Source organism: Syzygium oleosum, unplaced genomic scaffold, assembly GCF_021117445.2.
Source record: "Syzygium oleosum isolate NSW1041296 unplaced genomic scaffold, Sole_v2.1 Sole_v2.18, whole genome shotgun sequence".
NCBI lineage: Eukaryota > Viridiplantae > Streptophyta > Magnoliopsida > Myrtales > Myrtaceae > Syzygium > Syzygium oleosum.
In genome coordinates, this window is record NW_026607502.1 from 7,628,114 (window position 1) to 7,700,202 (window position 72,089).

Below are 72,089 nucleotides of genomic sequence, written 5' to 3' on the forward strand. Positions count from 1 at the left end.
CAGACCTCACTCACTTCAGAGGGGCAGAACTTCTTCAGACCCTTTCTCTCTGAGTTCAAAACCTCTCCAACTTCCCCGGATCTCTCCAAGCCTCCTTCGAGAGAATAAGAGATCATTCATCTCAAACCTTTCTATAACCTTTCCATAACCAGTAAGTTTCTGATCCCTGTTCAGAATTTTCATATAACCCTCTAGATCTTAGTTTCCTTTCGAGAAATATAGTCTGCAGACATCTGCTATAACTATTCTCAGGAAACACAAAGTTTCATTCGAAACTCCATAAGATCCATCACTTTCTACCAAAGAAATTTCCTTACTACTGCACTTGTATTTCGATATCTACATCCTGTAACCTTTCAATACTATTGTTGTAATCTTTCAATATTGTTTATATACCAGTCATTTCTCTAATTTCCTTTTTGCATTAACATACTACATACCCCACAAACGGCAGGTCGAACCGCCTGTGGAAGGTCTGTACTTTAGATTAAAGCAGTTCTCTGCAATTGTTATATATATCCTTACTTCTTCTTACCGTTTTACCCTTTTCTTAGCAATACCACCTACATGGTTGGTCTAGAATTCCTTGCAATTCTTCTTATAGTTTTATATATTGTTTACGGTCTCTTTATTATTTATAATGCTCGCGCTTTTATTTAATTTTATTTATTTAATAGTTTTCTGTGTAGAAATCTGCACTTTTATACTAGGATATATTTTCAACGTTGCTAGAACTAGTAGCATATCTCATATCCATTGTTTATTTTCTCAATATATTAGATATTTCAATATATATATATATATATATATATATATATATATATATATAGGGTTTCGAAATGTCACGTATCAAGCTATCGTTTCTTACTTTTCCTATTGTGTACGAATTTGCTCCATGTTCCTATCTTCATCTGTAGCTAGTTGAAACCAACTGTCAATCCCCACATGGGCTGCACATTTTACCCACGCGCAAAAAAAATGACAGAAACATGAATTGCAAGCAAAATGAAAACGAGACAAGGAACATAAAAGTCATCGGTACATTACAGTTTTGAAAAGCTTGTAAGTAGCTGAGCATGGTGGCGACGGACGTAGGACGGGTCCCATTAGTTTTTTTCTTTCCCTCTTAATATTTATAATAAACCTAATATTTACAAAAGTAACTATTTATTCGAAACTCGTGCATTATAATTTACAATTAGAAAACTATGGAGTCTTAGATTGACTATTTGATATCAACCAACATAAAACTCGTATATTAGAAGCTATATATGAAATGGTGGGCATCATTGGGGAAAAATTATACTAAATTTTGTTAGTAGCTCCTGGTTGCACTAACATATGTGAGAGAACATCAACCACTGAGATAAACAAATAATGAAAGAGAGGATCTCCCTATCTAATTCCTCTCGGAAGATACACTTGACCTGCAATTTTTACCATTTATATGCAATTTATATGAAACTGACCTAACATGTAACATCCTCAATTTTAGTCCCTGGGAAATGGCTATGGTTTAAGTTTAGTAGTTTTTTAATTGGATTCAAATTTTACTCTTGTTTTGGAAAATACAGTTTTAGATCCTTTGTACCCCTTCGTTTTGTTATTTTTGTGGAGACTTTTGTGATCCGAATTTCCAAACACTTCCCTCTTGAAAGTTTCTCCAAACATCTTGAAGTTTTACATACTTTAATTTCGGAATTTTTGGACTTGATATGAGTAGTACGACAGCCTAATTTCTGGATCGTGTAAAACTGTCTAGAATGGGTATTTCGGTGATGTTCACCCTTTATTCATTTTCTACAAGATTTTCTGGGACGATTTTGGAAAAGTTTCCTCACAAAAGTTGTTGAGAACTTCCTTTTCTATAACATATATAAATTTGGGAATTTTTGGAGGTGATTTGGATTCTGGACAGCGCTTAATTTGAGAAACAAGAATTCTGTTCCAGTGAACTGTTTTTAGTCTGTCTTTGAGCTACTAAAAATGGTGTTTACAGAAAGATTCCAATTTTGTGTTCTTCATGAGAAATGTTTGTTAAGGCCTTGTTTATGAAATATTCAAATTTGAGAATTTTAGGAGTCCATTTACTATGTTTTCAAGTCCGATTTTGTGAACAGCGGAAAGCTGTCCGGTTTTGTCAGATTTCAAAGATTCATCGATTTCTATATGAGAACATTAGAATTTCGACTTGATGTCTTCTGGTGATTTAATTTACACGTTATGATCTTTCAAATGAGATATGTTACACTTTTATTGGAGGTCATATGAAGGGGAAAATGAGGCTTTACATATAGTGGCAGAAGCTGAAATGTGTTCTTTTGGAATGATTCTATAATGGAATCTTGATAACCAATGCCATCATTCACGCACAGTAAGATGACTCACGGCCAAGGGTGAGAGAGAAAAGACCAATAATGCAACTTGCTCTCCAAGTTTTAGGGCCTTTAGACCATCATGACTCCTAGTTCAAGACTTGAAGCTAAGTTTGGAAATGAATGGCCAAGAATGAAGCTTGTTCAAGAAGCCTAATTAATGACATTAGACTTTGGAGGCCTCTTCATCATGACATGCCATTAATGAAGATAAGCTGAGTTGTCCCTTGCATTTAATGCCTCGGACACCAATTATTGCTAGAACCAAGAGGAGAGTCGGCTAAGGAAAATGGTAGCCGAGAGAGAGAGAGCCCGCTCAAGAGATTAGCCAAGAGAGAGAGAGAGAGAGAGGGCCAATAATGGCATGGATAAGCTTGGCCCTTCATCATTATCTTTTGGCCGTAGTCATTAAGAATATTTAATGCATGCCATCATAACTTTTGACTTAAGAGGCCCCTCCATTATTGCTTATTCTAGGGTTTTCTAGGGTTTTCCAAGCCTTCTATAAATGGCATGACACCCCCCTCTCTATTCTCACGCCAACTTCTCCATCACCTTCCTCTCCCTTTTATTTCTTGTTTTTCTCACGTTTCGGCCTGAGAAGCCCACGCCCAAGAAGTCCCGAACCGGCCCGTGTTTCTCCTCGTTTCCATCCAAGAGCCCACGGTTTGGCCTTTGTGTACCTCGTATTAGTCGGCCAAGCAAAGAGAAAGCCCGAAGATCACCCGAGCTCGCCTGTCTCTACCTCGTTCTCTAGTTTTGTTAGTCGTTGTGTAAGTAAACTTCCTAATATCGGGAAAGGAAGTTGTGATACATTATGACATGGTTTGCTTGGACCGTTTCTCGATCGTTTGGTTGGTTGTAGTTGGTTCATTTCTCGATTTAATCATGTTTCGTGTTTGACGTTTGTTTTGGAGATAGAACCGAGACTTGAATGGCAAGGTGCACATGTTATAGCCATGCTTGATGTTCTCTTGTATGAATTTTGCTATTGATTTACCATCGATGCGGGTGCGGTAAGGGCCGACTTGTGCTAACGGCGATCCCCTCGTCCTCGCTTGAAATACTAGGTTTACTTGCTGAGTCTCCCCGACTCATCCCCCGTTGTTTGCTTTTTAGGTCCGAAGAATGGCGTCTTCCCCAACCCGGTTCGGCAATCCCGTGGAAATGAGAACAAAAATGCTCACCGTGATAGATGCCCGAGAAGGCCGAGCCTACCGCCGGATCACGACATATGTGATGGTCGATGAGGGCCTAACGGACTTGGTGCCTCACCCGTACGTAGCATGGCATGGCTACACTGACGGAGAATGGGTTGGACCCTTACGTGGGTTCAATGGACCTTTTGGCGGTGTAGGCGAGCCGGCTCCGGGGCATGCCACAGGTGGGGTGTAGATTGGCCATGCGGACGGGAAGTGGGGAGGAGATGTGGATGGAGTTAGAAGCGAGAAGACGAAGTAGAGGGGATAGGATCACCCAGCCGAGTTTTGCTATTTATAGTGCGTGTGAATTATGTGTTGTTTGCCATGGCCCGAATGGCTTGTTAAAACATGTTTGCATGCACTGTAAACATAAGGTTTGCTCATGATGTTGCTTGTCTAAATTCCGATGTTGTTTTGAATATGATTGTCCCGAAATTATGCTTCCGCTTGTGTGTAACGAAAGATAATAATGAACGGGATGTCACATGAATAACCCCGAGGTGGGGGTGTTACATAACACACACCATTATCCAATTTACCAAGTTCCTATCGAAACCCATAAGAATTATTACCAAGTCGAGGAAATCCCACTCAACATGATCATGGGCTTTGTTCGTGTCTAATTTCAAAGCACAAAATCCCTATTTCCCTTTCTTCCTCAGTTTCATGTGACCTTGGTTAAATTTCAACATTAGGGGCCTTTGCTAAACCACTTGTGGATTACTAGTTTGACTTCCAATTTCAAATTGTGATCAATAATATGTTTTTCTTGTACTTTGACTCTATTAATTGTTTGGTTGGCATGGAATTGAAGCGTAGGCCAAGCCTTGCAGCTGAAGTGCATAGGCCCACGGAATATTTCATTGACCACTATATTTAGCGGAAAATCATTGCATGAAAGATACGATCACGTCGGTCATTTTATGTTTACTGGGTCCGCCTCATATTTGGGGCCCAGCTGACAAAATGAATTAGCCATTAGAACCTACGTGCGACGTGTATACGAACAATGCAATATTGATATGTTTTGTTTAGGGGTCGTGGACGATCCCTTATCTTCTTATACAATAAATATGATAGCTAAAATCTAGGTGTCAATACTCATGACTCTTGAATAGTAAATGAATTAATAAATGTCGGTCATGTTAAGAAAGTTCATCAAAATTAATTCACTAATTAGTGGGACAAACTTCATATCATTGGATGTCTTCAATGAAAGAGCTCGTAGAAAATCAGTTTCACTTGCTTAAAGACCTAAAAATTTTCCGCCTCTTCATTTGATATTTTTAGGAGACTTTCCCTTTTCCCTAAGAAGATGACCATCTCTAACGTTACCACATTCGTTATCAAGTCAAACCATACATCAAAGTTTGCATCCAGAGATTCCAAATTGGCAAAGTTGGAGAACACTCATTGCTCACTGCCTACACCAACGTTGGCACAGCTCTCAGTGGTTGATCCTTTTGTAAGGTGAGGCCAAATTTGTCGTCCATGTTCATGTCTTCAGGTTCAATCCCACCTTCATGCTTCCAATTGAAGCAATTGAGGAGCGAACCCAACATCATATGCAACATCCTCAAGGCCAATGGCAAGCCTGGACATACACGCCGACCTCCGCCAAATGGAATCAGCTCGAAACTTTGTCCCTTCACGTCCATTTCCGACCCTAAAAACCTCTTGGGCATAAATGCATTCGGGTCCTCCCACAACGTACCATCTCTCCCTATGGCCCATACGTTGACGAAGACTTGTGCGCCTTCCGGCACGGTGACGCCGCTGATTTCTAATTCCGCCCCTGATTTCCGAGGGAGGAGTAATGGAACTGTTGGGTGCAAGCGGAAAGTTTCCTTGACGATGGCCTGTAAATAGGGTAAGCGAGCGATGTTTGATTCATCGACGAGATTGCCTTTTCCGATGACTTGATCGAGCTCCGTTTGGGCTCTTGATAGTTTATCCGGATTGTGGAGTAGCTCGGCCATTGCCCATTCTAATGTGTTAGAAGTTGTATCGGTGCCCGCGACAAACAATTCCTATGTTCAACGAACAAATATGAGTAAAATCGCTTGGTTGAATAATAGCTGAGCTGCAAATTGAGCATGAAATGGTATAAAAATTCCTACTCCTAAAACTATTGGTACAAGCAAGAAGAGCCATATATAGAGAAGCAATGCTATAATACATCATGAATTTAAAAATTACAAAAATGAAATGATTATACCATAAGTGCTAAATTCCATGCATGAAGTACAATCAATTATCAAATACCTATTGACATTTGCAATCGCTTCCTAATCCTTTCAATTGGGGCAATTTGAGTCTAAACCTTTATCGGAAAATGCAATCCAAACTCGGAATTGTTTCAGAAAGTGCAATTTAAGAATTTCAAATTAACAACTTTTGGTACTGTTCACCAAAATAACAGGATTGAATTTTTTGAAGAAGGTTTAGATCTTAATTATACCAATTGAGTAGTCTAAGACTGGATTTATACATAAAGCTTAGGAATTTTAGTGCCATTTTTCCTCGAAAAATGTATGTCTTCTGTTCCAGCAATTTAAGCGTTCGGCATATTAGTCAGTTAAGCACCTAATTTGCTGATGGGAATTGAGCCAGAAAAAGATCAATAGTTACTTAAGAGCATAGACAGAAATTGCCAAACATAACAACATTAAGTGCTTGATTTGAAAGATCTCCATGTCCTCATTCTTATCTTCACATATATCAATTAGTGTATCCAGTACATCGTCCTTCCTAGCATAATCCGATGCTGCCCTCATCTGCAACCTTTTCCGTATCAATCCCTCGAACATATCCAACAATTGCCCGAAATACATCTTCATTCGACGCCTCGAACCTTGCGGGTCAATCTTCTTGAGCACTGGAAAATAATCTGCAATGTTAGGTTTTCCGGCCTCGACCGTGATACGGGAAACGATCTTCTTGAACTCGGTAGCAGAAACAGAAGAAGGGTCTGCTAAATCCAAGGAGAAAATGGTGTTGGACAAGAAGTTAAGGGTCGTCCTGAAAGCCGCTTCACCGATGTCCACTGCATCGCCGACTTGAGCGCTTATCTTAACGTGGGCAAGAAGCTCTTCTACTTTCTTGAGACGCAATTGTTGAGTCGCGTCGAGCTTCTTGTTGGTGAATATGTGTAGGTTGCATACTCTCCTTAGGTTTCTCCATAGAGGCGAGATGGGCGCCCAGGGCAAACCAAGCGCGTCTTGCTTGAATGCAGTTATCGTATCGGGGACCATGCGGTTCGAAAAAGACAGGTCGTGGGCTTGGAGGATTTCTCTGGCAACGCTAGGTGACGAGATGACTATAGTGATTATGAACCCGAGGTCGAGCTTAATGATGGGGCCGTAGGCGAGAGCGAGCTTGGCGAGGGACTTGTGCGGAAGATCGCCGAGCTCGAGGAGGTTACCGATCACCGGAAGAGGTGGTGGACCCGGTGGGAGATTGGAGGGACTCGTGCTGGCCTTTTTCTCGAGGAAACGAAGAGCTTGGACTACAACCCAAACGAGGGAAGCACACAGAATCAACGCCCAGAAGTCCATCTCTCTCTCTCTCTCTCTCTCTCTCTCTCTCTCTCTGTATATTATGACGGGGAGAACAGGCACAAGGCATGGATGTGCGTATAGTATAGGGTTTTCGAAATGCCAAGTGTCGAGCCATCACTGCCTCCTTTTCCGATCCTTTAGCTTAGTTGAAGGGGCAATCCCCACGTGGGTAAAGACCCAAGCGCAAAGAAAAATGGAAGAGACAGGTATGATAGTAATAATAATAAAAAATGATAGTACTGATAAGACATTTACTGCCAAAACACGTGTGTGACAGTTGTAGCACGTTGGCCTCCACCAAACCCTCGATTATCTCATCGGAAGTGGAGAAGGATCGTAAAGATAACGTTTTCTTTTTTCCCAATGAAAAGAATCTTCAATCAAATTTCATGATGGATGTATTTGTATACGGGCTCTCGTCATGGCGGTCCCAAAATTTTCATTAATGTTAATCATCTTTGTCAAAAAAAGCTTTTTTGTTATCGCGAGATAGATTCTTATAATTGAATTTCCCTTCGATTTTCAATGTCTTTCGAATGAAAAATTAGTAGCTAAATCTTATAAACTGGACATGTAAATGACAAGTAAACCTCTCTTTTCATTTTCCTCTTGTCGCTAATTTTGTTGAATTCGGTTTCGATTTTTTCTTATTTAATTCGAGATTATATTCGGCCGAATAGGCCCATTCTTATCTAATCAAGGATCACATTTGATGTTGGCTTAATTAATGGATTCATAGTGGAGAAACATTAAATAAACGGATTGTATAGCCTTTTTTTAAATACATGCGACATCTGTCATCATTAATACGACTAGTTTTACTATAAAAAAAAACACGTAGCGTAAATGTTATTCCATGAACTTTCATAAAAGTATCTTGTTTGTTTCAACTGCGTCTCAGGCATTTTCATCACTATTAACTTTTTTGGGGTTAATGTGGTATTCCCTTCGCTAATAAACTATTCAAATCATTATGCAGCACAATGCTCCTTGGAGGGGACACGATTATAGTAGTGGAAAGAGATCCTCTATCCTTATCGCATTTTCTTGCGATGTCTCTACCATCTCAAATGTTAATTCACGTGATAAAAACTTGTCACTATAAATGCATTAATTTGATGGTCGAGATTGTTGGGATGCAAATCGAGAACACAATACAAGGATAAAGGATCTTCACCCATCATATTAACAACTTATAGTCACATTGAGCAGTCACTTGTGATAAGCCTCCAACTGAAAGCGAATTGGGAATTTAGGGTAGTAATAATGAAAGTTTTCGACCTTCGGAATAGAGTGATAGTATTTCTAAAGTACACGAACATTTTAGGTATGTAGGTCTATGCGTTGTTTCTATCATCAACATCTAGGACTTGACTTTGAGTCTGGCTCATACCCTTTATACAAACATAATAAGCAGTAAGTGCTCTCTTGTTTTCGTTCATACAAAAAAAAGTACTACATTCTTTTCAAACTGGCTTGGGAATAACTCTGAGAGGTTGAGCTCTTTGCAAGGTGATCCCAAACTTCTCTTCCATGCTCATGTCCTCTAGCTTGACCCCGCCTTCGAGCTCCCAATTGAAGGAGTTTATGAGCGAACCAAGCATCCAATGCAAAATCCTCAAGGCCAACGGCAAGCCGGGACATATGCGCCTACCGGCACCGACCGGAGCTAGCTCAAAATCTTGTCCCTTCACATCGATTTCGGACCCTAGAAATCGCTCCGGCACGAACACATCCGGGTCTTTCCAAATGCTAGGGTCTCTTCCTATAGCCCACACATTCACAAGAACTTGTGCACCCTTTGGGATAGTGAAACCACCGATCTCGGTTTCCAATCCCGATTTGCGAGGAAGATAGAGAGGAACTGGGGGGTGGATCCAGAGAGTCTCTTTTATGATGGCTTGTAAGTAGGGCATGCGAGCGATTTCAGATTCTTCTATGGGTTTCCCTTTGCCAATGACTCGATTGAGCTCGGCTTGCGCTCTAGAGAGCTTCTCGGGACTGTGGAGTAGCTCGGACAATGACCATTCTAGTGTGCTCGAAGTAGTGTCCGTTCCCGCAACAAATAAGTCCTATAAGTGTCCACCACAAGAGATATTAAACGATGCATGTCATTGTGATACATGAACTTTTTATTTACTGATATTTTAACGAACAATTTATATCTCTACATATTTACAAATTTCTTTTATAAAGAGATAAGATAAGCTAGAAATCGCTATTGTAACTAGATGGGCATATGCACAAACTAATAACAACTTGCAAAATTATCCTGTAAACCAACTTTTGCATTCAAAATTTTCAGCTCTATTGCATTATCGAAAGAAAACAAATAAGAAAGGTATTGCTTGGGTCCGGTTCACCGTCCACGTCCACGTCAAAATCCGACATATGTAGGATCCACGTGAGTAAACAGTATATCTATGACATATCTTTATTCAAATGATTGTTCGTTCAATAAGCTTTTAAGAAAAGTGTTAAAAAAGTGCTAAACTTATTGTATTGGTATTAATTTAGTTTTAAATCTTTTGACCTAAATTCAATTTAGTCCTCCTAGCTAATTTTGGCTGAATATTGCTGACTTGGACGCCGAATGGCGCTGACGATACATTTTTAATAATATTTTAATTATTTTTTATATTATATATTTAATTTTCTTTTTTTCTCCTGTTTCCTCCGGTAGCCGACGAGGGCTGGCCTCGCCTGAGCGACTTGCCAGAGGCGAGGGTCGGCGAGGCTCGAGCCCTCGCTAGTGGCTGGGCGAGGTCGTGCGTCGCCCAACCCCTCGCAAGGCTCACCAGGTTGACCTCGCCGGCCCTCTTCTCTGGCCGATCGTCGAGGTCTGGTGACCGATTGGAGGAAGAAAGAAGGGAAGGAAAACAACAGGAAAGAAAAAGAAAAGAAAAAAAGGAAAAATAAATAAATCGAAAAATATTAAAAGTTATCTACGTCAACGTTGACCGAGTCACATAGGTCGGCTAACGTCCACGTCAGCAATATTCGACCAAAATTAGTCGGAATGACTGGATTGGCCCTAGGTCAAAAGGTTTAGGACTAAATTAGCACCATTAAAACGTTATGACTAAATTAGCATTGATGCAATAGATTTAAGACTTTTCTGACACTTTTCCACAACTTTTAGCATTCAAAGAATTATTAGAAAAACTCAATCTTCACCTTCATTGATGTAGCCAGTGATAATTAACAAAAGACCGAACCGTGCCTTGTCTTAATACGGGTTCCTAACTCAAAAAATTGTCTATATTCAAAAAGATTTTAAAAAATTGTATGCGAATCTACAAGTTGATACTAATCACATTTTGAAAGTTTTGAGCATCTTATATCGAATAAGTAAAAGTTCGCGAGATCAAGAGTTAAAAAAGAAGAAGTAAAAACTAATGAAAAGCCAATCCAAGGTAGAAAAGTGAAGGCCAGTACTAAAATTCCATTAATTGCTACGTTGATGAAAATGATAACTAAGGCAAAAAAAGCATGATCAAAGTACTTGAAAAGTACCAAGAGAAAGTGCTTGATGAGGAAAATGTCCACGTCCGGGCTCTTGTCTTCTCTTGCATCAAGCAGTGTGTCTAACACATCGTTCTTTCTAATTGAACCAACCGTTGCCCTATCTCGCAACCTCTTCTCGATCAAGCTGTCGAAGAGCTCGAAAATCTTCATGAAATAGACCGTCATACGCTGCCTCGAGCCTTGTAGGTCGATCCTCTTAAGCGCGGGGAAATAATCCGCCAGGTTTGGGTTTCCGGCCTCGACCATGATGCACCAAACAAGGTCCTTGAAGTCTCTCGCCGAACCGGACGGGTCGGCCAAATCCTCGGACAACATGGTCTTTGACAATAGATTGACTACAGTTTTGAAAGCCACTTCGCCTATATCGACAGCATCACCCGTGGACAGGCTTCTCTTGATGTAGCCGACAAGCTCTTGAACTTTCTCGTGGCGGATGTGTTGATCGGACTCGAGCTTCTTGTGAGAGAATATGTGCAAATTGCATATCTTTCTAAGGTTCCTCCAAAGAGGTGAGATGGGGACCCAAGGCAAGCCGAGCTCGTCTTGCCTTGCCTCAAGGCAGTGATTGAGTCGGGGATCGTGCGGTTGGAGAAGATTGCATCGTGGGTTTGGAGGATCTCTCTTGCGATTGCTGGAGATGAAACAACAATTGTGGTTTTATGACCAAGTTGAAGCTTGATGATGGGGCCATAAGTGCGAGCGAGCTTGGCGAGGGACTTGTGCGGAAGATCACCGAGCTCGAGGAGGTTACCGATCACAGGAAGAGGTGGAGGACCGGGTGGGAGATTGGAGGGACTCGTGCTGGCCTTTTTCTTGAGAAAACGTAGAGCATGGACTAAAACCAAAACGAGGTAAGCACATAGTATCAAAGCCAATAAATCCATCTCTCTCTCTGTCTTCTAGTATATGATAAGGGTGGAGAACTGGTATGACTCACTCGACATCTTCCATTCAATATACCAAGAATTGGATATATATAGAGGGTTTCGAAATGTCACGTATCAAATTATCGTTTCTTACTTTTCCTATTGTGTACGAATTTGCTCCATGTTCCTATCTTCATCTTTAGCTAGTTGAAACCAACTGTGAATCCCCACATGGGCTGCACATTTTACCCATGCGCAAAAAAAAAGACAGAAACATGAATTGCAAGCAAAATGAAAATGAGACAAGGAACATTAAAGTCATCGGTACATTACAGTTTTGAAAAGCTTGTAAGTAGCTGAGCATGGTGGCGACGGAAGTAGGACGCGTCCCATTAGTTTTTTTCTTTAGCTCTTAATATATATAATAAACCTAATATTTACAAAAGTAACTATTTATTCGAAACTCGGGCATTATAATTTACAATTAGAAAACTATGGAGTCTTAGATTGACTATTTGATATCAATGAACATAAAACTCGTATATTAGAAGCTGTATATGAAATGGTGGGCATCGTCGGGAAAATATTATACTAAATTTCGTTAGTAGCTCCTGGCTGCACTAACATATGAAATGGTGAGCGCGTCTTGCTTGAATGCAGTTATCGTGGCGGGGACCATGCGGCTCGAAAAAGATGCATCGTGGGCTTGGAGGATTTCTCTGGCGACTCTAGGTGACGAGATGACTATAGTGGTTATGAACCCGAGGCGGAGCTTAATGATGGGGCCATAGGTGCGAGCGAGCTTGGCGAGGGACTTGTGCGGAAGATCGGCGAACTCGAGGAGGTTACCAATCACCGGAAGAGGTGGTGGACCGGGTGGGAGATTGGAGGGACTTGTGCTGGCCTTTTTCTTGAGGAAACGAGGAGCTTGGACTAAAACCCAAACGAGGTAAGCACATAGTATCAACGCCAAGAAGTCCATCCATCTCTCTCTCTCTCTCTCTCTCTCTCTCTCTCTTCTCTCTCTCTCTCTCTCTCTCTCTCTCTCTCTCTCTCTCTCTCTCTCTCTCTCTCTCTCTCTCTCTCTATTATGAGGGGAAGAGCAGCTATGACGCATGGATGTGCGTATAGCATAGGGTTTTGGAAATGCCATGTGTCGAGCCATCACTGCCTACTTTTCCTGTCTTTTAGCTTGGTTGTGAAGAAATTGTGTTTTTTCTGTTTTTGTATTTCTCATCTTCTCTTGTATTGTACAAGTGTATTGTATATATAGATATTACAAGAGCCCTAAAATAGGAATGATTGAGGATGATTAAGGTAAGTAGAGATTATGAGAGTAATATTCTTAAATTAGATACAAGAGATAAGATTGCTGATTAGGAACATTATCACCCTCCTGCAAGAGAAGCATTGTCAACAATGTGAAGCTTGGACCGTAAAAGACGAACCCGTGCTGATGACAGACCTTTGGTGAAGATGTCCGCGATTTAATCACATGTGTTCATGTAACGGATGTCAAGTAACTGGCGACCCACTAGTTCACGAACATAGTGATAATCTATTTCAATGTGTTTAGTGCGACTATGAAAAACGGGATTCCAAGTTAGGGCAATGGCAGAGATGTTGTTGCACCACAATACAGGAGTGCGGGGAAGCGAGATCCATAGTTCTCGGAGAAGAGAGAGGAGCCATTGAATTTTAGCAGCTGTTTGAGCAAGACAACGATACTCGGCCTCTGTAGAAGAATAGGCAATAGTAGGTTGCTTCTTTACACTCTAGGAAATAGGGTTGGCCCCGAGAAATAAACAATAGCCACTAGTAGAGCGACGATCATCGGGACTGCCGGCCCCATTAGCTTCACAATAGGCATGTAAAAAAATAAGACCAGGCTGAAGTTGCATGCCATAAGAGATTGTGCCTTTCATGTATCGAAGGATACGCTTTACAGCTTGCCAATAGTGTTCTTCGGGTGCTTTAAGAAATTGACAAGCCATGTTAACAGCGTAGTTAACCTCAGGACGACTGAGAGTAACATATTGAAGTGCTCCAACCACACTTATGTATAGAGTAGGATCTGAGACAGGGTCACTGCGTGAATGAATGACCGAGTTTATCCGAGGTAGCAGGGCTGGAAATAGGCTTGCAGTCCAGCATATTGGTGCGATATAAGAGGTCATGAATGTACTTTGCCTGATTAAAGAAGATGTGATGGGGGCTTCGTCGAACGAGTTGAATGCCCAAGAAATAAGTCAAAGGGCCTAAGTCCTTCATCTTGAATAAGTGGCGAAGTTCCTCAATGATAGCAGAGATAGCAGTGGAATCATTTCCTGTTAAAATAATGTCGTCAACATATGATAATAGATAGATAATGGTAGAGCCATGATTGTAAATGAAGAGCGACGGATTCGAGATAGTGGTTGAAAAACCAATGTCTTCGAGCCGAGCTGTGAATTTTTCGAACCAAGCGCGAGGTGCTTATCGTAGGCCATAGATGGATTTGTGCATTAAGCAAACAGAATGAGGAGCAACAGGATCAACATAACCTAGTGGTTGAGCCATATGTACAGTTTCCTGGAGATCGCCGTGCAAAAATGCACATTCGACATCAAGTTGTTGAATCACCCATCCATAAGTGACAACCAGCGTGAGAATGACCCGAATAGTAGTATGCTTTACGACAGGACTAAAAGTGTCCACAAAGTCAATGCCAGGCTGTTGGTGAAATCCTTTCGCTACAAGGCGAGCTTTGTAGCGATTGATGGTGCCATTTGGGTTATGTTTTATCCGGTAAACCCATTTGCAGCCAACGACGTTCATGGTTGGATTAAATGGCACAAGCGACTAGGTGTGTTGTTCCTGTAAGGAATTAAATTCCTCATCCACAGCTTTTCGCCATTCAGGTGATTTGGAAGCTTGAGTGTAGCACGTCGGCTCCAAGGGAAGAGAAGAAGTAAGAGCAATGGGGTAACGAGCAGTAACGGTTTTTGGTTTGAAAATACCATGTTGAGAACGTGTGATCATGGGATGAGTGCGGGTGAGAGGTGGTGGGGAAGGGGGTGGTATGGTGGTAGGTGGTATAGGGGAAGGTAAAGGGGGAGATGGGGGGTCATCTATAGTTAGCGAAGCAGAGGCAGCACCGTCGGCGAGGCTAATGGTGGGCTCAACCCATACGGTATCCGTAGGGGCGAAGGTTGATGGTAGCCAGATGGAGATAGGACCAAGTGAGGGCAAAGTGGTAAGAGATGGTGGAGAGTTAGAATTTGTGATAAACGGGTAAACAGATTCGTCAAATTTGACATGATGAGATATGTAAACTCGGTGACTTTGCATGTCAGCGATACCCTTTATGAAAGGTACTATAGCCTAGAAAACAACACGAAGAAGAGCGGAACTCCAATTTGTTAGAACAATAGGGATGGAGCTAGGGATAACAAAGGCATCCAAAGGCTCGTAAATGAGAATAGTCGGGAATTTGTTGAAACAATTGTTGATATGGGGAAATTTAAGAAATAATAGGCATGCGGTTGATGAGATATATAGCCGTCTTGAAGGCTTCAAACCAAAAGCGAGAGGGCATGCCAGCTTGAGCTAAAAGAGCGAGACCAGTTTCAACTACGTGGCGATGTTTCCGCTCAACGACACCATTTTGTTCAGGCGTATGTGGGTAGGAAAATTGATGACAAATGCCTTGAGTATGAAAATAAGATTCAAGTGCATCACTAGTGCATTCGCCACCAGCATTGGAGCAGGAAAATTTAATTCGATGGTTAAATTGATTTTCAACTTGCGATTTGAAAGCCAGAAAAATTTCGTAAAAATCAGATTCATGGCGCATAGGAAATATCCAGCTGTAATGAGAGAAATCATCAACAAACAGTACATAGTAGGAAAATTTTGAAATAGAAGATATTGGGGCTGGGCCCCATACATCACAATGAATCAGTTCAAGTGGAAATTAAGTGTGTGTGTGAGACAACAAAAAGGGTAACTTGCAACTTTTGCCTAACTGACATGCAGAACAGAGAGAGTTGTCACGCTTATTTGATATTCGAAGTTGTTTAAAAATAAGATTTTGAATAGCTACAGAAGAGTGGTCGAGACGATGATGCCAGGTGGAGGAGTCAATGCGAGAAGAAAATGAAACTTGAGGTTTGAAGCAAGGTTTGGGGAACCGCATAGGATAAAACCCATTCTCAGTCCAACCGTGGTGTAGAATTTGCCCCGTTAGCTTGTCCTTCACAACAAATTGAGAATCATCAAATAGAAAATAACAGTTGTTGTCTTTAGCAAAACGGCTAACTGAAATTAAATTGGTAGATGCTAGAGGACAACGAAGTATATTAGTTAATTGCATGGAAGAAACGGGATGTGAGAGAGAAGTGGAACCAACATGAGTAATAGACAAACCTTTGCCATTTCCAACCTGAACTTCATTACAACCACTATAGGGAGCGGAGATGGAGAGATTACCTAGATCAACTTTAATATGATGGCTAGCCCCAGTATCAGTATACCAAGTGCCATCGTTAGTAGGTGGTGCAATAGCCATGGCAGCAAGTTTTTCTGGAGGATTATGACCGTGGTATGCATAGTTCATGCGATGATAGCAGTCAATGGCACTATGGTCGTGTTTGTTGCAGATATGATAGATCAGGCGACCAGTATTCAGTTGATGACCTTGAGGTCGAAATGATGGATTAGGGAGAAGTCCGGCTTGATTGGAATGACCCCTGCTGCGTCCCCTATAACCGGTGCCACCCCTATAGGGACGAGGTGTGAATGAGTGTTGCCAAGGAGAGAGAGTTCGAGGTTGCCGGTTTGCAATAAAGGCAGAAGTAGTTTTGGATATTGAATCATCAGTGATGCTCAATTCTTCATAGAGTAGGAGATTGTGTAAATCTTCAATGGTGATGGAAGTTTGATGAGCACGAACACGAACAGAGGATGCAAAGGAGCGGTAAGCAGCAGGCAATCCATCGAGAATGCAAATTAGGAGATCATCATCACTTACTGGGGATTCGCAAATTGCGAGTTTATCAGCTAAAGTTTTGAATTGTTGGAGATATTCTTGCATGGTGAGGTTGCCCTTCTTGAGGTGATGTAATTGTCTTTTGAGAGACATTACATGAGCAGGAGTGAGAGAGGCATAGTGACGAGCGAGGAAATCGCACGCGGCTTTTGCAGAAGTAGCGCCAATGACATATGGAAGTGCAGATTCAGAGAGAGTAGCGTTGATCCAGGAGAGTAGCATATGATCTTTTTCGATCGATGTCTTGTGTAATTTTCATCAGTTGAAGCAAGTGCTTGGGAGGTTCCATCAATGTAAGACATGAGGTTGTGGCCTTTGAGAATTGGTTCAAAAAGAGAGCGCCAGAGAAGATAGTTCGAGCTGTTCAGTTTGATGGGTATCGAGTTGGATATGTTTGAGATAACAAGTGAGGGAGATACGACAGATGAAGACGACTGAGATGATGGATTAGGGCTTGTCAACATTTTCTTTGGGAAGAAGGAAGACGATGAGGAATGAGATGAGAAAGAAACTTCAGGATCGTAAGGCGGATTATGCCAAATGCAGCTCTGATACCATGAAGAAATTGTGTTTTTCTGTTTTTGTTTTTCTCATCTTCTCTTGTATTGTACAAGTATATTGTATATATAGATATTACAAGAGCCCTAAATTAGGGATGATTGAGGATGATTAAGGTAAGTAGAGATTATGGGAGCAATATTCTTAAATTAGATATAAGAGATAAGATTGCTGACTAGGAACGTTATCAGGTTGAAGGGGCACTCCCCACATGGGTCAAGACCCAAGCACAAAGAAAAATGGGAAAGATTTGAATTGCAAGCGATCCTTTTCAAATGGAAAAGAAGAAGAAATGAAAAGGAAACGAGACAAAGGCCATAGAAGTCATCGATACATAGAGTTTCGAAAGGCTTGTGAATAGCTGAGCATGGGTAGGAATGAAATTAGGACGGATCCCATTAATTTTTTTTTAGTAAACTCTTTAAATCTGTCTAAAAAAGTTTGATATAATATTCCTAACCCACCCCATATCCCTTACCCGACTTAATATTCTGTAATAAACAATAGCCATGCTTTAGTTGTAATTTTCAGATCTTCGTCGTCGATTAAATTCCGGCGTTGTATTACTTTATCATCTCAATTTATCGTCAATTAAATTTTGGCAAATTATTTTGTACTTCATCGTCGATTAAATTCCGATGAAACATATATGTTCCTTGTGATTCATTGAGACCCATGTCCGAAATCGCCAACGAACCCGTATGAATCCTTTAGTGAAAGGTCTTTCGTCGACCACCATTTTCAGCGAAACACTGTTATATATGTCCCTTGTCAACCGCTTGGGGCTTTCCTTCAATCATTCATTGTCCATCATCTATATTGATGGTCAACTAACACCGAACCATCCATGAGATGTCACCTTATACGACTCCTCGTGCTAGTGATGGGCTACTTTTCCTCCTTTCTTCATTGAGACTCATGTCCGTAATTGCCACAGAACCCTTATGAATCCTTCAAAGAAAGATCTTTCGTCGATTACCATTTTTGACGAAACACTGTTATATATGTCCCTTGTCAACCGCTTGGGGCTTTCCATCAATCATTCATTGTCCATCATCCGTACTTATGGTCGATTAACACCGCACCATCCGTGAGATGTCACCTCATACGACTCCTTGAGCTAGTGATGGGGTACTTTTCCTCGTCCAAGATCCTCCTCCCTTCTTCCACTAGGTCACGATGAGCAACTAGGGCCGATTTAATTATGTTATCATGTCATAATTATTAGGAGTGAGTAAGATGGATCGCCCAAATCGGGATCGGACCAGACCGAACCAGACCGATTGATTTGGTCCGGTTCTCGGGAATATCGGTCCGGTTCCCAGTTCTAGGGTGGGAACCGAACCGACCGGACTAGACCGTTAAATATATATTTTTCTAATTTTTTCATATATATATTATTTACTTTTTAAAATTTTTGAAAAAAATAGAAAGCCTAATCTAATTTCTCCAATTCCCACTTGCCTTTACCAATAAGTGATTGGTCCCATTGGAACCGGACCGGACCGATGGTCCGATCCGGTCCACGATCCCAAGACTAGTCGGTCCGGTTCCCGATTTTTGGGTTGGATCGGATCAGATTGGGAATCACTCACCTGTACTAATTATTAGTAGAGATTATTGATGACAGCTGTAATGGTAATATGATAGTAATGATAAGAAATTTGCTCCCAAAACACGTGTGAGGCAGTAGGTGCATGTTGTTCTCCACCAAACCCTAGATTATCTCATCGGAAGTGGAGAAGAATCGTAAAGATAACACATTGTTTTCCCAATGAAAAGAATCTCTAATCAAATTTCACGGTGGATGTATTTGTATATGGGCTCTTGTCACGGTAGTCCCGAAACACGCTACAAGCGTAGGCTCGTTTTCATTAATGTTAGGTTGCGTTTGGTAGCTAGGACAAAATTTAGGATATGATAACATTTATCCTATCCTGTGTTTAGTTCCTACTCAAGATAGGATAAAATCGGATATAGCCTGGATAAAATTATCCTAGGAGGGAGGTGAGATAAATGTGGATATGATTTCTAACATTGATAATATAAAAGCTATTTTTTCGAAACAAACTTTTTAAATAATAAAAATAAATTAGTAATTGAGTTATAATATTAAAAAGATAATTTAGAATACAAAAAATAATTAACGTTTTTATATATTCCTATATTATTTATATAATTGATTTTATTTCTACTCTATAATATATATTTAATATCTACATTATTACACAATTTAGGTATAATAGTATAGTTTATAAGTTGATAAATTTTTTTATAAAGGACTGATGGAAGGGTATAAAAAATTAAAAAAGAGATGGAAAAATTAAAAAATTGAGTAAATAAAAATGATGTAGAAGAAGCCAGATTTTAATAAAAAAATTCAAATTTTAAAATAATCTTTCTAATTCTCGAAAAATGAGGGGCAATGAAATTTCTGAAAAAACCTACCCTCTCTCGTCTCCTAATCCTATGTATCTCTGGTTCACGCTGAAACTTCATGACTCTTTCATAGTTTTTTAGTTCACGTCAAAGCTCCATGAAAATGGCGAGAGAGTCTAAGCTTCTTCTCATTCGTAGCTCTTCGGTTCATGTCAAAAGTCCATAAAAGCAGCGAGAGAGTCAAAACTCTTCCGTAATTTTGTGATTCATATTGAAATTTCACAAAAGTAGCGAGGGAGTCCAAATAATATACTTTTCGTACTCACAAAAGTGAATGATCATATTTTTACTCTTTTACTAGATTTTGCAGTGAATTATAAGAGATTTTTACAATATTCGTTTGTGCATTTTCGGATTTATTTATATTGATATGTCGTAAAAAAACAAATAATGGACGTGATAAAATATGAAAATATCCGGCTTTATAACTGCGATTTACCAAACAGTGGATATGATGTAGCAAAATCTTGAATTTTATATCCTATCCTATCCAATCTTATCATGGCTAGAAATCCAGACGACCAAACATAGCCTTAATCATCTTCATCAAAAGAGGCTTCTTTGTTATCGCAGGACATATTCTTATAATTGAATCTTCCTTCGATTCTCAGTGTGTTTCGAAATGAAAAATTAGCAACTAAATCTTAGAAACTGGATATGCAAATAACAAGCACACCTCTCTTTTTATTTTCCTCTTTTCATTAATTTTCTTGAATTCGGTTTTGATTTTTTATTATCTAACCCGAGATTATGTTCGGCTGAATAGGCCTATTCTTATCTAATCAAGGATCAGATTTGATGTTGGCTTAATTAATGGATTCATGGTGGACAAACATTAAATAAATAAAACCTTACAAAAAAAAACATTAAATAAACGGGTTATATAACCTTTTTTTTAATACATTCGGCATATCTCACCACTGATATGGGTAGTTTTACTATAAAAAGAAAACACGTAGCATAAAGGTTATTCCGGTTCTCTCTTATGAACTTTCATAAAAGTATCTTGTTGGTTTCAACTATGTCTCGGACATTTTCATCACTATTAACTTTTTTGGGGTTAATGTGGTATTCCATTCGCTAATAAACTGTTCAAATCATTATGCGGCACAATGCTATTTGAAGGGTACACGATTATAGTAGTTATAGTAGGAAAGGGATTTATCCTTATCGTAAATTCTTGCGATGTCTCTACCATCTTAAATATTAATTCATGTGATAAAAACTTGTCACTAAATGCATTAATTTGATGGTCGAGATTGTTGGGACGCAAATGGAGACACAATACAAGGATAAAGGATCTTCACTGGTGATAAGCCTCCAACTGAAAGCGAATTGGAAATTTAGGGTAGTAATAATGAAAGTTTTCGACCTTCGGAATGGAGTGATAATATTTCTAAAGTACACGAACATTTTAGGCATGTAGGTCTATACGTTGTTCCTATCATCAACAACTAGGACTTGACTTTGATCTGGCTCATACCCTTTATTGGCTTGGGAATAACTCTGAGAGGTTGAGCTCTTTGCAAGGTGATCCCAAACTTCTCTTCCATGCTCATGTCCTCGGGTTTGACCCCGCCTTCGAGCTCCCAATTGAATGAGTTTATGAGCGAACCGAGCATCCAATGCAAAATCCTCATGGCCAACGGCAAGCCGGGACATATGCGCCTCCCGGCACCGAACGGAGCGAGCTCAAAATCTTGTCCCTTCACATCGATTTCGGACCCTAGAAATCGCTCCGGCATGAACACGTCCGGGTCTTTCCAAATGCTAGGGTCTCTTCCTATAGCCCACACATTCACAAGAACTTGTGCACCTTTTGGGACGGTGAAACCGCCAATCTCGGTTTCCAATCCTGATTTGCGAGGAAGATAGAGAGGAACTGGGGGGTGCATCCGGAGAGTCTCTTTTATGATGGCTTGTAAGTAGGGCATATGAGCGATTTCAGATTCTTCTATGGGTTTCCCTTTGCCGATGACTCGATTGAGCTCGGCTTGCGCTCTAGAGAGCTTCTCGGGATTGTGGAGTAGCTCGGACAATGCCCATTCTATTGTGCTCGAAGTAGTGTCTGTTCCCGCAACAAATAAGTCCTATGAGTGTCCACCACAAGAGATGTTAAACGATGCATGTCATTGTGACACATGAACTTTTATGCACTGATCTTTTAACGAAAATTTATATCTGTAGATATTTACAGATTTCTTTTATAAAGAGACAAGATAAGCTCCGAATCGCTATTGTAACTAGATGGGCATTTGTAAACACCAATAACAACTTGCAAAATTATCTTGTAAAGCAACTTTTTCAATCAAATTATTCAGCTCTATTGCATTATTGAAAGAAAACAAATGCGAAAGGTACTGCTTGGGTCCGGTTCGCCGTCCACGTCCACGTCAAAATCCAACATATATAGGATCCACGCGAGTCAACAGGATATCTATGACATACCTTTAGTCAAATGAGTGTTCGATGAATCAGCTTTTAAGGAAAAAGTGTCAAAAACAGTGCTAAATTTATCACACCGGTGTCAATTTAATCATAAACCTTTTGACCTAAAATCAATTTAATCATTCTGACTAATTTTGGTCGGATATTACTAACGTGGATACCTGGCAACGCTGACGTGGACATTTTTAATAATATTTTAATTATTTTCTTATATTATTTATTTAATTTTCTTTTCTTTTTTTTCTCCTCTTTCCTCCGGTAACCAGCGAGGGCTGGCCTCGCTTGAGCAACCTGCCAAAGGTGAGGGCCGGCGAGGTCGACCTCGGCTGGCCTCGACCTCGCCGGCCCTCACCTCTGGCCGATTGCCGAGGTCTGGTGATCGGCTAAAGGAAGAAAGAAGTGAGGAAAACAAAAGGAAAGAAAAGGAAAAGAAAAGAAGGAAAAGTAAATAAATAAACAAATAAATATTAAAAGTTTTCCACATGAACGCCGGCCAACCGTGCCATGTAAGTCAGCCGGCGTCCATATCAGCAATATCCGACCAAAATTAGTTGGAAAGACTGAATTGGCTTTAAGTCAAAAGGTTTAGAACTAAATTGTCACCATTAAAATGTTTATGGATCTAGGACTTTTCTAACACTTTTCCACAACTTTTAGCATTCAAAGAATTATTAGAAAAACTCAACCTTCACCTTCGTTTATGTATCAAGTGATAATTAACAAAAGACCGATCCGTGCCTTGTCTTAATACGGGTTCCTAACTCAAAAAATTGTCTATTTTCAAAAAGATTTAAAAATTTATATGCAAATCTACAAGTTGTGATATTAATCACATTTTGAAAGTTTTGAACATCTTATATCGAATAAGTAAATGTTCGCGAGATCAATATTTAAAAAAAAACAAAAAGTAAAAACTAATGAAATGCCAATCCAAGATAGAAAAGTGAAGGCCTGTACTAAAATTCCATTAATTGCTATGTTGATGAATATGATAACTAAGGCAAAAAAAAAGCATGATCAAATTACTAGAAAAGTACCAAGAGAAAGTGCTTGATGAGGAAAATGTCCACGTCCTGGCTCTTGTCTTCTCTCGCATCAAGCAGTGTGTCTAACACATCGTTCTTTCTAATAGAACCAACCGTTGCCCTTTCTCGCAACCTCTTCTCGATCAAGCTGTCGAAGAGCTCGAAAATCTTCGTGAAATAGACCGTCATACGCTGCCTCGAGCCTTGTGGGTCGATCTTCTTAAGCACGGGGAAATAATCCGCCAGGTTTGGGTTTCCGGCCTCGACCATGATGCACCAAACAAGGTCCTTGAAGTCTCTCGCCGAACCGGACGGGTCTGCCAAATCCTCGGACAACATGGTCTTCGACAATAGATTGACTACAGTTTTGAAAGCCACTTCGCCAATATCGACAGCATCACCCGTAGAAAGGCTTCTCTTGATGTAGCCGACAAGCTCTTGAACTTTCTCGTGGCGGATGTGTTGATTGGACTCGAGCTTCTTGTGAGAGAAGATGTGCAAATTGCATATCTTTCTAAGGTTCCTCCAGAGAGGTGAGACGGGGACCCAAGGCAAGCCGAGCTCGTCTTGCCTCAAGGCAGTGACGGAGTCGGGGACTGTGCGGTTGGAGAAGATCGCGTCGTGGGTTTGGAGGATCTCTCTTGCGATTGCTGGAGACGAAACAACAATTGTGGTTACATGACCAAATTGAAGCTTGATGATGGGGCCATAAGTGCGGGAGAGCCCGGCAAGGGACTTGTGAGGTTGAGAGCCAAGGCTTAGGAGGTTACCGACGACCGGAAGCGGCGGCGGACCAGGAGGGAGGTTTGAAAGAGTCGTTTTGCTCTTCTTTCTGACGAAAGAAAGAACTTCGAACAAACCCCATACAAAAATGAGACCGAAAAATAGGACCAAGACGTCCATAACTAAGGAGGCTTTTGGTGTAAAGCTACAAGCTGATGCTCTCTCTTATGTTTCAGCTGGGGTTTATAACTTGCGTCCATCAAGGGACATCTGGTGAGTATTTATCTGAGTAGAATATTTGAATGTTCAAAATGTGGGGATCCTGCTCTTGTAATTAATATGCTATAACTAATACGTCCAATCATAAGATTTCAGCAGATTACGTTCACATGCGGCATCCCACATAAAAAATTATCTAATTTAATTTCAACGTATCAACTGAAATTCGATTACATATTATAGTGCACTAAGAGTTAAAGTGACAAATTAAAAAATGGAATTTGATAACGACAGGGCTTCAAAACTCAACTAAATTCATCAATAATTCTTGACTCGAGAGTTGCTTTTGACTGTTCTCGCAGCCAACTTTGTCCGTCGCCCTTGGGATGGCGACCAAAACTTTTATCAAGTGGTCAAGTTGCAGCTTGACATCCCTTAGATATCATCCGGAGATATTTTCTTTCGTTCTCGTCGATGCGTACATGAGGACAAGGACGATGTCGGACAAGTTGCAGCTTGCTATGGGCAGCTGGGATGTCAGAAAACAAGAAGACGAAAGAAATATCCTGTGCAACCACATGTTTTTGAGTGTCTTAGGTGATAATGTCTTATCTCACCAGATTACTTGTGCAAATGCAAATCCTTTATCCTCTCCACGTTGAGTCAAGGTTGCAAAATGGGCTCAATAGGCGATAATTACATTTTAACTCGCGTTTACCAAAACCACCACAAGAGGGTAATTGCGACATCTCTAGAAAAAGGTAATATACATGTGTCACAGGCCGGCAGTTCCTTGACCGCAGAATAGCCCGTGCTGCACCTGATGCGTCATTCACACCATGCTAGCCCTCGTTCATTAGTTGTTCCAAAGAATATGACGAATAGCTTTCTCATATGGATCGTACCACGCCCAGTATAGCTCGGGCTTCTAGTCCATCGAGCGAGACACACAAATTTTATCTAGGTAAGATAACGGGTTTCGGCCTGCCATGGCCTCATCAGGAGAGCAACATCAGCTCTCGATCAATTTATGCATGGAAGGCTAGCCCTGCCTTTAGAGCTCCTAAGGTATAGTTCTTCCATCCTAGAACTCATAGTACCAACCGACTTGACACCACTCCTACGATCCAGTTGCATCTCATCCCTTCTGCGTCTTCATTCTTCAACCGATAACCCCAAGCACCACTTGCAAGGGTACAGGTGTACGAGAGAATCACGGTCCATGACTCATGTCTATTTAGATCTTCCGGGGTTATTTATTTCAATTACTATGTACAATGAAAACAATTCTGAAGAGACTGCAAATTTGATTCCGTGAACTTGTACTAGTAGACACCTCAATTTTCTGCGATTGGAGTGGATTTGCCTTTAGAAATAGGATGGAGATGTGATATAAGTACTTAAATTATTCTGAGCACTAATATCCGGAATAGTCTTGTCACGAAAAATAAAAATGCAGAGACTAAAAGTAAAGAAGTTCTGAGGTACGTCGGAAAGTGTAATTTCCTTTTAAAATTTTGTAAACGTAGACGTCATACGTCAATAATCGATGCCACTCATTACTTCCCATAAGATTTTCAATAGATTCGAGTTTGTACAGATGTGCACGATACGACGATGGTCGGTTTCATCCAAATTTGATAGAAAGACTTCAATTGTCACCACAGAGAGTATAATAATTCGAATTTCAGATTTCTGTATCCGGATGATATTTGAAGGGTTTATAAGCTTTACCTTCCAAATTTGTGTAATGGGAGACGGGTGGACCTTTGCCAGATAGCTAGGGTTGAGAAATTAAACCCCATGTTACAAACTCTGTTGTCTCCGGCACGAGAAAACTTACTTCAGGCGACAAATTTCTAGGGGCATCTTACCATAAACCATCGCTGATGCATACTTGTCGATAGGTGAGCTGCCGTCGTGATTGGCTTGACATTATAATTGTTGGGCTACAAACTATCAGATGAAAAAGACCCTTAGCCACCATCGCATTAGGAAAAACATCATTTATTTCCTCGTTTCAACCATTGATTCAAATAAATGTAATTTATTTTTAAAATTATAACTAAATGTTAGCAGTTGAGATTGTGGGGATCCAAACGGGGAACCTAGTATGAGAACATACTATCTTCACTTGAGATATTAACAACTTAATAATCGAGCGGTTACTTTGGAATGAAACTGAATTAAAAAAATTAGGGTTCTAATATGAAAGTTTCTAAAGTTCACGATAGTGTGAAAATATTTCTAAAGTGCAAGTTCTCTTTAGGTAAAGTGAGTCTATAGTTTTAAGCATCAACAACTAGAACATGGATACAATAAGGATGTTCTTGGGTAAAGCTACAATTATGTTTCAAGGGGCTTTAACATGTGAATATATTTTGCATCTGGACGCACTGTTATAATTCCACCCATCGTGAGATAATTCGCATGTGGCAACTTCTGGGAAACACGTATATGAATCTATATGCAAATAAAACAAGACATATAAATATATGTAGGACAAAGAAGGAAGAAGAGAAAATCTGTATCTTATGACTAATACTTCCATGGCCATCCGCAAGATTTAAACAAAGTACAACTAAATACTAACACATAAACTTCAATGTTGATGATTTTGTCAGGAGCAAGATTATTATTGATGGAAGTCATCTTGCGAGATGATTTTAATGTTGCATAATGACATGACCAGGATTTAAAGTGGACTAACAAACTGAACATTAATTAAAGAATTTAGAAAACTAATAGTCAAGTACGTCCCATGCGTCGCACGGCGTTGTGGCAATTGTCAATAATTCAATCTTTAGCCATAAAAAATTGTCAATAATTCAACATATTTGCTGTGTCCATTAGCATTGTCTTCTTGTCGTGAGGATAAGTTATGGAGTTAAAAAAATTTGTATAAATGCACCGAAATTGTTGGATTCTCATTGGATCTCTGGCGGCTCACTTTGTCTTTTGCCCTTCTGATGGTGACCTGAAAATTTGGCCATGAGTAATATGACTTGGGTGGTGGCTTCCAGTCTAAATCAAACGGGCATGATATATATCCTTTTGTTTTTGCTGATGTGTAAATGAGAATAGTGACAATGTGAAATAAATCCAAATCTTCATTTTGGTACAAACAACTGGGATGTGGGGATATATTGGTTCCGGGAAGATGGATAAGCCAGCAAACCCTAATCTCTCCCAAAAAATCTCTCCTTAAAAAAAACTTCACCTCCAAGCTTTTGACTTCAATTTCTGAAGCTGAGAGCCTGCTTTGCTCTATCTTTTCTTTTCTAAACCTTGATTTCGTATTCTTTTCTGTTGCCTCGTTTAGTGTCTTCTTTCACTCGTTTTCGTTGCTTTTCTTAGCTTGTCATGGTGAATAAATTTGCTTATAGTTGAAAATTTTGTGAGAACTTTGTCACCAGTCCAACCAGTAAGATGCCCAGAATGTGGTTTTATGATTTCTCCAAGATTCAACAAAAGCTTTCCTCTCCTATTAGGTATAGATATAACTCTGGGAGCTTTTCTCTCTCAATCTAAATCTAGATTTGAGAGTTTCTTAGGTGTTCGATCTGTGGTGATTCAACATACTGTTGTTGATGTCTCCGTATGGCGATGTTGTTGAAGACGCTGAACCTAGGCGCACACTGCACTCCACAGTTTTTGGAGGGGAAGATCTTGACGTGTGCCCTAGATTTTGTTTTGTTTTGCAGCTCTTTTAAGATTATCTTTGTTTAAAAGTATTCTATATTCCTCTCATGTTTGATTATGAAAAATGAATAAAATTTTCATTCGAAAAAAAAAAAAAAACAGGAATGTGGACAAACATATGATTTAAGTATACTAGAAAACAAGAGCCGATAGCTCTGTGGATGCCGGTGCCAGCGATGGAGACCAAGCCATATCCAACTTGTTGAGAGAGAGGAAAAATATCTAGGGTTTGCGTCATCTGAGTTATTGGGAATTTTCACATAGGACAATTTCAAATGTGGGTGATTAAAAGAAGTGTCGAATACGACTGGAACTAGACCCAACTTGATTTGGAATCGACTTGAGATTGGATCATAGGATAACACGGAGCAAGCGAAACTGTTTGGAGGTGCACGAGCACACATTACAGGGTCCCAAAATCAAGTGGCAGACGTCCCGAACAAGTGACGAAATGAGACGAGCTTCTGTAGGTCAAAACTTGCGTTTTCTCGTCCATGGCCCAAAGCTTCTGTAAGTAATCTTAACGGCTCATATCGCCAAGGCATGAATGGGCCAATCAGATGGGAGTTCTTCCTTGTGTATTTCATGGAAATGTATGTGTAAAGAGATAAACTGCATTACTATAGAATCAAGGACGGTGTTGACTAGAAATATAGAAAAATGCGGCATGTAGTGTTAGATAAGTATGCGGACACTATGAATACGTATAGGTAGGTTAGATACATAATTGTGCGTACATGTAATGCACTCTTCCATGAACACACTGAAGTGCGAAGGATGAAGTTTTTCCATAGCTCACGTTAGTAACGCATAATGCTACCCCAAACGACTTGTACAGATTGCTTGCGTAATTGTCTCACACTAGAAATCAATAAAAAGAATTTGTACAGATTCATTCGACCGCAGTGGATAGATCTAATCACAACAAAAAGTATTCTTGCACAATCCTGGTACATAACTTTTTGAAACTGTGCATGTCAACGAGGAAAGCAGTTTGTTTTTATTACAAGACAAGAACTTGCCTGGACCCAGCCCGAGTCCATCATGACTCTTGATCATGAGAAAATATTCAATGGTTAGCAACTACCAGGTCATCGCCTACGTGGTGCGCGCGAGCTTAATTGGCTCTACTCAATGGGAGACATGTGGCGTCTGAGTTGGACTTGCTGAAAAATTTAAAAAAAGGCTTTCTTTTCTCTCTGTGGGACAGAGCTGAAAATTAAAATCCCGCCTAAAACAGCCTCTCTCTCTCTCTCTCTCTCTCTCCTCTTTTCAATTTCCAAGGCGTTCTTTACCTGCTCTCCTAGGGAAGAACAGCCAAAACACTCTCTCTCTTTTTCCACCACCTCCGCCTTTGCCTCCGCCTCTCCCAAGATCCCCGCCAGTCGCTCCGCGCTTAGATCTGCACCCAAGAGGGAGAGCCCCGCGTCGCTCCGAGCTCAGATCTGCGCCCAAGAGGGAGAGCCCCACGTCGCTCCGAGCTCAGATCTGCGCTTGGCACGTCGCCTCCCCTAAGAGCCCCTCCGTCGTGGCTGCTGGATCCCAAGCCCCTCCGCCTCTGCCTCTGGAGCCCCATCGGCGGCTACGATGTATGATTCATCAGCTGGCTCCTCTCTCTCTCTCTCTCTCTCTCTCTCTCTCTCACCAAATTCCTGGCGGTTGCTGACGCAATGATCGAGCACAAGGTCTCCGCTCACGTCGGTTTGGGGAACCCTAACGACGTCTACCTACGGATGCGTCATCTCTCTCAACCTCGGCTACTTCTGGGCCTCCGTTCGATTGCATCCCTCCGACGAGCTCGTCATCATAGGTTTTCATTTGATTCTTCTGCAATGGCGTCTATTAATGCTAAGAAGTTGTGTAGATTCCTATTTCACCGTGATTGCATCATGAATCTAGTTTCATTTTACTTTGTCGCGATCTCGGTTTTGTTTCGATTCTCTTGCTCGTGCTTTGTTTTTGGAAGTGTGGTTGGAAGTTGAGCTCTGTTGAGTTGATGATTAATGTGAGAACAACATTGTGTGTCCAGTTTATCTTCACTGAGGTTGCTCAACTCACCCACGACATTACTATGTATGGAGCGATACGTTCTTTTTGTATTGTGTCTGGATTATATTATAGAATAAGTTCATTTCGTACAATTTGGTCCTGCTCGCACACTCAGATTCTTTTTATTGCAGGGGATGGAAGGCTTTGGTGGAAGATTTTTGCCGCGGCACAGAGGATGTTGCTGGTATTAATTTACTGCACAAACATTCTTGTTCTTTTTCTTGAGTCCTCCATATGATGAGTTTTCTTTACTGTGTGCTTGAATTCTTTTTGTAGATCCTCACAAAGTCGGAGGCGGAACAACATCTTCCGTCAAGAACCAGAACATCAGGAAACGGGGACAAGTCAATGAGGCCGGTCCAATTGTTAACAGGAACCGGAGGCTGAATGTGAATCAGCACAAGAGCATTGTGAAGCCCACTATGAAGTTTGAGGTAAGTAGAAAAGCCAAATTTAATATGCCCGGTATCCTTCCAATTAAAAGTACTGACTTGTTCATTTGGTTTCAATCAGAGGATCAAGGGCTGGGATGAAGTTGTGGCGGACATGAAGTATCAAGCCACCAAGAGGAAGATGCAAGAACTTTATCAAAGAGCAGAAACGGGTTAGTTGATTGATTTCGTAGTATAGACAGCTGTTGTTTCATAAACCTAACGCATAGCAGGCCATATCTCTATGATTCCTTCTCGACAGACAAGAGGTGGCGGATGGTGCAAGAATTGGATCCGTGTGATCTCCCAAAGATGGCAACAAGTCATAAGGCTTCGCGCGCCAAAATTGCAAAAGGTAGTTGGTGGAGGGTGATTTCGTTGAGCTGGGTCTCATGCGTCTGAAGACCAAAAGCCCCGTGCCAACAATTTTGCCGCGAAGAAATCGATGTTTCTGGACTTGGGATCAAGCAAGAGTCGCGTTCATAGTCATCCTCTTACATGTAGACAATATAAGACAACTGAGTATTGATCATTAGAGTTGTAGTTTAGGAGGTGATGTTGATGAATTCTTTGTAAAACATTGTACATTGCAACTTGTCATCAATCAGTACCTCAATTTTTTGAGCCATGTGGATGCGAACATAGTTTCTTCCCCGTATTGCATTTACTTTAGACCATGTAATACTCAATTGCTTCTGTGACCATAAGAAATGGGTCACTAAAACAAACTAGATATGCTTAGAATTCAGCTCCTTAAATTCGATTACATAAAGGGAGACTACCACTTTATCTTATGAAGCTAACGGTTGTTAAAAAAAACCACTAAAATTCCATGGAGATGAAAAAAATGGAGATAGCAGATGAACATATGATAGATTCACATGAAATGTTGTTATCTGTAGCATGAGAGAAAAAGGACAACACATTTGGAACCAACAACAAGGAAAAAGGATATCGCGAACACCACCCGACCCTAGACATTCCAAAATGATATTGGCAAATTCTTTTCCCTACCGGTCCAATAGCCCGTTGATACTATGGCAAACACGTAATAACGCAATAATGAACACTCATGCATCCATTACACTTCCGCTGCTAACTCTCACATGTCATCTGGTATTTCCTCCTCCTCATCTTCATAATCACCTTCCTCGTCGGCAGTTGCATCTTGATATTGCTGATACTCAGACACGAGATCATACATGTTGCTCTCCGCCTTGGTGAATTCCATTTCGTCCATTCCTTCACCGGTATACCAGTTCAAGAAAGCCTTTCTCCTGAACATGGCAGTGAACTGCTCGCTCACCGTCCTAAACATTTCCTGGACGGAAGTTGAATTCCCAATGAATGTGGAAGCCATGGAAAGCCCCTTGGGAGGAATGTCGCACACGCTGGACTTCACATTATTCGGAATCCACTCCACAAAGTAGGAGGAGTTCTTGTTCTGCACATTTATCATTTGCTCATCGACCTCCTTGGTACTCATCTTGCCCCTGAACATGGCCGACGCAGTAAGGTAGCGACCGTGCCTTGGGTCAGCAGCGCACATCATGTTCTTGGAATCCCACATCTGTTGTGTGAGAAACTCAGATATATTTTGTTCCATTCTTCTCACCTCAGCAACAAGATGGACAGTTAAAAATAAGGACTTTTTCATTGCTTGCGACAAAGTAAATCCGATCAAAAGAACTATAGATTCAACCTCAGTGAAGATAAACTGATTGAGCTGAAAATTGTTCTGTTGCTTGCGAGACTGGATACACAATGTTGTTCTCCCATTAATCATCAACTCAACAGAGCTCAACTTCCAACCACACTTCCAAAAACAAAGCACGAGCAAGAGAATCGAAACAAAACCAAGATCGTGACAAAGTAAAGTGAAGCTAGATTCATGACTCAATCACAGTGAAATAGGAATCCACACAACTTCTCAGCGTTAATAGACGCCATTGCAAAAGAATCAAACCAAAACCTAGATCGCAAACACATTGGGACGAACCTTACCACATGATGACGAGCTCGTCGGAGGTATGCAATCAAACGGAGGCCCAGAAGTTGCAAAGGTTGAGAGAGATGGCGCGGCCGTAGGTAGACGTCGCTAGGGTTCCCCAAACCGACGCGAGTGGAGACCTTTTGCTTGATCGTCGCATCGGCAACCGTCGGGAATTTGGTGCGTGAGAAAGAGAGGGAGAGAGAGGAGCTAGCCGATGAATCGTACATCGTAGCCGCCAATGGGGCTCCGGAGGCGGAGGGGCTCGGGATCCAGCAACTGTGACGGAGGGGCTCTTGGGGGAGGCGACGTGCCAGGCACAGCTATGAGCTCGAAGCGACGCGGGGCTCTCCCACTTGGGCGCAGATCTGAGCTCGGAGGGACCGGCGGGGCTCTTGGGAGAGGCGGAGACAAAGGCGGAGGTGGTGGAGAAAGAGAGAGAGAGTGTTTTATTTGTTCTTCTCTAGGAGAGCAGGTAAAGAAGGCCTTGGAAATTGAAAAGAGGAGAGAGAGAGAGGGGGGGTGTTTTAGGCGGGATTTTAATTTTCAGCTCTATCCCACAAAGAGAAAAGAATGCCTTTTTAAATTTTTCAGGAAGTCCAACTCAGACGCCACGTGTCTCTCGCTGAGTGGAGCCAACTAAGCTCACACGCGCCACGTAGGCGGATGACCTGGTGGTTGCTAACCACTGAATATTTTCTCTTCCTTGATCATGGACTAGGGTCACTTATTCGGGTTATAGAGATTCCAGTCCTCAAAAGTGGAAACTATTTCAATGTGTTGAATGAATAGTACACAAATCAAGATTAGTGATGGATGGTCAGATGGCAAATGGGACAAAGGAAGAGAAAGAAAAATGATGTAGGGACAATTTGCCATCTTCTGCAAGTTCTTTTCACTCTCCAATCTCTTCAGCAACAAACTAGTCTTCCTTAATTGCAAAGCTAATCAATTACAAATGTACAAATTCTATTTACTCATCAAACTAGTTGCAAAGAGTTTAAATTACACAAGTTACTTAACAATGGAGTGTAGCATCGACCCCAAAATTAGAGAATATAACCAGGAATACGATATAGATTCATTCCATTGAACGGTGATGGTTTCATGCAAAGAACCAATCATACAATGGAAATGTGTCGAGATGAGTGGTCTCACAATTTCTTTAAAGTAATGGTCACGTAGCACGTGTTAAAACATAAAACCTTCACTTGAGTTACACTGGTACAGCCACTGCTTTCACGGGTTGAGCCCGTTGCACGGTTATCCCGAACTTGTCTTCCATGTTCATCTTCTCTGGTGTGACACCATCTTCGAGCCTCCAGTTGAATGCGTTAATGAGTGAACCCAGCATCAGATGTAACATTCTCATGGCCAGTGGCAATCCCGGACAAATCCGCCTGCCGCCACCAAACGGTATGAGCTCGAAGTTTTGTCCCCTCAGATCTATGTCAGATCCTAGAAATCTCTCTGGCATGAACTCATTTGGACTGGCCCAAATGGCAGGGTCTCTTCCTATAGCCCATGCATTAATAAGCACTTGTGCACCTTTTGGAATAGTGAAACCATCTATTTGTGCATCGGCTTCGGCTTTGCGAGGCAGAAGGAGTGGAACTGGCGGGTGCATTCGCAAAGTTTCTTTTACGGTAGCTTGTAAATAGGGTAAGCGAGATATATCGGCTTCTTTTATCTGCTTGCCTTTTCCAATGAGGAGATGGAGCTCGGTTTGGGCTCTTGATAGCTTCTCCGGGTTGCGAAGTAGTTCCCCCATCGCCCACTCCAGAGTACTCGAAGCGGTTTCGCTACCAGCAACAAAAAAGTCCTGTTGTCATCATAGCAGGAGACATAAGAGCATGACAAGTACTTATGAAGGGTTGATTGAGATTGATTTTGTGGGGAAAAAGAGGCCAACCTAAGTTCAGTATAAGCTCCAACTGAAGTGAAATCGAATTTGTAATTGTCCTTAACAGCTAAAACAAAATTGAAGCAACCTGTTTGCTTCAGTATGGTTTTTAGATTTCTTTTTTATTGCTATCTAATAACACAATAAACTATACGAAACTATACGATATACACTAAATAAAATAGATCGTTTGACTAATCAGAAAATAACGTAGAGAAGCATCCATGAATATCAGGACAGCTTACCAGAAACAGATGCTTGACCAGAGAGATGTCCAGGTCTTCCACAACATCAAGAAGAGCATCCAAAACATCGTTGCTTGTGGTGGCACCAGGCTGCGTTCTCAGCTGCAACCTTTGCTTGATCAGCCCATCGAAGATATCTAACATCTTACTGAAATGCAACTCGGTGCGCTGCTTCGAACCCTGGGGGTCAATCTTCTTGAGGACAGGAAAGTAATCTGCAATGTTTGGCTTTCCAACCTCGGCCATGATTTGCCACATGACCTCCTTCAACTCCTTGGCAGAAGTTGAAGGGTCCGTCATGTCCAAAGAGAAAACCGTGTTAGACAGAGAGTTAACAGTAGTCCTAAAGCTGCCTCACCAATATCAACAACGTCACCGTTGTGTGCACATTTTCCAACATAAGCGACGAGCTCTTGCACTTTCTTGCTGCGAAGATGCCGGTTGGAATCAAGTTTCTTACTGGATAAAAGGTGTGAGTTGTATATTTTCCTCAGGTTTCGGAAGAGAGGCGAAACGGGCATCCAAGGCAAGCCGAGCTGGTGGTGGTCATGGGCCGTGATGGTGTCGGGAATCGTGCGATTAGCGAAGACAGCATCATGGCTTTGGAGGATCTCTCTGGCGAGCGTCGGGGAAGAGATCACTGCTGGAAATATGGGATAAATTGATGGGTGAATGAATGAGAAATTGATGCTCAAAGAACACCCTTGAGTTGGAAGTGGGAAGTGAAAAATACTATTCCCACATCGGAAAAGAAAGAAGGCTATGGAGTGCTTTATATACAGTTACACTTATTTGAAGTGGTAACTATCATAGCACAAACTCTCTGCCTCGCGCGCAGGCGCAGGGTGGGTGAAAATCCGACGCCCGACAAGTTGAAACTTGGGCGCGCGTACACGATTGCAGGACTGAAAAGTGGGCCTCACGACGAGCCCAATTTTGCCTTCTGATTTAATTTTTTTTTCAACTCAAACTGTTACGAATTTCGTAACGTGCGGATTTTATAACGGCAGAATTAATCGTCCGTTATTCGTATTGATTTTATAACGGCAGATTTAATCGTCCGTTATTCGTATTGATTTTATAACGGCAGATTTAATTGTCCGTTATTCGTATTGATTTTGTAACGACAGATTTAATCGGCCGTTATTATTCCCGAAATGCTCTCCCCTGCGTTCTATTTTATCGAAATCATTCTTCCTCTGTTTTATATTCTCTGCATTTGCACGGTTTTCGATAGTGTTCAGTTCCGCAATTTGTTCAAGTTCGCCGGAAGCTTTGAAGTCCTGATTACTTCTTAGCAGTCAACCGTTGTATCCTGGGAGACAGACGTTCACGAAACCTCGGACGCGTCCTGAAGGGAACGAATCTGTTTTAAGGAAACTGTGTCAAACACAGGCCTCGGTATTCATTTGTATCGATTCCAACTTTGTTATTGCAATTTCGTTTATTTGCGATTCTGTATTGTTTGTGATTTTTATACTAATGCCAATTTGAATTTCGCAACAATCACAACCGTCGTTACAAAGCCGAGCTGAAGTTTGATTATGGGGCCGTAAGTGCGAGCGAGCTTGGCAAGAGACTTGTGGGGAAGGTTTCCGAGTTCGAGAAGGTTGCCGATGACCGGAAGAGGGCGGGGGCCGGGCGGGAGGTTGGAGGGATACCTCTTGCCTCTCTTTGCAATCAAAGAGAGACCCTGGAACAAGCCCCAGAGGAGGAAAGGCAAAAGATCAAGGCCAAGAAATCCATCTCTCTCTGCTTATGACTTACGAGGCTCGCCTCCTTCTGAATGTACAAAGGTGCATGTTCCTCTATTTCTTCTATTATATGGAGGCCATTGAGGTGGTCCTCCTGCATTTCTTTCATTTTTCTTTTCTAGAGCAATATTTTCTCTTTTCCTCGAGGCCCTCACCTTCTTTTTTCTCTTCACGTCACCATCGGGTCCATTTCTGGAGAATCGTGGACAAATTGTCATCCTTTTTATTCTCGCTGCGATCGATCTACGGTGGAAGCTTAATTTCTCATGGATAAATTATTACTTGTCTAGACGGATTGACATCAAAGTTGATTCCTCCTGCATTATTTTGGAGGCTTTGGGTCTTGGGTCCAACCATTTGACGTAACCATTGTACTCGTATTTGTTTTCATCGTTTAACACAGGATTGGAAAATCGAGCAAGGTACTTGCTATGATATCACTTTGTTGAAATACAATGTATTTGCCAAAAATATAAATATCAAGCACCCACAAATATCAAATTAGCGTAACGGAACAAAACAATCTCCTCTCTTGTGCAATCCTAATATAAAACAACACAATAGAGCAATATATCTGCCAAAATATAAATATCAAACATCCACAAATACAAGGTAGTTTTTACGTGGAAAATCTCCACGCGACCGGAGTCCATCCGAAATCTTCACAATCAACAAAAATAAGGTGAACAAAGTTCTTATCTAGTTAATACTAGAGGTATATAGTAGCAACGATATCAAGAACACTATTCTTGGCAAAACACATGAAATCTCACTATAACACAGGTTCGGTTCTACCCACGAAAAACCTGATGAAGGGAGATCCAAATGAAAATCAAACCAATTAGATTCTAGAACAATGTATCACAAGTACGCTGCAGACCGCGGATCGACCTCTAATTGTCAGCTTGATGAAAACCAGACAGCACCGTCTTTCCAGATTTTTTGCCTCTCTTTCCCTCTTGCTAATCATTCTTTGCCGCTACCACATAAATAAAGAGAAACCCTATTTATTTAGGCCAAATATAACCTCCCATTACTTTCTCCACATGAATCATCATATGCACTCAAACCTTCGGACTTGCATTTTACTGGGCTTCCTCCACATTAGAGTGAACCCAGCCCAAGGTTGTTCTCACGGACAGATCACAGCAAGTATTCAAACCTTCAAATACTAACTCTTTCTTATAACACATGCTCATTTAATTCTCATATGATATCTATACATTTTCAGGATTTTGAAAGCTTGGCCTAAAAGAAGTGGGGGAATAGATATGATGCTGATAGTCTCGGTGGTTGATGGCATTTGTTTCTTTCTCCGTTTTTACAGAGTGAAAGGGGGACCGATGCAATGGATTGCTCCCCACTTGCACATGACATTGATTGGTTGTTATGAACATGCACTATTGAAGCCAAGCACCGCGGACAAAAAGGAACAGAGTAGACTCTTCTCATATGTTTTTTTTCCTGGCAAGTAGGAGCTAATTTGTTTTATTCGTCAGCCGCCCACTACCATTGCTGCCGCCTGCAAAGATTCATTGGCCTCTTTTGGGTACATCAAAAGATTATCAACTAATAGCTACCTAAGCACAACTAATAAACTAATATACAGATATGTAACTAAATCACAAAAAATGTGGATCATGTTCTTCAGCAGAAAGTCCTGACGAGTCTCTTCTTTCTGTTCCTTTTCTCATTCATTGTCCAAAAAAATCCTCATATTAAGCAAAGGAAACTCGAATGACGTGTGCTCGGCGTGATGAGTATTCATTCTACTGGTGTTGGGTGCAGATGAATGAAGAAAACAAGTTCCGGATCCTCCTTAGTAAGATCTGCATTTCTACTGAACCCGATTTGGGATGGGGTCCCTTATCGGCTGTACATCTGTTCTTCAGCCTTCGAGCCTTCAATCAAGCATAACCATTCCTCTCTCTTGAGGAGAGATCGGACTCAGGCCTTGGTTGTAAATACCTAACTGCTCTGCCATCAAATCTCTTGCTCAAGGGTCCAGCCCAGCCAACACTAACTAATCCGCTCAGAAGTAAAACTGTTCTGTCAGGTCACCCTCACTATATGAGATTTGTTTCTTTCTCCGTTTTAACGGAATCAAAGAGGGACCAATGCAATGGATTGCTCCTCACTGCGCAGGACATTGACTGGTTGTTATGAACATGATGTTGAGGAAAACTCCTAATAAATTTTGAAGCTGACAAAACTCTCGTTGTTTATCTTGTGAATCTGACATGCATTCCATTCCAGGTTAATATATTCTAGAAGTTGAGAAGGAAATATCAGACTTTATAAGTTTTCAGAACTAAAAGTTCAGACTCAGATATAAGATATTCAGACTTTACCATAAAAGTCATTCAGACTCTAATTATGAAATATTCAGATTTTACTAAAGACCTACGCTGACTCAGGTTCTGAATTAGAAATTCTTCGGACGCAGTAATTATGCAGACGCAGATGCTGAAATTTCTCAGACGCTGAAGTTTTTTAGACACAGAAGCAAAACTCATTCAGAAAGAATCACAACAGCTAGTGATTTGGCATGGATTTCACAAAAGGAAGGTTTTGATTGACTCAATCTCAGTCTAATTGATTGACAATCAAACATTATGATAAGTATGCATTACAACGGATAAAGCTCTACTTATGAAAACCAAGATTCTGATTGTATGGGCGATCAGAATTAGCGGGATTCAGATTTTGTCAACCAACGGCTACTCAATTCATTTTATACAAATCTGTCCAAGATGAAGATTGGAAGATGATTCTTTGAAGACTGTCCAACGGCTAGTTTGGTAGTGGAGGAGTATAAAAGGAGACCTACGAGAAGCAAAAGGGAGTACGAAATCAAGAATCAATAAGTCCAAAGTCTGAGCATACTCCGATCCTGTTTCTTGTCTTTCTTGAGCTAAACATTAAGATCTTGAGGGACACTTTGTAAGAGTGATTGTGTGAGATAGAGAGTCCTATCATACACAAGAGTGCTGTCACTCAGAATCTGTAATTCCTCTTGATTACATAGTGAAATCTAGCGAGTAGGCTGTCAGCGTGGGAGAGTGGACGTAGGCTTGCTATAAGCCGAACCACTATAAACTTGTGTGCAGTTTTTCTATCCCTTATCTCTTACTTTATATACTGCACATCAAGAGCACTGTCTATATAAACTATTTTGAATTTGAATTTTATTTAGACTCAACTGTGGTCAATTATTTCCACTTAAATAGATAAAAATTGTTTAAGATCACCTATTCACCCCCCTCTAGGTGATCCTTGCTAGCTACATCACATGCACTATTGAAGCCAAGCACCACGGACAAAAAGGAACAAAGTAGACTCTTCTCATATGTTTTTTTATTCGTCAGCCGCCACCATTGCTGCCGCCTGCAAAGATTCATTGACCTATTTTGGGTACATTAAAAGATTGTCAACAAATAGCTACCTAAGCACAACTAATAAACCAATATTCAGATATGTAATGAAATCACAAAAAATGTGGCTCATATTCTTCAGCAGAAAGTCCTGATAAGTCTCTTCTTTCTGTTCCTTTCTCATTCACTGTCAAAAAATATCCTCATATTAAGCAAAGCAAACTCGAATGACGCCTGCTCGGCGTGATGAGTATTCATTCATTCTACTGCCGTTGGGTGCAGATGAATAAAGAAAACAAATTCCGGATTTTCCTTATCTGCAATTCTACTGAACCCGATTTGGGACGGGGATCACTTTTCGGCTATACATCTGTCCTTCAGCCATCAAGCCTTCAATCAAGCATAACCAATCCTCTCTCTTGAGGAAAGATCGGACTAAGGCCTTGGTTGGAAACACCTAACTGCTCAGCCATCAAATCTCTTGCTCAAGGGTCCAAACCAGCCTACGCTAACTAAGGGTCTGCATAGCAACGTTTCTGTTCCCAGAAACAATTTTTGATCAGAAATAACTTTTTCTATTTCTATTTCTTGGAATAGTTTCTGAGCAAAAAATAGCGTTTAATAACTGCACAAAATTTCTATTCCTGGAATAGAAAAAAAATAGAAATGCATTTAAGGCGCGAATGATCCATTTCTATTCCATTGACAAGTTTCTCCCTTCTGGGCTACCGGCGGAGGACGGCGGGTGGCGATGGGGGGCGGAGGACGATGGTCGGCAATGGCAGAGGATGGTGGCCGACGGTGGGAGGCAGTGGAGCACGGCGGTCAGTGGCAGAGCACGGTGGCGTCGGGCGGCAGTGACGGCAGCGGGGGGCGGCGGCGGGAGGTGGCTGGTGGCGGAGGGTGGCCAACGTCGGTCGATGGAGCACGGCGGCCGGTGGCGAAGGATGGCGGCCAATGGTGGGTGACCGCCAGCGTCGGGTGGCCAGGGGCGGGAGGTGGCCGGCGGCCGAGGGCAACCAGCGCCGGGTGGTGGCTGGCGTTGAATGGTGGAGCACAATGGCTGGTGGCGGTGGATGGCGACAGGTGGTGGGCGGCTGGCGGCGGAGGGTGGCCAATGTTGGTCGATGGAGCACGGAGGCCGGTGGCGAAGGATGGCGGCCGATGGTGGGTGACCGTCGGCGTCGAGTGGCCAGGGGCGGGAGGTGGCCGGCGGCCGAGGGCAGCCAGCGCTGGGTGGTGGCCGGCGTCGGGTGGTGGAGCACAATGGCTGGCGGTGGAGGATGGCGATCGGTGGTGGGTGGTCGCCGATGGCGGAGGACGGCGACCGGTGGTGGGTGATCGCCAGCGTCGTGTGGTTGGCGGGGGGAGGCGGCCAGCGCTGGGTGGCGGCCGGCATCGGGCGATGGAGCACGACGGCTAGTGGTGGAGGACGGCAGCTGGTGGCGGGTGGCGACAAGCATCGAGCGGCGAAGGACAGTGGTTGACGACAAGAGGCGGCCGGCGGGCGGCGGCACAAGGCGGGCGGTAGGTGGCGGCAAAGGATAGTGAGAGGCGGTGGTGAGCGAGTTGCGGTCGATGGATTGTTTCTTATTTTTTGAGGATTCCAGAAAAAATCATTTCTTGTTTTTGTTCCAGAAACAAAGAAGTAGATTTTTTTTGCTTGTTTCTGTTCTAAATCTATTCCATGATCACTTTTTTGTTCCAAAAACAAAAAAAGTAGATTTTTTTTACTAAACGAATTTCTGTTCTTTTTCTGTTCCGGGAAATAATAGAACAGAAAAACAAAGAAACAGAAACGTTACTAAACAGACCCTAATCCGCTCGGGAGTAAAACTGTCTGTCAGGTCACCCTCACTATATGAACTAATCTGTTGCTTAATGCTTGGTGAGTTCATCGATCATATGCGGATGACTGCATCCAAAAGTACGTCATTGCAGTTCCAGAAACCACCATCACTAAATTAGAGGAAATCCTACTGTAGAAATATAATCTCAATATAATAAGACCTGACTCAGCTAGAGGATCATTTGAATTTCAAACATACAATTTTGATAGGAACAAACACGTGGGAGCGGGTTATGCTAGTGGTAATATCAGTCTGGCCGCTGGCTGGAAGGTTGTTGAGCTTGATAGGCATAGGCTTGTTTGATTCGGTCCAAAGGTGCCAAAGTTTGGATCGTTGTTCAGATGATTACTATTGACACCTAAATTTTGACACACCATTTAGTAATTCATTGCATAGAAAAATTAGAGATCGACATCGGCCCCTAGATAAAAGAAAAATTAGTTAAATTGCATATAGATATTATGATCATTTGCATTAGTAGTTAGGCTCATATAATTGCATTTGCATTGGACCGGTGATGGACGGACTTAAATGGTTCCGAGCTTAATTTATGCTAACTGGACTAAGCCCATAGTGTGAGAAAATTCAGCCCAACCCATGAGTATTATAAAAGCTGAAATTTTCTCATTGGATAATTGAGCAATTAATCTTGATTATTATTTAAATCTTAAAAGATAATTGTTCGATTTGATTTGATATTATCAGGATTCTAAGAGATAATAAAAATTTCATATCAATAAAGTGTATCTCTTAGAATTTAAAATTGGGAATTTTAATCTTAACCTAGTACTATATAAAGGGACGTCCATTCATGTTTGGAGGAGGCCACAGAGAGTAGAACACACGGCCATAGCGTCACACATTGAATATACGGCCACAATTCCGAGATAGCACCTTACAGAGAGAAAAAAAATCGTGATCAGTGGGTGGCTTCTTGACAATAGAGAAGACACAGTCACAATTGAGAAGAGAGAGAGAGAGGGGAAGAATCTAGTCTCTTACTGCAGGTCAACGAAGGCCACAAGCGAAGACTCCCTTTCTCGGACTTCGTTGCCGAAAGTCACAACCCCCATCACAACATTCCGGCAACTCCAGCCACTTTGGTGTGTCATAGCCGCAAAGCTGCTGTCCAGATCCGCCACGAGCCCGACGTTCACCGTTAAGTTCCAGCAACTTCCGCGAGCGGTCCCAGCAAACTTACCAGTCCCGACGAAATCCTGCTGGTCACTGTTGCGTTACTCCGTTTCTTCACCAAATTTAGACTCTGCTTTGTAGGTTTTACGGAACCGCCACACCACCGCGCCACTGCGAGCTTTGGCTGAGACACCACTGAGTCGATCCATCGCTAGTAGCTGCAAGTCCCACAACCACCGTCGTTTGCGAGTCTCTACGAGCCAGGCCATCGAATCGAGCCGAGCACCGCACACCGCCAGCCATCTTCCGAGCCTCATCTGCATGCCGTGATCCGGTCCGATTCCAATAAGATTACGTGCATCCAAATTAGGTAACGATCTTATCTGATTTGATATAAATTATTTAATTGCTTAATCCGGATAGATTTTGTTATCTAATTGATTTGATTGAGATATTAGGCATTATCCAATTAGGGCTATTGATGGAGTCGATATAATTACTAATTTGATCCGTAAAGATATCGGATCATTTTTTTAATTAATTCAACTTAATCTAATTTAATCCGCGAGACGTTGGGTTAATTTTTAGATTATCGTAATCTTTGATTTGAGATTTTCGTGGATTATGCATGCGGATTTGGTGAGTATTATCTTGCGATGAGTGCTTATCCTTTGCTTGATTGTTTCCATAAAAGAAAATACCAAAAATATCTTAGAATAGATTATATTCTTCTCTTAGACTTAATCACTTGTTTAAATTAAGACATTTATTTGTTACGAATTTTAATAAAAATACCAAAAATATCATATGCATGTCATATAGTCTGCATGTTAGGAAATCACATGTCATGTAGATTAGACTTCATTTCAAGATAAAATAAAATTCCAAAAATATTTGATTGTTTTGGTATGATCAATTTATTTACTTTCTTGCAATTTGTTTGCTTTGTTATTTGAGTGTTAATTGCATTGACTGCGCACCCGCATGATCACCTCTTGCATGTTAGTGGATAAGTTAAAATCAATTCAAGTTTCCTGCAAAATATTTTTCTGAAAATAAAAGAGAAAATGTACCGAAAAAGAACCACCGCCCTCAGCGGCTGCGCTGGCTTCGGGCTCCCCTCCCCCCACGAAGGGTAGGAGTTCGAATCCCAGCGCTGGCGTTAGGGATTCTTAAGCGTGACGTCGTGGTGGTGGGTCCTGCGCTAGCGTCACCCCGGGTTTACCTCCTCGGCTGTCGGCTGTCGGCCATGCGGGGGGTTCCCGGGATACCAAAAAAAAAAAATGTACCGAAAAGGCGTTAGAGTAATCTAGTATAACCAAGTCCCCGAATACTTTACTTGGATTTCTAATCTACCCACCAAAAATAGATTAGTGGCGATTCCTAAATGAAAATGATTTACATGTTAAGAACTTGAACCAAGTCGCGAATTGGTTTGGGCCTGGAAGAGCCCGAGCTAAGTTTAAACTTAGTTTAAACTTAGTAATCCATTAGCTGAACCCCTAGGTGGTGCCACCCGAGGGTAGATCGCGACAATTACTCTGAATAGTTGGTCCACATTTTAATAGATTGAGTAGTAGGATAAACTGTGTCTACTTCCTTTCTCTCGTGCACTCAGAGCTGTGAATCCCGTGAACATCTGTTATTTGATTGTGAACTCTCTAATACGGTCTGAGCTTCGTTGCCATGACATTTTGTAATTAAAGGTTCTTCTTGTGATTCTTTTGAATTCCCCAGGGCAAGAAAAAAGCTAAAGGGTTGTGGTTTTGCAAAAGCCTTGCACGAAGTGTGATTTTGTAGTTAACCGGTGGTGATAATGAACTTGTAGTAGGTATTGCACCTCGTTCCTATGAACTTTTGAGGCACAAAACAGTAACTTGTCGCAAATATATCAAAGAAAAGAGTGAATTCGGCACAAATTACCATGCTTGCAGCAATTTTAGCAGCTTGCTACTAAACCATGAATTAACACATGAACAACCGCATGACATTCTATGTAAATATGCAATTCATGGAATTATCTAGGTCTCGAGGAAAGGAAGAAATGCTGGCAACTGTATAGAATATGGAATCAATACCTCACCTCATATCTGAACCGCTTTGGTCTGGTGAGACGACCTACCCTTGCAGTAGGTCAGACGGTCGCTGATCAGTATCCCGTCCATATCAAGACCTGGATTTAGACAATTCGAAAATGTACCTCAAATGCATAGGAAATCACCAGTGATCGAGAATGGTTGGAGAACCCCTGCTGCAGATCAAGACGACACCTCTGAATTTGGACAGTTACTTTAAAAGGCAAAGTAGATTTTCTCCATTCGATTTTCATGAACTCATGTTCTTCAGTCAGTCTTCTATTATCAGTAAAAGCTTCCTCATTCTCATGTGATTCACTGCAAGCACATGAAAAACACCAGCAGAAGGACAGGGCTCGTATGCAATCCGTTCAAAAAGGCGCTTGATGCACCATTTGCGCAAGAAATACTGCATCAATGCCAATGATCTAAACTAACATGATCTATCAAACAACTAGAACCTACAAAACCGCATAAGTGCTTGCTAATGATAATGCATTCGGAAATTGAATGGAGAGGCTGTTTCTGTACATCAAGGCTCAGGTTCCAATCCTTACCATCCCACTCCATGAGGTTACACAACATTTTCAAATGATGTCGTGTATATGGAATACTAGAGTGGGACAGATCATAATCACCATGTAGGTCATTGGTTTTTTGAGGCATCTCGCTTTGCATATTTACCATTATCTGGCCCGCGTTAGTAAATTACCAAACTAACAGTTGTCACATAAGCGCATCATGAAAATCTAAGCTGCTTTCATGTCGAACTATAGACAAATTACAGTTTAGGGGCGAGACAAATAAAAACATATAGGGTCAATTTGTCATGTTACTAACAGGTGTTTATATGACCCAAGTTAATTACCAATGGAGTGCAACATCAATGGCAAAAATAGGCACATATCATGAACACTATAATATTGAGTCGTTCCATGAATTGGAAATGATGTCATGCAAGGAACAACCACATGCACGGAATGTGTCAACAAACGAGGGGTCTCATTATATCTTGAGATGTGACAGTCGAGTAGTAAATGTTTTATGACGTATGTCTTTCCACAATATATGCTGGTAAGGCCTTGACATTTACAGGTTGAACTCTCTGCACACTGATCCCGAACTTGTCTTCCACGTTCATAATCTCTGGTCTGACACCTTCTTTGAGCAATGTGTTAATGAGCGAACCCATCATCAGGTGTAACATTCTCGTGGCCAACGGCAAATCCTGGACAATTCGCCTGCCCCCACCAAACGGTACAAGCTCAAAGTTTTTGCCCCTGAGATCTATGTCAGATTATAGAAATCTCTCTGGCTCGAGCTCATTTGAATTATCCAAATGCTAAGATCTCTTCCTACGGCCCACCCAGTGATAGAACTTGTGCACCCTTTGGAATGGTGAAACCGTCTATTTCTGTATTGGCTTCAGACTTGCGAGGGAGAAAGAAGTGGAAATGGTGGGTTAAGTCGGAACTCTTACGATTGCTTATAAATACAGTAAGCAAGGTATATCTACTTTGTCAATCTGGTTGCTTTCGTCAAAGACTTCATGGAGGTCGGTTTGGGCTTTTGATAGCTTCTCCAGGTTGTGAAGTAGCTCTGCCATTGCACTCTTACTTGAAGTAGTTTTGGTACTGGCAGCAACAAAAGCCTGTGGTCATCATTGCAACAGACGTAAGAGCATGATAAGTACTTATGAAGGGATGATTTGGATTCCTTATTTGCGGCAAACGAAGCCAACCCAAGTACAGCTAAAATTAACAGATCAGGAATGGTGTCAAGATCCAAAACAACTACATGATATGACGGAGCAGTTCTTTAAGTCTCTATACACCACTGAGGGCTCAAGAAACTTTCAGCCAGTACTAGAACAGTGTCTCAGCTTAATGGAGGATCAAATGAATTGCAGTCTGCTAAGAAGTGTATCAATGGAGGAGGTAAAGGAAGCAACTTTCCAGTCGGTATAAATGGACTATTCTATCAACAACATTGGGACATCATCCAGCACAATGTATTCACTATGGTGAGATCTTTCTTTAACTCTGGCTATCTCGACCCGAACCTGAACAGAACCCATATTGTTCTGATTCCCAAGAAGCCTAACCCAGAAATGCTAGACCAGTTCAGGCCCATTAGCTTATGCAACTTCGGCTACAAAATTATCGCCAAGGTCTTAGCAAATCGCCTAAAACCTTGGCTTGCTAATATGATAGCGGAGGAGCAAAGCGCTTTTGTTAGCGGTAGACAAATACAAGATTATATCCTGGTTATCCAGGAGGTCTTACATCAGCTAAGAATCAAGAAGAGGAAAAGGAAATTTCAAGCCATCCTCAAGCTGGACATGAAAAAAGCCTATGATTGGATTGAGTGGGACTTCCTTGAGACATGCATGATTAAGATGGGTTTCAATGCGAGATGGGTTTCATGGATTCTGCAATGTGTCACCACAACCTCCCTTAGTGTCAAGTTTAACGGAGAACCCCTTCCTTTCTTTGTGCCATTGAGAGGTCTTCTGCAAGGAGACCCTTTATCCCCTTACTTATTCATAATTGTTGCAAATGTACTCTCCTCACTCATGATGAAAGCTGTGGATGAAGAGAGTGTTAGAGGAATCAAACTCAACAGGTTTTGCCCGATACTTTCCCATCTACTTTTTGCAGACGATTCTATTTTCTTTGTGGATGGAAAGGTTAGTGAATGCCAGAACCAAGCCTCTATTCTACGTCAGTATTGCTTCGCAACAGGTCAGGAAATCAACCTCAACAAATCAAGAGTTTTTTTTCAGTTCAGGGTGCCCGCATAAGCTGAGAATGAATATGGCCCAAGAATTGCAAGTTCCAGAGATTGACAAAACGAGAAAGTACATAGGAATCCCCTCTGATTGGGGTCAAACAAAAAAACTGATGTTTGCATGTATTTTGGCAAGAGTAAACATGAAGTTGAAAGGGTGGAAAGAAAATTTTATCTCTAAAGCAGGTAAAGAGATCTTAATAAAAGCGGTGATACAGGCTTTACCACAATATGCGATGTCCATATTCAAAATCCCAGTGTCCATTTGCAAGGCCATAGAGAGGAAGATAACTTTATTTTGGTGGAAAACACATACATTAAAAGCCGGCCTTCATTGGAGAAGATGGGAGATACAGAAGCAAAGAAAAGACAAAGGAGGTTTGGGCTTCAAAGACCTCATCACGTTTAACAAAGCGATGCTAGGAAAACAAGCTTGGAGAGTCTCGCAAACTTCAGATGCATTATGGTGCAAAGTTCTAAAAGGATGTTACTTTCCAAATATCGATTTCTGGTATGAAGTTAAGGGTTTCTCACCCATCGTGGGGTTGGCAGAGCCTTCTTATGAGAGAAGATGCCATTTCGAAGGAGGTGAGATGGAAAGTGGGTAACGAGCAGCATATTAGAATCGGGGCAAATTAGAAGGACCAAAAAACCAACATGAACCCAACATGGTAGCAAAATTAATCGCCCCAGCGGAAGTTGTGAATGAAATCCTAGCTACTCCACTGCCATCTACCCTAAAGGAAGACTCGCTAGTGTGGTCACCAAATCGGTCCGGTTGTTATTTCGTCAAAAGCGGATGCAATGAGCTACGAAAGAATGAGACCACACATGGCTCTGGGCAGCCCTCTTCTTCCTACCAAACCCCCAATGCTCTCTAGAGCAAAATTTGGAGGCTAAAAACACTTCCAAAGAGAAGGGTATTATCTGAGCCAAAATGCATTACCTACCAGGGTAAACTTGTTCAAGAGAAGAGTATTATATGAGCCATTTTACCCCATATGTCAAAAAAAGCCCAAGACAGTCGAGCATCTATTCCTCCTCTGTGACAAGACAAAGCATGTTTGGTCAAATCCCGAATTCAACATCCACTTTTCTCACCAACAAGTCACTAGATTTGAGAAGTGGTTGCTAAACTACAATGATATGGCCCAGAAGAATATACCGTTCGAGATCATCGCAATCACCCTATGGAAAATCTGGTTAGCATGTAACTCCCTTGTCTTCCATCACGAGCAACTGGACACAATTAGCATAATCAACTCGACTCTAGACATGTAATGCAATTATGCAAAGTGGACTAGAAGCAACTTAAAGCGTGAATCAGTATCATTGAACTTACAATAGAGATGGAGACCACCAGACCCTGGTTTGCTGAAGATAAATATCGATGGATCTCACCTCTCAGGGACCACGGAAGGGGCAATTGTATGCGTATGCCGCAATTCAGAAGGAAGATTGATGGAAGGCCTCGCGCGACCAGTTTGAACATTTTTTGCCCTTCAAGCTGAAACCCTTGCTATATTTATGCTCTCCAATACTTTGCTGATCGGCCTCATCTAAAACTAACGCTGGAGTTTGACTATTCAACTTTGATAAGTTGTCTGAAAGATTTTTCCCTCTGTCCTTGGGATGTTGAGCCACTTATTACTGATTGTATTTGTAACAGCCCGAATTTCGATATAATTCCGGGATCAATAAAATTGACAATATTTCGCATTTCATTTTGGTAAGTCTCGCCCGAAGCTGATCACTCTTGGGATACTAACCAATGGGGTATGGCTAACTAGGAAACGGTACATGGACCAGGGACTCGATAGTGAACGGGACACCGATCTCGAGATATGATGAGGGAATATTTTGGGTCAATGTGGGCCGATCTTAGGAAAGGTGATGGATTTGGTTTGGCCAAGGCCAACGATGTACAATCGGATCGCAGGTGATTCTACAAGACCGAAAGTGCACGTGACCAACTAGTCCTGAACTTGAACCGAACGATCGCGACCTCTGGAATTAGTGATGATTTCTCATTCTCTCAATGATCGGGACCGTCATAAGTCGAATAACCCTAGGTCGATACGCGTAGATCCTAAACAGCCGCCCGTTAGTGAGAGACCCCGAAATTGAAAGTTTAGCGAGTTTTGTTCACGGAATTGGGCCCGGATTTCGATGTCGATTTTCGAAGGCTTAAGAGACTATTTTTGGGAATCTGACGTCGTATTACGCTGGCCACACACGTTTGGAGTTAGTACGAGTAAAAATTGGAATTTCGGTTCGGGGGTGAAAAATTACGATTTTGCCTCTCGGGACGCCAGCGTTGCTTTTCGAGGCCAAATAAGGTTATTTTTCGAGGCCGACACCATTTTTGGGTGGCCACGCATACCAGGAGTAGTTATGGCAAAAAATTGGAATTTCGGCAAAAAATAGAAAATAATATTATTTTATTCCCGAAACTTCGCAGTCGATTTTCGAGGGCTTAGAAAGTGAATTTTGCGAATTCGATGTCATATTATGTTGGCCACGCACATATGGAACACGTATGTGCGAAAATTAGAATTTCGCCCCGGGACCGAAAAAATGACGATTTTGTCCCTAGGCTATTTTCGGGTCCGAATTTTTGGGACAGTTAAAGATAATTATCAGCTACATTATTGGCCCCATTTACCCTTTTGCCCCTCAATTATTTGGATAGGATTGTTTAGAAACCGTTAGATTATGGGTATTTTCGTTAAAACCGCCGGATTTGCGACACGTGTCGCCCTAGGCTGCCCTTTTTTTGACCAGGTCTGACCTTTATCTCTCTCCTCACTCACCCTCACGCCAGAACTCCCCGAGAACAGCAGCCCCTTCAGTTTTCTCCCCCATTTTTCTCTCTTTTCCTCTCTTGTTTGGCTCGCCGGAGCTCGTCGCCGGCCACCGGAGCGCCGCCGCCGACCACCGTGCCTCCCCATCGACCACCACAGCCCCCAGCCTCAGTCTTGCCCCTGTTCGACCCCTTTCTCTCTCTTTCTCCCTCTTTTTCTCTTTCCGTCCGGAAAAAAGGGCCGCCGGAGCTTTGCCGGAGCTCGGATCACTGTTCCGTCACCACCCAGCCGTCCAGCCTCGTGCGTGCGACGACGGCCGTACCTGTCCGTACAGTGTCCCCCGTACGGAGTACTGTAGCAGTCGTACGGAAGTTAGTGTTCATCCGCCGTACGAGGTCACTGTTCACGCCGTCGCCGGGGATTTCGCCGCCGGTTTCACTGTTCATCAGTGATCAGCCGCCGTTCCCCGTCGTCGTGACCTCGGATTAAGTGAGTAAAATTTCTAAACTCGGATTAGGACTGATAGTGCATTTTTCTGGACTGATTTAGGAATGCTAGTACTGACAGAGGAAAATTAGTGTACTGTTTGATAGAAATTGTTATCAGGAAAAATGTAGTAGATCAATGAGAAATTATTGGGGAGGATAATGGGGTTTAATGACCAATTTAGAAGCTCGTTAGTGAAATTGCCAGGTATGCCCGGATTGACTGATTGTACGTCAATTGTGCTTAATTGTGGTTGATTTCGTACTGCTATGTCGTATGTAGTGTGGCTGATTTTATGGAGTGCGATTGGCCATTGTTTGGTTTACAATGAATTACTGATTTTGTGAATCGCACGTTAGGTCACACTGTATTAATTGGGCCAATTAAGCACGTGTTGTGACATTGGGTGTCTGAATTATATTGGTGCTCGTGGTACATTGCATTGCATAACATGGACACGCATTGCGTATGCCAAGAGTGAGGCATGTGATGAAATTGTGCGAGAATGCTTGTCTGCCATGAGCATGTGATCACCTAAAATACCTTGAAGCGTTATACGCTGGGTTTAGATAATAATGAGTTGTGTGATCACCTAAGGACCTTCGGGTCGATACCGTCCTCATGCACTTTGAAGCAGGACGATGCCCGGTACGTCTGGAAGGCGACCATCCTCATGCACTTTGAAGTAGGCTCTGGTTCGCAAGGAAAACAGTGTTGCGCCTCATGCACTTTGAAGCGAGGCTAGAGACACCGGCCGGATCGGTTTTCGCGCCTCATGCACTTTGAAGCAGGCTAGACGCACCGGGCCGTGAAAAATTGATGACTCGAATCGTAATAATAATGAATTGGGCAAGTGTGCCAGTGTGGGCCAGTGGGCCGGGAAATACACGTGACATGTCGACGACATTTGTATTCATGAACATGCATGGACTGGCATGCGAGTGTGTGAGACTCGGTGCATGAGCATGTGATTGGCGTACGTGTGATAATGTGTGCCACGTACGTGCCGTGATTATTATATATTGAACTGCCTAACCTGCAGGGTCAGAGAATTATTTGATTGTTGTTGCATTATGGTTTCAAATATTCATTTCCGGTCAGGAGATTGCATGCTAGCCTAGCCTAGGTTTAGGGGTTGAACTCATTGAGATTCGTCTCACGGTTGTGTAAATCGAAACATTTCAGACCCTCAGCCGTAGAATGCCGGGGGCATCAACTCTTTTTGGGATACCGCACAATATTCAGCGGTCGTCAAGCGTGCACCCCTGTGGTGATGGAGCAGCCTATGTGAGATATTATGCTGTTTTGTTTGTAAATGTGGGAGAGGCGCACTACCACACCCAAGAATACGTGCCTTGGTGCTATAGAGGAGCCAACGGAGCAATCGGACCCCCGCTCAGGACCTTTGATGTCCCGGTAGACGTGAATAATGTCATGAACCCTGTTGACACCTAATTTTTAGCCGACACGTCATTAAAAATAGAAAATTCGAGATTATGGTTTCCGATCGCGACGGAGCCCGTTTCTTGAACAAAAAGTGTTGTTTTTTAATTCTGTCTGTTGGCTTAGCTTCTGTAAACGATTTTCTATTCATTTCATGCAAAAACCCGAAAAAGTCAAACAATTGACTTTCAAGTTGACTTTTTGGTCAACCCTTTGACCAAAAGTCAACCCTGGGTCAAATTGGGGCTTTTTGCATAAAAAGATTCCTTTCAAGTCCAATTTCACTTTAGAAATGGAAATTTGAGAAAAATTCAAAGATTTGATCATAAAATCAAACTTATAGTGAAAAGTTAACTAGGGTTTGACTTTTGGTCAAACCTTTGACCAAAAAAATTGAAAAATACAAAAATCCAAAAATCATCTTATTTTACATTCAATTTACCTTTGGCATTTGAAATTTTACAAAAATCGATTTAGAATCAATTTTTTCCCAATTTGCGAAATTTGATTCAAATCGGCCAAAAATGAAATTACTTCATTTCTAGTCATTTTTTAGGTTAGTTTCCTTCATGACATTTGATCTAGAGGTCATCTTATATTCAATTTTGGAACAAATTTTGTAATTCCAAGCCAAACACAAAAACCCCCAATTTTGGCCATAATCAGTGATTTGGATCGATTCTTCATGATTTGCACAATTGAGGCACGAATGAGCCTAATTTCTTATATGAAATCCAAATCCAAAATCAATTTTGGAAGATTCACATGAATTTGAGTCAATTTGATCAATTTAGTGATCCAATGATTAAGAAGTCTAAGGGTAATTGGTCTAATCAGTGCAATTCAACTTGACCCACTCTAGACTAATATTCAATTTGATGAATTGAGACTCAATTTGGTTAATTGGACTTCAATTAAATTTGTTAGTCTAGCTTGGCCATGCAATTACCTAAATTCAAGAGCAATTGAGACAAACAAGTTAAATTGGATCAATTTGTGCATCGGCTCAATCCAATTTGATTGAATTTTGATATTGATGGGGTCAATTAATCATGATAGAAATCAAATTGTACCAAATTGGAACAAATGGAATCAAGGATTGAACTAGTTCAATCAGGCCAAATTCGGGGCTAACCGGCTCAACCCGATTTGATTCAAATTGAATCGGTCCGATCAGACTGGCCATTTTCCGGTCGAAAATCCGGCGATCGACGGTCCATTCCGACTAGCCAAGGCTGGCCACATCCTTTTGAGCCCAAAAATGACAAAAATGCCCTTAATTGAAAATTACGAAAATGCCCCTAAGTGAAAATTACCAAAATACCCTTCATTAAGGATTGAGCGAATTAATTAGGGGATAAGCAAATCAATCATGGTCATTTATTTAGAATTGATCATATCCATCCATTATGCCATGTCACCAATCCTTAGCCTTTAAAGAATATTCTTAATCATTAAGGATGCATTTTAGGCCATTTGATTAATCTAAGGGCTAATATTCAAAGTTGAGGGGAAGATATAGTTGTTTTTTCCCTCCAAAATTGGGGGGGACACTCATTTTTCAGATCTGAATTCTCTCTCTTCTCTCTCTCTCTCTCTCTCTAGCTCACGCCTCTCTCTCTCTCTCTCTCTCTCTCTCTCTCTCTCTCTCTCTCTCTCTCTCTCTCTCTCTCTCTCTCTCTCTCGTGTTCTCTCTCTCGGCCAGCCGGCATTCCGCCTCATCGCCGGCCAATTTCCAGCGAGTTGCTGCCCCACCGTCGTCCCCCACGGTGGTCCAAGACTGGTCGCAAGTCTAGCCTCCTTCGCTGGTGGCCGGAGCATCCATTTCCGGCGGCTTCATCCTCTCGGCAACATCACCGGCGGTGCTGCCGGTGATACGATCAGCCGGTTCAAGTGGCTGAACCGGATGATCGGCGTCCCTCACGGCGGTCCCGATCCTCCAGCGACATTCCTCGACGTTTCCGTGCGGCTGTGGTGTCCATTTGATCGTTGAACAGCCACCGGATCGCGTTCCTTGATTCAATTTTTCATTACTAGTTCATTCGTGCTATAACGTATCGATTCTCATTATATTTTGTGCGATCTATTATCATAGGTTGGCCGAGCTTTCTGAGGCTTCTCCGTGCTGTCCTTGATCTGAATACAGAGGCCGGATCGCTCGATCGTGCGTCGAAGCATCGTTAAACAAGGTAAGTGCACTTGAACGTGATTCTGCGAATTCGTGTTCTGGAAAACCTGCACGTTTGAGATGCTGATTTGAGCTCGTTAACGTCAAAATCTCGCAAAACGATGAACTAGAGAATCATAGAACGCGTTTTAAGCTTCGATTTGACATATTGCATGACTCGATCGGATTTGATTTGCTATGTCAAAACACTGTTAGAAGTTAGGATCAGAATCAGAATCATAGTGTTCAAGTCTGTTCTGATATTCTCCTGACTGACGTTGTGCTGCTTGATGATTTTCTATGATTTTCTACGATCATTTTTTGAAAACACGTTCCTCAGGAAAGTTGTAGAACACATCTTGATCTGTTCATCGTAAAATTTTCATAAAATTCCAAGCATGTTTACCTTGTACGATGTGCAACGTCATGTGTGCATGAATCTGGTGACAGATTAGTTTCAGACTGACCTTCGTGTGTTCTTCGATTTTCATAAATTCGTGTGTTCGAAATATGAAAACATTTTCTTCACGAAAGTTCACGCTGAGATCGAGATATTTCTATTGATACTGATTTCATCAAAATCGAAGGTCATTTGAATTTTCAAAAGAAATTTTCACAATCTGATCAGTATCTGTGTCCAGATCTGATTTTCATTCTTTTGGAGTTCAAAAGATGTTTCTCCGAATTTGATGAAGTTAGAGTCCTTTTTAGCAAAAACTCAAAACATGAAAGTTGTTGCACACGAAGAATCTTAACTGTCTAAAAATTTTCACGCGGTTTTGATAAGGTTTGTTATTTTTCCCGCCATTATTTTGAAATTCTTAACAGAACTGAGACCAGCCTGTCACTGAGATCAAATTTGATATTTTCGGGAAAATAGGCTAGGATTTAGAAAAAATGTTCTTCTTGACTTTCGATCCTCATGTCATAATATTTCTAATGACACCTGAATCATTTCATTTGGACGTCATTAGGGTGGTTAATCACATCTGAACAGAAGCAATCCGAATTAAATAATAACTGAATAAGTGGTCTCCTTATGAAGCCCGCTTCTCATTGTTTGATTGGCTTCGAAATAAGGCCCATGGGCCTGAATGCATGCTTATTTCATTGCTGTGCATGTGTTTGTTAGATGAATGTTAGGCCCGGTGCATGTTCGGCAGGTAGTCCATTGTTGTCACTTAGAACCTGACTTTAGGGGTTAATTGATATGAGTTGCCGTTTTGTGAATGCAAATGGTAGCCCATTATCGTTAACCATTAATCAAATAATGTTAGATGATTAGGTGGGTGGTGAATCGAAACGCATGAAAAACAAAGGCCGACCCCGAGGCCCGTGCTTGATTAGTGAATTGTTTGCACCATTATTTTTCTTTGGTTATTCTTTTGGACATTGTTTGTCGTGAATGTATGTTGTGAATGTAAACGCCGACACCCGAGAGACGGTCCATGGGAAGATAATCCATAATGGTGAAAGACCAAGGCGATTGACCGATGTCCAATCTGGTCTCAATTTGTGTTCATTTGATGGTGGCGATAAACCGATGTCCGATCCGGTTTCAATTCATATTCAATTCATTCCCGATCATGTCTCGGGTTTTCAATTTGTGTTGTAATAAACACCCGACGAGTTGCGGGTTTTGTACTTTTTTCGCATTTAGAACTAGCTCGTCTTTTCAATAATTTGAGTGTTTACTCTACGTAATGCCTTTCAATACAATCGTTTCTTTCTTTCTTTTCTAGACTAAGATAGGCTTAGTTTAGAATCTTAAATGAAAGCAACAAAAACAAGATGCTTGATCACATTATGGACCAAAACTTTGACATGAAAATGGTAAAGAACAAATGCATGACAACTTAGATAACAACCATGTTAAGTTTAGCGGTACCGAAAGGGCGTTAATAGAAATATTAACGTAAGCTAGTCCCCGAATCTTTGATCTCTGGTTTTCGTAGAAACCAATACGAAATTCCCACGTATTGGTTAGGTATTCTAGCCGACCTCCGACCTAGGCTAGTGGCGACTCCTTAAAAGATAAAATTGATCCTCTGTCGCGCGAGGTATGAATTAGGGAAGATTCACGTTCATGAATAATGGACTGTACGGATGAACCATCTTTCATGATGTACCGTATAGACTGTTTCATGAACACTTACCTCTAAACCCGCCCCATCAAGTTCAGCCCTCGAGGGGTAGGTCACGACAGGCTTGGCGACTCCACTGGGGACTAGGTTACAAACCTAAAGTGGATTAAAGCCATAATAAACTTGTTGGTTGTTATCTCACTTGTCTACATTTTGTAGCATCGACTGCATGTCGAAGTCGCGTGGAAAATCAGGTTAGTCCACTAACCATGTGTTAAATGGTTTTGTAGGTGGGAGACATAAGGGGTGGAGTGAATGCAAACCCTTTGTTTTGTAGGTGGCGTTCGGATGAATGTCGAATGTATGAGATTATGTTGAAGTGTTGTTTGCTTTAGATTTAAATGCATGTTTACTTGCTTTAGCATGACACAATGCACCCACGTCCCGCGGTCTAAAACCCCGGATCGCTTTAGGGCACCTTTAGGAGGTATTAAGAGTGGAATCCGCATGTGAATGCATGTGGTAATCCGTTCTTCAATACCGCTCATCTTGATTAGTAAGAAGTGCACCGACCGACGTTAGTAGCGGTGGGTAAACTCTTCTTATCTAATTAAGATGAGGACCTTAAACCTTTAGAATCCTATCTTTAGATGTCAAACCTCACATGTCCTCATGCGATATGTCGATGTGTTTGCCATTTTCTCTTCGTGGTAAGGTTGATTGTATCGTTCTGCAATTTCAATTACGCCATTTCAATTCCACGTTATATTTCTTTCTATAATGTGTGGTGATTAATCTCGATGCCCCAAATTAGGGTTAGTCAAAATGGATATGTCGGAGATTCGAACCACCCCCGTACCTAGAGCTCTCGTGACCATGTGGGAAAGTCTCAAGTCAAAGCACAAGGACTACGTGGAAAAGAGGATCGGATATCTTCCCGCACTCTTATACATCGAGCCTCGTATCGCCATGATTAAGGCATTGTCCCATTTTTGGAACTCAAAGACATCCACTTTTGTGTTTGGTCGAAATGAGTTGACCCCTACAATTGAGGAATACGATATTGCCATTGGAAGAGTCGGGTCTTTTGGTCTAGTTAGTCCTCCGATAGATATAGATCCTATAACTCTTTTGAGCCAATTCTTAGGAGTCGACATTCTCCAAATCAAAGGCGTCCTTAGAGGAAATTCCAATGCACTCTCCTTCGCATTCTTAGAACGATATTTTTCTAGCTTGCCAAAAGAAGCGGGTAATCAAATTCCTCGAGTCTTTCTCTTAGCATTCTTTGGCTTTGTGGTTTTTCCATTCACCAAAAAGACCATGGATCCTTTGGTAATTCATATTGTCAATCAAGTGTGTATGTTCAAAAGATTTTCCAATATGATCCTAGGTGAGACCTTTGTATCACTCAATAAGTTCAAACAAAACAGAAATGGTGTCTTTAGAGCCCTAATAGGTTTACTCCAAATTTGGTTGGTCTCTCATCTCAAAGACTTCGGTTTGAGCTTAAAAATCATAGATGTGTCCAAAGATATTCATCCTATCTCACTTTTCCGAGAAAAGGAAGAAATCTTTCCCTATTGGTCATTCTCAACTTGGTTTAATTTTTTCAATAACCTTGTTCCAAATCAAATCCAATGGCATGTTCGTTGGCTAGGATCCCAAGGTGCGCCTTAATAACGGATCTGACAACCCAATCCCACTTTTGGGTCTAACGGGGTCTACGTCATATTACCCTTTTATGGTGATCCGTCAATATCGCGTGCTTCAAACGATTCCACCATTTCTCAAGCTGGGGTTATATCATTTTGACTATCGCAAAGATGTCATCCAAAAGGACCAAATGGCGGATTTGAAAGAAATGATCACGTCTATCATTGATATGTGGTACAAATGCCACCCGGAGCCGATTCTCATTACCGATGAGTCAGAATTGGAAGGAGAAATGAAGATACATCATGCATTGCCGGATTACATGCACCGTCGTCTTGAGCCCGAGCTTAAAGTGGATCTCCCTAATGTCCCCGAGAAGCCAACTCAACAGCAAGCTATAGCCGCAAGAGCTCTTAGGGAAAAGGATGAGGCTTTAGTCGAGGTTGAACGTTTGACCCAAGAAAACAAATGAATTCGCCTCGCACCTAAAGAAGATCCATTAGGATTTTGGCTATATTCCATGAGGAAATCTCCTTTCATGTAATTTTCGTTTTATAGATTTGATGTATAGGGTTTCCTTTTTACTCATGATGTAATAGGATTCTCCTTTTGTTTCTAGATTGATGTATAGGGATTATATTTCACGAATTTTGTTGTTAATAGTGAAATTTCCCTTTTTAGGTGCTTTTCCGAGGATTCCAATGGAATATAGATGGGGCATCTTGATTAATCATCACGTGTTACCCCTTCAATTGTATAATTTCTTGTGAAGAAATTTTGATAAGAGATCATTCACATGGTATTGGGATCATGAGAATATTTCTTATCTCTATTTCATCCAAAGAAAATATAAAATTGAAGGGTTTTATATTTTCGTCTCAATTCATTTTCCGTATACTAACTTGATTTATGTTTTTTTCAAGAACAAGGTATTAAAATACGGCTGAATCGCATTCTATTATACGCACCCGTCGCCAAGCAAGGATGGAAAACGAGGACACTCGTAGCCGCGTTATTACCATTGAGAATCAAATGGCGCAAATGATGGCGCTCTTGACTGATCTTGCAAATCAAGTAAAGAACTTCACGCCTGTGGCTCCTCCTGCCGCAGCTTCTACTCCTAAGGTGCCTGTTAACGCACCGACGATAGATCCTGTCGACAAAGGACCTGCTGAAGAGGTCCCTGTTAATGCTATGCCTGCTGTCATTGATTTGGAAGCTCCACCTAAGGAGTCGCCTGTTGTTCATATGGATGAAGAGAGTGCGAGACGTCTCGCAAAATTGGAAGAACGCTTATGCATGTTGCAAGGTTACCAACTCCAAGGCTTTGATAAGCTATTGCCTTTTACAAAAGTGAAAGTCCCTGATTTTTACAAGGAGACCGAATTTTCAAGGAAATACGATGGAACTGGGTGCCCTAAGACCCACTTGAGATACTATTTGAATAAGATGGCTCGTTACTCCGATAATACTCCGCTGTTGGTCAACAATTTTCAAGATAGCTTGGCTGATTCCGCATTGACATGGTTTATCGAGTTGGATTTGGAGAAAATTTGTACCTGGGAAGACCTCGCAGAAGAATTCCTTCAACAATACAAGTTTAATACTGAAATTGCTCCAACCCGTGAAGAGCTGGTTTGAGTTGATAAAAGGAGAAATGAAACTTTTAGAGCGTATGCCCAAAGGTGGAGAACTACGGCGTCCCAAGTTAAACCTCCGCTGTCTGAGAAGGAGATCATGCAACTGTTTCTTCGAGCTCTACCTCGAGAATATTTTGATAAGATGTTTAATAACACTTGCATCAATTTTCCCGCAATGGTTGAATTGGGAGAACGTATCGAAGGAATCATGCGAGAGGGTCGATTACCCGAGACGACGACTCGTAGATTTATCTAAAAGAAGGATAAGGAGCCAATGGTGGAGGTTGCTTATATTCAAAATCCTAATACTCAAAAGCCATTAAACTCACAAGTTCAAAGGTCTATTATGGAAACAGGGGGCTCTTCCCGAAATTTTGATCGAAAAGGAAAAGCTCCACAAAGACAATTTACTCCGTTGCCAAGACCTATGTCTCAGTTATTGCCGATGTTGATTGAACAAAGACTCGTAGCAAAAGAAATCCCAAGAGATAACCCACCAAAGTTTGTTGGGTTTGATTTATCAAAATCTTGTGTGTACCACATGGGTGAGAAAGGTCATGATGTGGACAACTGTTATACTCTCAAGGTCAAGATTCAGAACTTGCTGGATAAGAAGATCTTGTCATTTAAAGATGCTACACCAAATGTTCAACAAAATCCACTCCCCAATCATACCGAAGCTGTTAATGTGATATTTGGAGACGAGAATGAGAAACCCTTCTTGTTCGACATGGTGAAGTTGGAAGAGCTATTGACCGTAGCTAGATGTCAACCGAAAGAAGGAAATGTATCCCGAGAGGAGAAAATGTATTGCCTAGCCAAGATGGCTGCTTTAGGCATAATTCAGCCTCTTCAAGGAAAGAAACCCGAAGGGTCCATCGAGACCGCTGTAATTGATTTGTCGTCCGAAAAATTCTCTTGTAAGTACGCGGGTGAAGTCTCATGCTCTAAGCCAAAAGATGATGGATACGAGCCAGACATTGACGAACTTTGGAGTGACAAGTATTCCGATGATGACTTGGAATGTGAGAGCAAGAATGATCATCGAGGTCATGAAATTATGAAGAAGGCCCATGAGAAAGACATCGTTCCAACTGAATGGGACGACGAAGATAATAGAGAGGCTCTTTCTGATACTACTTCGAAATTTGAACGACATACATCCCACTGGGATCGGGAGTTTGTTAGGAAAGCAATTGAAAAAGGCGAAATTGTTGATACTCTCGGGCAGCCGAGCGGTAAATATGACTTCATGGTAAAATACTCTCCTCCTCCAAGCGCTTTTATCGACCCTAAGACTATCGTCCCAAGTGGATGGGGGTCAGAATTCGAAGATGATGGCATGGTAGCCGTGATTGATCCTGTCGTGATTGAATTGAATACTATGTGTGAAATCCAAGCGCATGTTGTGGAACCTGTGATTATAGATTTAATGGCTGATGGCGTTGAGGATATAAAGATCTTCGGGGAGGACTTTGAGCCTATTGTGATCGAGCTGCCACCGAAAAAGGATGAGAATTTGAAGGCAGGAATACCCCCTGTTTATGACCCCAAAGCGGTTCCTTGGAACTATGAGTCTAATGAGATAGATGCTGTTACTCGGTCAGGCCGATGTTTTCCATCTCGTGAAGGTGTCGAGAAAAAGGCTGTAACCGAAGAGGAAGCAGAGCAACTCCTCAAAACCCTCAAAACGAGTGAAGCAGAAGTGATCGAGCAGTTGAGAAAAATGCCGGCTCAGATCTCATTACTTGAACTATTCAAGTCTTCTGAGAAACATAGGAATGCCCTTTTAAAAATTCTTAATGAAGTACATGTACCCGAGACAATTGGAGAGGTACAGTTGGAAGAGTTTGTAGGTGTTATCCTTCTTAAGGATCAAATTTCTTTTTCCGAAAAGGACTTGCCGCCGGAAGGGTGAGCGCATTCTAAAGCATTATACATCTCTGTTCAACACTTGGATACAAAGATATCGAGAGTACTCATTGATAACGGTTCAGCTCTCAATATCTGTCCGTTAGCAACCTTGCGCCGCCTAGGTGTAGGTATGGATAGTGTTCGTCCTTCTAAAACTCCAGTCAGAGCCTTTGATGGCATGAAGAAAGAAGCTCTAGGAGAAGTTGACTTGCAGCTGATGATTGGTCCAGTCATGTTCACTCAGAAATTTCAAGTGCTCGACATCCCAAGTAACTTCAGTTTATTGCTGGGACGACCTTGGATCCACGCTGCGGGTGTAATACCCTCAAGTCTACATCAGATGATCCGCTCTGTCGTGTGTGGCAAGATTATAACTATCCATTGTGAGAAAGACACCGAAACCTTCAACAATACTGCAATTCCCTACGTGGAGCCAGAAGTAAAAGGAGAATCAAGCTACCATTCATTCGAGTTAGTGTCAGTATCTCATGTGCCCACAGGTACCGTTATAAGAAAGCCTCACTATTCAAAGGCGGCCCTTATGTCTAGCAAAGTGTTAATCGAGCACAGATTTACTATTGGCAAAGGATTGGGGAAGTTGTCCCAAGGCATTCTCACACCCATTGAGGTGACTAAGAGAAAGAAACGAGAAGGCTTAGGTTACCAAGGCGATCGATAGGATCAAGGTAATCAGAAAAGCCCGAGCATCAAAGAAAAGAGTTATCGACGTTTGCTCCCTCCTCCACTGAAAGATTTCTTCCCTGGACTGCCAATGTTTCTCCAAGATGAAGAAATAGACATCTATGGTATCGTCGACCTATTTGAAGAGAGTTCTGTGGGTGCCATTTCCGAAAGCTTTGAAGATGATCTACCTGCTGATCCCGCTATGTAAGGGATGTTTTCGTGTTTTACTTTGTTTTCAGTTGTAATCCATCTAATTCTCCCCTGCGAGGGACTTTCATTTGTTCATTTGTTCATTCGTTCATTTCATATGTTGTAATAATTCGGATCATGAACTTTGGATCCAAAACATTATATGACATTTACTGCATATCAATAAAAGCATTCTCATGTTTTGTTAATAGACGTGCGAAAGTATACCAAACCAGCCCTATGATGATGCTTTGAGGCCTGGGCTTTTGCACGATCTATAGTTTTCAAAATAATTTGTTGGAACGAGGATGTCCAATGATATGAGGACGAGTTCCCCATGAAATTTTCGAAAATCTGGAATTCGAAAAGTTTTGTCATCACATCTGCATGCATTGCATTTCTCATCTTCATATACTAACCATTTTTTGTTGCATCTCAGGCATGACACTTTGCATAATCATGATAGTCATATGCATGGCTTGGATTCATGTCCAAAAAACTCTTACGAACCTAATTATCATCAAGAAAGCGTTGCCCGGCGGAGCATTGATTCTTGTAGAAATGGATGGCCGAGAGTTGCTAAAACCTGTAAATGCTGATGCTGTTAAGAAATATTTTCCTTGAATAAGAAGCCTTTGAGCTGCTTTTGGATTGAATCCAAGTCACTTTAGGACATTTGCATCATGCATCTCATGCATATTTGTTCATTTTGTAGGTACTCAATTGTTCCCCAGGGAGGCTATTCCAAACCCCAAGAAATCAACCTCAAGAAAGCAGCTACCAAAAAAACAATCTTCTCCCTAGAGCTTAGGAAGTAGATCCTATTTGTGAGGACCTTTTCTGTCCAAAAGGTTTTTCAAGTTTGAAATTTTATTAAAAAACATCCCCAGAGGAGTAAAAAAAAAATCAAAAAATCAAAAAATCAAATGTTTTGATTTATCAAAATTCCCCATAAATGGGAGATTTAACCAAATGATCTTTTGAAAAAGCAAAAAAAGATTCCTCAAAAATGCCGAATGGAAATGCCTAGGATGATAAAAGGCAAACTTTTGATCAAACACATCCCTATACACATTTTGAGAGAATTGAGCGAAAAAACCATGTCTTAAGACGTAGGGTTCGTTCACATTGAATACATGGATTGAAATGATAAAAGGCATTTCATTTCTCTATCCTAAACACTCATTTTATCCTTTGCTAGCCACTTTGAGCCAAATAAGGAGAATTTTCAAAACACCCTGTCAAGAACCACCCCACATTGGGGCAAGTTAAGGAGTGGTGGTTGATCATTTTTGGAGCAAAAAGATTAAGAAAGATTTTATTGCTTTCACTTGCATCAACCTTCTTGTGGTAATTTCAGGTAGATCTTTATGGAAGCTCGAAGCATCCCAAAGTGAAGAAGAGCACTCTTTTCTTCTACCCAAACACAATTATCCCTTGCTTAGCCAAATTGAGCCTTAAGCATGTTCATTTCAAAGTCCAAAATGTTGATTATCTCCCTACATTGGGGCAATGCATATGATTTACCAAAAAAATTGGTGAATATGTATAGAGTGTCTCGAGAGTCCAAAGAGTTCAAAAGATAAATATTAGGGGGCATGAAAAAGTAGTGTGCCTGGTAAAAGCAAGGCCCATGCCCATGAAAAAGAAAATGTATCAAAAGCAAAAACAAAAGCAAAAAGCAACATGCTTATGATGAAAACAAAATTCCCATTGCAAAATATGCTTAGAAAGAGCAAAGCTCTTATGTTGCAAGGAAAATGGACTCTCGAGACAATTTGGTTTTCAAGAGTCAAATGATGTCAAATTTGGTAATGATGCCAAGATAATCATCATTTCTCTTTCAAACCCTTTCTACAAAATTTCAAGCCTTTTGAGCCTAACCCAAACTAACATTACAACCCTATCCGAAGTCTCTTTCGATTGGGATGGTTCGAGTTGACGTAAAGATTTCACAAAGAAGCTACCGCTAGAAGGAGTGGAAGTAATCCTATCTTATCTTATCTTCAAGGTTCTTGACTTGTAAACCCACTGAAGATATTGATGATATATTTCTTTTCTTGGCCTCAAAGCAAATACCCTTTGTGTAAGCCCATGACCAAGCCTATATTACGATCCTTTTGAAAGACCTTTCTGATCAATCAATTTGTATTCAATGTGAACGTTTCCGAAAACCTTTGACATAGGTTCGTGAGGCATCACCAGCGAGAATTGAATAGCTTTCCCACATCAATGGATGGGAATCAAAGCCTTTATGAGAGCCAGTGCGAAAGACCTTTTTGATTAGGTTATTTTCAATTTGGCATTTTTTTTATCTAACCTCTTTAGATGGTTATTCAAAGATGATTTTGTTAAATTTTCTTCTTAAGGATTTTGATAGTCGGTGTCTTTTACCAAAATGTGAAAAATTCCGTTTGATTTGTCATTAAACAATCTCGGAACTTTTTTCAAAATATCTTTCCCCAATTTCGGTTTTTGGTCAGCCTAAACCATAACCCCCATTTTCGATTTTTGGTTAGCCTAAACCATATCCCCATTTTCGGTTTTTGGTCAGCCTAAACCATATTCCCATTTTCGGTTTTTGGTTAGCCTAAACCATACCCCCCATTTTCGGTTTTTGGTTAGCCTAAACCATATCCCCATTTCGGTTTTTAGTCAGCCTAAACCATATCCTCATTTTCGGTTTTTGGTCAGCCTAAATAAACCATATTCCCATTTTCGGTTTTTGGTCATCCTAAACCATACCCTCCATTTTCGGTTTTTGGTTAGCCTAAACCATATCCTCATTTTCGATTTTTGGTCAGCCTAAACCATATCCCCATTTCGATTTTTGGTCAGCCTAAACCATATTCCCATTTTCGGCTTTTGGTCAGTCTAAGCCATACCCCCCATTTTCGGTTTTTGGTCATCCTAAACCATATCCCCATTTTCGGTTTTTGGTCAGCCTAAACAATATCCCCATTTCGGTTTTTGGTCAGCCTAAACCATATTCCCAATTTCGGTTTTTGGTCATCCTAAACCATACCCCCAATTTCGATTTTTGGTCATCCTAAACCATACCCCCAATTTCGGTTTTTGGTCAGCCTAAACCATATCCCCATTTCGGTTTTTGGTCAGCCTAAACCATATTCCCATTTTCGATTTTTGATCATCCTAAACCATACCCCCCATTTTTGGTTTTTGGTCAGCCTAAACCATATCCCCATTTCGGTTTTTGGTCAGCCTAAACCATATTCCCATTTTCGGTTTTTGGTCATCCTTAAACCTTAGGTTCTAGGTCATCCTTAAACCTTGTCTTTGGTTTCTGGTCATCCTTAAACCTTGTCTTTGGTTCCTGGTCATCCTTAAACCTTAGGTTCCTGGTCATCCTTAAACCTTAGGTTCTAGGTCATCCTTAAACCTTGTCTTTGGTTCCTGGTCATCCTTAAACCTTAGGTTCCTGGTCATCCTTAAACCTTGTCTTAGGTTCTAGGTCATCCTTAAACCTTGTTTTTGGTTCTAGGTCATCCTTAAACCTTATCTTTGGTTCCTGGTCATCCTTAAACCTTAAGTTCTAGGTCATCCTTAAACCTTGTCTTTGGTTCCTGGTCATCCTTAAACCTTAGGTTCTAGGTCATCCTTAAACCTTGGCTTAGGTTCTAGGTCATCCTTGAACCTTGTCTTTGGTTCCTGGTCATCCTTAAACCTTGTCTTTGGTTCCTGGTCATCCTTAAACCTTAGGTTCCTGGTCATCCTTAAACCTTGTCTTAGGTTCTAGGTCATCTTTAAACCTTGTCTTAGGTTCTAGGTTATCCTTAAACCATAGATTTCCTATAAAACCATTTCTCTTTCTTTTTCTTCCTTCGTTCCATCACATGAGAGAGAGAAGAGAAAAACACATGAATGAGCTGACAATCCAAATAGTCAATAGTAAGTGCTTCAGGTAAGACTCTGATCAAATGTCTTTGTCTATAGTTTCTTTTATTTCCCAAGTGGAGTCGACTAAAAATTTGCAGGTGGCAATTGGTCTTTGAGCGGAACCTCTTCGAACTCCCACTCAAAGAGGGGCAGCTGTTGACACCTAATTTTTAGCCGACGCGTCATTAAAAATAGAAAATTCGAGATTATGGTTTCCGATCGCGACGGAGCTCGTTTCTTGAACAAAAAGTGTCATTTTTTAATTCTGTCTATTGGCTTAGCCTCTGTAAACGATTTTCTATTCATTTCATGCAAAAACCCGAAAAGTCAAACAATTGACTTTCGAGTTGACTTTTTGGTCAACCCTTTGACCAAAAGTCAACCCTGGGTCAAATTGGGGCTTTTCGCATAAAAAGATTCCTTTCAAGTCCAATTTCACTTTAGAAATGGAAATTTGAGAAAAATTCAAAGATTTGATCATAAAATCAAACTTCTAGTGAAAAGTTAACTAGGTTTGACTTTTGGTCAAACCTTTGACCAAAAAAATTGAAAAATGCAAAAATCCAAAAATCATCTTATTTTACATTCAATTTACCTTTGGCATTTGAAATTTTACAAAAATCGATTTAGAATCAATTTTTTCCCAATTTGCGGAATTTGATTCAAATCGGCCAAAAATGAAATTACTTCATTTCTAGTCATTTTTTAGGTTAGTTTCCTTCATGACATTTGATCTAGAGGTCATCTTATATTCAATTTTGGAACAAATTTTGTAATTCCAAGCCAAACACAAAAACCCCCAATTTTGGCCATAATCAGTGATTTGGATCGATTCTTCATGATTTGCACAATTGAGGCACGAATGAGCCTAATTTCTTATATGAAATCCAAATCCAAAATCAATTTTGGAAGATTCACATGAATTTGAGTCAATTTGATCAATTTAGTGATCCAATGATTAAGAAGTCTAAGGGTAATTAGTCTAATCGGTGCAATTCAACTTGACCCACTCTAGACTAATATTCAATTTGATGAATTGAGACTCAATTTGGTTAATTGGACTTCAATTAAATTTGTTAGTCTAGCTTGGCCATGCAATTACCTAAATTCAAGAGCAATTGAGACAAACAAGTTAAATTGGATCAATTTGTGCATCGGTTCAATCCAATTTGATTGAATTTGATATTGATGGGGTCAATTAATCATGATAGAGATCAAATTGTACCAAATTGGAACAAATGGAATCAAGGATTGAACTAGTTCAATCAGGCCAAATTCGGGGCTAACCGGCTCAACCCGGTTTGATTCAAATTGAATCGGTCCGATCAGACTGACCATTTTCCGGTCGAAAATCCGGCGATCGACGGTCCATTCCGACTAGCCAAGGCCGGCCACATCCTTTTGAGCCCAAAAATGACAAAAATGCCTTTAATTGAAAATTACGAAAATGCCCCTAAGTGAAAATTACCAAAATACCCTTCATTAAGGATTGAGCGAATTAATTAGGGGATAAGCAAATCAATCATGGTCATTTATTTAGAATTGATCATATCCATCCATGATGCCATGTCTCCAATCCTTAGCCTTTAAAGAATATTCTTAATCATTAAGGATGCATTTTAGGCCATTTGATTAATCTAAGGTCTACTATTCAAAGTTGAGGGGAAGATATAGTTGTTTTTTCCCTCCAAAATTGGGGGGACACTCATTTTTCAGATCTGAATTCTCTCTCTCTCTCTCTCTCTCTCTTTCTCTAGCTCACGCCTCTCTCTCTCTCGTGTTCTCTCTCTAGGCCAGCCGGCATTCCGCCTCATCGCCGGTCAATTTCCGGCGAGTTGCTGCCCCACCGTCGTCCCCCACGGTGGTCCAAGGCTGGTCGCAAGTCTAGCATCCTTCGCTGGTGGCCGAAGCATCCATTTCAGGCGGCTTCATCCTCTCGGCAACATCACCGGCGGTGCTGCCGGTGATACGATCAGCCGGTTCAAGTGGCTGAACCGGATGATCGGCGTCCCTCACGGCGGTTCCGATCCTCTAGCGACATTCCTCGACGTTTCCGTGCGGCTGTGGTGTCCATTTGATCGTTGAACAGCCACCGGATCGCGTTCCTTGATTCAATTTTTCATTACTAGTTCATTCGTGCTATAACGTATCGATTCTCATTATATTTTGTGCGATCTATTATCATAGGTTGGCCGAGCTTTCTGAGGTTTCTCCGTGCTGTCCTTGATCTGAATACGGAGGCCAGATCGCTCGATCGTGCGTCGAAGCATCGTTAAACAAGGTAAGTGCACTTGAACGTGATTCTGCGAATTCGTGTTCTGGAAAACCTGCACGTTTGAGATGCTGATTTGAGCTCGTTAACGTCAAAATCTCGCAAAACGATGAACTAGAGAATCATAGAACGCGTTTTAAGCTTCGATTTGACATATTGCATGCCTCGATCGGATTTGATTTGCTATGTCAAAACACTGTTAGAAGTTAGGATCAGAATCAGAATCATAGTGTTCAAGTCTGTTCTGATATTCTCCTGACTGACGTTGTGCTGCTTGATGATTTTATATGATTTTCTACGATCATTTTTTGAAAAAACGTTCCTCATGAAAGTTGTAGAACACATCTTGATCTGTTCATCATAAAATTTTCATAAAATTCCAAGCATGTTTTCTTTGTACGATGTGCAACGTCATGTGTGCATGAATCTGGTGACAGATTAGTTTCAGACTGACCTTCGTGTGTTCTTCGATTTTCATAAATTCGTGTGTTCGAAATATGAAAACATTTTCTTCACGAAAGTTCACGCTGAGATCGAGATATTTCTATTGATACTGATTTCATCAAAATCGAAGGTCATTTGAATTTTCAAAAGAAATTTTCACAATCTGATCAGTATCTGTGTCCAGATCTGATTTTCATTCTTTTGGAGTTCAAAAGATGTTTCTCCGAATTTGATGAAGTTAGAGTCCTTTTTAGCAAAAACTCAAAACATGAAAGTTGTTGCACACGAAGAATCTTAACTGCCTAAAAATTTTCACGCGGTTTTGATAAGGTTTGTTATTTTTCCCGCCATTATTTTGAAATCCTTAACAGAACTGAGACCAGCCTGTCACTGAGATCAAATTTGATATTTTCGGGAAAATCGGCTAGGATTTAGAAAAAATGGTCTTCTTGACTTTCGATCCTCATGTCATAAGCTTTCTAATGACACATGAATCATTTCATTTGGACGTCATTAGGGTGGTTAATCACATCTGAACAGAAGCAATCCGAATTAAATAATAACTGAATAAGGGTCTCCTTATGAAGCCCACTTCTCATTGTTTGATTGGCTTCGAAATAAGGCCCATGGGCCTGAATGCATGCTTATTTCATTGCTGTGCATGTGTTTGTTAGATGAATGTTAGGCCCGGTGCATGTTCGGCGGGTAGTCCATTGTAGTCACTTAGAACCCGACTTTAGGGGTCAATTGATATGAGTTGCCGTTTTGTGAATGCAAATGGTAGCCCATTATCGTTAACCATTAATCAAATAATGTTAGATGATTAGGTGGGTGGTGAATCGAAACGCATGAAAAACAAAGGCCGACCCCGAGGCCCGTGCTTGATTAGTGAATTGTTTGCACCATTGTTTTTCTTTGGTTATTCTTTTGGACATTGTTTGTCGTGAATGTATGTTGTGAATGTAAACGCCGACATCCGAGAGACGGTCCATGGGAAGATAATCCATAATGGTGAAAGACCAAGGCGATTGACCGATGTCCAATCCGGTCTCAATTTGTGTTCATTTGATGGTGGCGATAAACCGATGTCCGATCCGGTTTCAATTCATATTCAATTCATTCCCGATCATGTCTCGGGTTTTCAATTTGTGTTGTAATAAACACCCGACGAGTTGCGGGTTTTGTACTTTTTTCGCATTTAGAACTAGCTCGTCTTTTCAATAATTTGAGTGTTTACTTTACGTAATGCCTTTCAATACAATCGTTTCTTTCTTTCTTTTCTAGACTAAGATAGGATTAGTTTAGAATCTTAAATGAAAACAACAAAAACAAGATGCTTGATCACATTATGGACCAAAACTTTGACATGAAAATGGTAAAGAACAAATGCATGACAACTTAGATAACAACCATGTTAAGTTTAGCGGTACCGAAAGGGCGTTAATAGAAATATTAACGTAAGCTAGTCCCCGAATCTTTGATCTCTGGTTTTCGTAGAAACCAATACGAAATTCCCACGTATTGGTTAGGTATTCTAGCCGACCTCCGACCTAGGCTAGTGGCGACTCCTTAAAAGATAAAATTGATCCTCTGTCGCGCGAGGTATGAATTAGGGAAGATTCACATTCATGAATAATGGACTGTACGGATGAACCATCTCTCATGATGTACCGTATAGACTGTTTCATGAACACTTACCTCTAAACCCGCCCCATCAAGTTCGGCCCTCGAGGGGTAGGTCGCGACAATCCCACAGATGGTAAGTGGTGAGATTTCCGATCCTCCAACTACGCCTGATTGGAGCAGCTAGGGCGAAACCGTGGACGGACCTGCTGCTATGGTTGAGGAGGCTGAGGAACCTGAAGTGTTGTATGCTGATCCGGAACCCTTGGACCACCAGAATGAAGAAGAGCCGGTAGCCATGGAAGTAGATCACGAATAGGATGGAGAGGTTGAGGAACTGGGATCCGATCAAGAAATAGGAGCTGAGGACGAGCTGGGATTATACTTAGACCCTGAGTTAGAACCGGATTCGGAGGACGAGAGTGATGCAGCAGAGGACATGGATTCCGAGGAGTCCAAGTCCTAGGAGAGCTCGATAGAGGAGTCCTCAGGGTCCGACCCGGACTGGGGTCCCTAGGTTAGCAATACTCCTAAGTAAAGCGGGTTACACCTTTTTGACTGAAGCCCGTCTTAGTCCAGTCCAGTACCCCTAGCCACTGACCCTTTTGACCTAGAGGCTGCTAATATGAGTGTTGACTGCTGTTATTGTATAAACGAATATTGTAAAAAGGTTTTTATAGTAATGTAAGTATGTACCTATTTTATGCTGTGATCGTGTTTGTTGCTTGGCTCTCCTTGGCTCGTATTTTATAATTGTCAGGGTTGTTTATTTAATCGCTTCCGCTTGTGCTTGTTCTCTGTTGGGCGTTGGGTCGGCGACGCTTCCTGGGAGCTTGGACCATAATCGACCGCGACGGGATGTTGCGTTCCAGTGGGGTACGGGGCGTGACATCCCCGTTTGATTTGGTATCAGAGCAAGGTCAGCTCGGTCCAATCTGGTCGAAGCCTGGAGTGATAAGAAGCGATGAGACCATGGGTAGCCAGCAGGGTGATCTTATGTGCTACATGCATCTCTTGACAGTTGTGTTTGATTGAGTGCTTACTGATATGACCCGTAAAGTGCAGGTGCGGCAGGACCTGAGGTGAGTACGCGAACTCCTTGGGTGATGTGTTGATTGGCTCTTGTTAGGACGCATGCTGGTTGTTTGATTGTTGTTTTAATACTTGCCTAGGACTTAGACTGGGATAGATTGGTTTAAGTCTTTAATTTCTTGATGGAATTATAGCAGGTAGTTGTATAGCCGGGTAGCAAGATGAGTAGAAGAAAGGGTAAGGAACCCCAGGGTCAGCCTAGTTCGGAAGGCCAAAAGGCCCGAGACCGCCGACTAGAGGACATTATTCAAGCTCCAAGTAGGAGAAGGGGAAAGGAGCCCCAAGCCCAGGCTAGCGAGGGAGTTCGTGAGGCTAGAGATCCCAGGTTTGATGAGGTAATAAATACCCTACGGGAGATAGGGCGTGTTATGGGATTGCAGGCTTAGGAAAGGGCCGCAGTTTATGCTCAGGCAGCGGAGGCCGCCCCG

The 72,089-nt window shown here is 41.4% G+C and overlaps 3 protein-coding genes and 2 pseudogenes across 3 annotated transcripts; all 5 read right to left on the reverse strand.

Moving 5' to 3' along the window:
* Nucleotides 1–4,753: 4,753 nt before the first annotated feature.
* LOC115687099 (geraniol 8-hydroxylase-like) lies at nt 4,754–7,172 on the reverse strand. Its single transcript, XM_056319727.1, has 2 exons — nt 6,223–7,172; nt 4,754–5,607 (listed from the first exon to the last, which is right to left on the reverse strand). Exons 1-2 carry the CDS (start codon nt 7,132–7,134, stop codon nt 5,002–5,004), a joined length of 1,518 nt encoding a protein of 505 aa, XP_056175702.1. The 5' UTR covers nt 7,135–7,172; the 3' UTR covers nt 4,754–5,001.
* Nucleotides 7,173–8,353: 1,181 nt separating this feature from the next.
* On the reverse strand, nt 8,354–11,607 carry LOC115687100 (geraniol 8-hydroxylase-like; annotated as a pseudogene).
* A 9,166-nt stretch (nt 11,608–20,773) lies between these two features.
* On the reverse strand, nt 20,774–24,038 carry LOC130134471 (geraniol 8-hydroxylase-like). The gene is made up of 2 exons (XM_056319823.1): nt 23,043–24,038; nt 20,774–21,647 (listed from the first exon to the last, which is right to left on the reverse strand). Exons 1-2 carry the CDS (start codon nt 23,931–23,933, stop codon nt 21,012–21,014), a joined length of 1,527 nt encoding a protein of 508 aa, XP_056175798.1. The 5' UTR covers nt 23,934–24,038; the 3' UTR covers nt 20,774–21,011.
* A 6,933-nt stretch (nt 24,039–30,971) lies between these two features.
* Nucleotides 30,972–32,122, reverse strand: LOC130140414 (tubulin beta-1 chain-like). The gene has a single exon (XM_056319739.1). The coding sequence runs from the start codon at nt 31,938–31,940 to the stop codon at nt 31,257–31,259; it is 684 nt and encodes a 227-aa protein (XP_056175714.1). The 5' UTR covers nt 31,941–32,122; the 3' UTR covers nt 30,972–31,256.
* Nucleotides 32,123–33,201: 1,079 nt separating this feature from the next.
* LOC115687120 (geraniol 8-hydroxylase-like) lies at nt 33,202–36,161 on the reverse strand (annotated as a pseudogene).
* Nucleotides 36,162–72,089: the final 35,928 nt, after the last annotated feature.

Bases quoted from the DNA above. Each gene is read 5' to 3' on its own strand.
- LOC130140414 (XM_056319739.1), bottom strand. From the start codon at position 31,940: ATGATTAATGGGAGAACAACATTGTGTATCCAGTCTCGCAAGCAACAG.
- LOC115687099 (XM_056319727.1), bottom strand. From the start codon at position 7,134: ATGGACTTCTGGGCGTTGATTCTGTGTGCTTCCCTCGTTTGGGTTGTA. The intron at 5,608-6,222 runs GTCTATGCTCTT...CGTTGAACATAG, and splicing joins TGTTATGTTTGGCAATTTCT to GAATTGTTTGTCGCGGGCAC.
- LOC130134471 (XM_056319823.1), bottom strand. From the start codon at position 23,933: ATGGACGTCTTGGTCCTATTTTTCGGTCTCATTTTTGTATGGGGTTTG. The intron at 21,648-23,042 runs GTACTTTTCTAG...GGACACTCATAG, and splicing joins TCATCAAGCACTTTCTCTTG to GACTTATTTGTTGCGGGAAC.